Raw genomic sequence first — 72,089 nt, 5'->3', positions numbered from 1 at the left:
TGTGAAAAAGGAGGGTTCAAAAGCTGACAACTCCCCACGTACCCTACTTCCTGCACTCAGTATATATCCACCGTATTGGTGCGGTATAAATACCCAAATACACTAGTTGTACAGTATGTGACCATATGGCATCAATCACAGTTAGCAACTGCTCCCATCACTGTGGAAGGACAGATGCTACTTTAGTACTGTAGCATCTGTCTTTTTTGTGATTGATTGATGCCATATGGTCACCTACAACTAGTGTATTTTGGGTGGATATATACTGAGTGCAGGAAGTAGGGTACTTGGGGAGTTGTCAGCTTTTGACCCCTCCTTTTTCACATACATGTTTAGGGATATAATGTCAAGAAACGTACCCTGTCAACGGATTTAAGGGAAATATATTTAACATTTTTACACAGGGACTTAATTTCCCCAATGTTTACAGTAAGCGACATCTAAATTAAAAATTAGAGTAGCAACTGCCAAAACTGCAAACAATCAAGGGCCCATTTCCTACATTGTGTTTGGCATTGCAGGATAATAAGAACTTTCTGGGGCAAGCTAATATGATACATAAATAGGGTGAGTCACTTTCTTGCCGCTATGCATCAATCCTATTTGGAGACACATCCATATGGCCAATTATTTCGCGATCTACGAACAACTTCTTAGACTTGATGCTCCTGATGGCAAAAAAAACATTGCTGACCAGTTGGCAAAGTGTTAAAGTCTGCAAATTTGAAAATCTCCTATTTGGAGTTTTGTCCACTGAAAGGACAGACGTCTCTTTGGACAAAGACATCAGGAGTAGCAAATGTTTCTAGAAATAGAAACCATTAATTCTGAAATCAAAGTTTACATTCTCAAACCACTCGAATATACAAAAGAATTCATAGAGGCTAGAAAAAAACACAAATGGTAGAGTCTAAACCATACCCCACCTCATCCCATTTTATGTCATCACATCATATTCCATTTTTAATTCATTTACAGGTTGTTATGTAGTTTAAACCTTACTTCTCCCTCCTGCTCCTCCTTGGGGTCTTTACGTGTGTCAAGTCATTTCAATATAATAAATGTGTGATTGTTAGTTAGATTTGCTGTTAGATTATTTAGATTTTGTTAGAACTTTTTAGGTTAGGAATAAAAACTTAGAAAATGTGTACATACTGCAGCAAACTTCATACTAAACTTATAAAGATAGGATATTTGGTTGCATCAAACTGCAGTTAAAGGTACTACAAGGTTAAATTCCCCTAAAATCCACACAATGCACCTTGAGAATTGCATTGTGATTGTTGTAAGCTGATGTTATATCTGTCTGTATTGTAACCTTACTGTTTTCCTCTGGCTGGACCAAATAAAGGAACTTTACAAGAACAACAATAACAAAAAGAGTAGAAAAGAAAATATAGGACCCTTTCAGTCTGAGAAAGGGGGTGGCAAATTAGTGGAGATAAGGAAAAAGCAGAGGTATTAAAGAAAATGTCTTTGCCTCTGTATTTACCAGGGAGGATCAGTTGCAAAAAATAGTGCTACAGGAGGAAACCACAACCTCTATATTAACTAATAATTAGTTAACCGATGAAGCAATGCTTCGGTGGCTTGATAAAATGAAAGCAAATAAGGCACCTAGCCCCGATGACATACACCTGAGTATTTCGTAAGGAGCTAAGTTCAGTAATAGCTACAGTAAACCATTACATTTAATATTGAAATACTCAATTTCAACAAGCTCACTATCACAAGATTGATGTAAAGCAGGTTTGGTGCCTATATTTAAAAAGGGAGCTACAGTAGATCACTACAGAGGATTTATAGACTTGTAAGCCTGACATCAATAGTGTGCAAGCTACTTGAAGGTTTAGTACAGGATAATATTTAGGCATACCTAATGAAGAACAACATTCTTAGTAATAGTCAGCATGGATTTATGAAGGATAGATTATGCCAAACTAACCTAACTAGTTTATTTGAGGAGGTAAGTAGGAATTCAGATCAGGGTAATGCAGTTGACTCTGTTATAGATTTTGACTTCAATGCACTTTTCTCCATCAGTAACGAATGTATGAAAACTACTTACACATTGTTAATGTTTGCTTTAATGTCTGTAAAAATGGTCTGCATACAGTAGATTATTTCCTTCCCATGAGTGCATGAAAATTTGTATACTTCCAACATTCTGGAGTGTGTTCTTTTCAAAGCACTATTCTGTGTAATGATTCTATCTGTCACTTAATTAGATACTTCAGTTTTCCAGACGTAATAAGACTTCTAAATTGTCATGTCAGAAAAATGCAAAACAATAATTACAATATATTCTTGGGATTTGATTGGTAGCAGAAAAAGTAATTACCTAGTAAAATTGTACTCGTGGCTGCTGGATGACTAAGGTGCCTATACCTTTGTGGGTTATGGAATGCAAAATGTCGTGAATAATTTCAAAGAATCAATAATACGTTGGCATAAATGTATCAACTCTCACCATGGCAAAGAATGTATTGAAAATACTTAGGGCATGATTCAAACTGACTTCTTTATCTGTGCACCAGATGGTGAGGTGAATATTTTTCTCCACAACCGTGTTTCCTGTACAACTTCAAAGTTCCAATACACTTGATGCTTATATCTGGACTCTTTCCAACATTTCAAAATCCTTTGCTCATTGGCTTTGATGGAGTTCTTGATCTCTATGCTGCTTATCTCCTCTCATTTCAGAGTTTCTCGCCTTGTCCCTCACTCTAGAACGCCTTTCTCCAGCACATTGTTCTTTTACGTAATCTGTACAAGTGTTGTTGGAAAGTAGAAAGTAGAAAGTTTGATTTTACACTCAGTGCTGAATTTACACTGTAAATGTACCTCAAAATGATTACAAATGCTTTTTGAAGAAGTTGCTTTCATGAAATAACGTTTGTAAGATCTCTTTTCTATTTTTTAGTAAAACTGTCTGCTCTTCTGTTTAGATATGTTATATACAGTAGGTTGAGGTTCTGCAGCCTACTAAAAGTAAAAATATAATTTTCGGGAAAATTAAAGAGTTTAAAAAATAGTGGGATTGTCTAATTTTACATCTTGATTATTATGAATCCATACTTCAAGAACAAATATGGCTTTAAGAACTTAGACATGCATCTTGTTTAAAATAATTCCTTAATCTAACAATGTTTTTTTGGTTAGAATGCTGTCCTCTGCTGTTATTTATTTGTAATATACTTTGCAGAAGACTTAATTTACAACCTTATTACTGTTAATAATGTACACAGCCATACAGTAAGTATGTCTTTCAAGGACTACTATAGAAACATTGTTTATAATTAAATAAATGTTCTGTTAATAGTTACTGCAGAAGCTGATCTTTCATGTCTGTATGGCAGCTGAAGCAAATGTTGTTTAACATAAAGCATACAAGTACAATATCAAGAAATAAAAATATAATGGCCACGCAGAAATCCATAAAAAGATTTAGGAGAATAGATGTAGAAGAAGGCACAGAGGTGATTTCTTGTCTAATAGTGTCCACCTAGTCTTTGAAGTAGTCAGCATAAGGCTGCGCTTATAGTGCCGGTGACAGCGACACGACGGTGATGTCACACTGCGGTCGCTGGAAAAATCAAATTGACTTGACTTCCAGCGATCACAACCTAGCCATCGCTCCGTTACGCCGGTGCGTCTACTATGAGCGCATGCGACAGCGGCAATAGATTTGTTTTGCTGCGACGTCACGTCGCCGGCACTATAAGCGCAGCCTTAGTTGGAGAAGAAATGGAGGGTTAGACACAGTTAGTAGAAGTTTTGAGCAGGAACACCCACATTAAAAAAAAGGCATCCTCAGTTAGAAATACAAAAAAGGGGGGGTAAGTGCGCAACTAAAACAGGATCCCACGTGAAAATGTGCTCAAAAGAGCCCCACAGTATGGGGCAAGGTGACCTTAAGAGGATGAATCACTTGAGTGCGTCTGCAGCCGTCGTGGAGGGTGGCTCAACACCCCTGCAGCTAGAAAAGTGAAACAAAAACAAGGCGCACAGCGCACATAGTGAAGTATGGAAAGCAATATTAATCTAATTAAAAGGTAAAGATCTGCGTAATTCAAAGTGAGCAATACAGGCAATAAGTCAGTGGGGTTACCACACGCTGAGCCTACAGGATCATGGCACCGCTCTTCAGTAGAGGCAGCAGAAGCACATCAGCAACCACAACCATCCACTGTTGTACCATCCGTGAAGCTCTGTGTAGCCCTCCGCACGTCAGGTAGCAGCATGGGAGGGGTCCGGTGTAAGGTCCCGTAGTGGAGTAAGAGAGTCTCAAAGATAGCCCCTTATTTCCAGGCAGCCTTCCAGGCAGGAAGCAGCAGACGTCTCTGAGCCTTTTAATTAGATTAATATATCTTTTCATACTTCACTATGTGTGTTGTGCGCCTTGTTTTTGTTTCAATCCTCAATTAAAACTGTGAGTGTTGGTAAGTGTATAGAAATAACTTTGTTTGACTAGAAATAGTGCTAAGTTGTAACAGGACAGGAGAAACATGTAGTGGAGGAAATAAAAGTATGAGACATCCTCTATGAAGAAGCGAGTGCAGAGGCATAGAATGCATGTTTACATTTTGAGCCTGGGTTGAAGGTTAAAGTGGAAAGAGTGCCATAGAAGAAGGGGAGATCCTGGTCTGGGCACTTGGAAAGGATAGAGTTGTAGATGGTGACAAGATTGTCAAGGTCAGAGGAGGATGGAAAAGAGAGTATAGAGCTAATGGAGTATTCCAGAGCCAGATGGTCCATGGAACCGTTTCTGGAATTGTGAAGGGAGACAGGAAGCTTAGAGGAAGATAATTCAGAGATAGCAAAGGTGATTAGGAGATGGTCCGATATTGGGAAAGGGAAGATAGATCTTGTCTTCATGAAAAACTTTTTTTATGACTTCTCTAATTAGTGGACCTCATTATGGTTGCTGGAATTTTGAAATTAGAGCTAAGGAACTTAAAGACCGCTTTCTTAGAAGAAGCTATACAGTAGTAAGTCTAATGTGGGAAAAGGCTATCATAATAGCCTGAGTTCCAATCGGGTTCCAAAAAAATTCGGTTCATCAGTACTTTCAACTCTCAGTGGGCCGACCTGAGGGGCATTTTGCAAAAACATTAGAACATCTTGATGACTGATAAAGATTTTAAAAACTCACTGGGAGACCATGTGAGTCTTACCAGCCACAGGTCACCAAGCCTACGTGATAAACTGGAGCACAGTCATTATGTCCCTCAGGTCGGCGCTACTTTTGTGTCTCAATTTATAGTACAAAGACAAGCTTTTTCAAATGTGGCAGCTGCTCAGCCTGTAGATACATGCATCAAACTTCTGTTTTCTTTAATTCAACCATGTCAAAAACGTACAAAGTTCTGGCATTTTTGAATTGCAAGAGCAAGGGAGTTGTTTACCAGCTTTCCTATCCTTGTGGTCTTATCTATGTTGGTAAGACAACAAGGGAGGTACGCTTTAGAGTGTTAGAACATACACGTAATATTAAAAATGCAAAACGAGACCTTGACTCTTTTGACATAAACATGGGTCCGACTGCTCTGTCCTCACCACATTCGCTTTCGATCGGGTCTCTCTGGGCATCCAGGGTGGTCACCTTGAGAGTGCCCTTTTGAGACGTGAGTGTAGGTGGATCATGCAGTTGGGTACAATGATTCCTCAAGGTCTCAATGACTACCTTGGTTTTGCTATGTTCCTTTAAAATTGTAGTACTGAATTATTTTTCTTTGTTTATTTTGCTTTTTGTATTTTAATATATGGTTCACCAACCCCTCTTTCTCTTCTTTGTTTTCGTTTATTTATATTTTTAATAGAACATATCATCTGAATCATCATACTCTAGCCCTGTGAGACTGCAGTTTGATGTTATTATGAAGCAGTTTTATCAAGAAAACCGTCATCAGCACCATCTATCAGCAGTACTGAAGATCAGTGACAATCCCAAGATAATCCCTCTAAAGATGATGCCATTATGTCAAAATTTATGAATGAACATTTCTTCCCTTTTGGGTAACCTTGAATAGTCAACAATAAGGAAATTAATGTTCTAATTCTTTATGATATTCAATTACAATCATGTGTTGTACTTATTGTACCTTATAAATATATGCTGGTGTGGTAATGGAGCAGTGTCAATGTAGAATGAGAACTCTGCACTTAATGGATCCCTTTATTAGCCTCGCGATTACTAGGACAGCGCAACGTCATGACGCACATGATGTGGTGACGTCAGCGGCAACTCTTCAAATCAGCCGGGAACACAATCAATAATCAGCTGAGACGCGGTATAATTTACAATGTGATGATGTCATCAGCACTCCGACGGCATTAGTCACGGGACTCACTGACTACAATCAGCTATACCTCACTGTTTTTTGGCGCGAACTTCGGACCTCAGCTACCTCTATATATAGTAAGCTCACTTCTTTGCAATTCCATTCCCAGAAGAAGATCGTTTGTCGAAACGCGTTGGAGTGGGAGTGTTTGGCGGGGGACCCCTCTCTTCTCACCCCTAAGGGATTTTGCACTGTGCTTCTATTGATGAGTATTCTGGTGATGTATTATGGACTTTGTTTTATCACAATTTATGCTCACTATCTGGACTGATCTCCATTGTGATTTATACTTCAAGCCAGCCACAGTAATTCATGGATGTCCTAGTCAGACTTTTCATGTTTTTAGTCTTGAATGCTAGTTCACAGTATCTGCAGTACTGCTCTAGTGTCTTTACTGTGTGCCTGTAGCTATATGTTAACTTGGAATTGCATTGTGTCATCTGTATTTGCTTTGAGCATGGCTTTCACTTTTTTACCAAAATGTAGTTATTTCACATTTCCTCATTGTTACATTACTGGCTACTTATTTGTGCTTTATTACGTCATATTACTGACCTGTTATAACCAGTCCTCACCTTACCGTCTCCCTGGTGATTAGAGGAGTCTGTTTTGGAGTACCCTCTCCGTTTTAACATTTCTCCCCCTTTTTATATGGTACATTAATAAATTGTTTATACTTCTTTGGTACACCTGTGGCCTCACGTTTGGATACTTTTGTGTGGTTTTCATATTAACAATTATCCTTAGAGCACCGCTGTCTACTGATATAACAACAGCTATCTGGCAGCTTTTGGTAGCCTTCTATAAAAGGCGTGCATGCGGTATTCTCTGTGTCTGTGATATATATACATACACACACACTGCTAAACACTGGCTCACTCTTCTCCTGTGCTATGCGCTAGTTTTTATTGTAAGCAGAAGGAACATATTCACAGAGCGCTGGCATCATACACACACATATGACGTGTGTGTGTGCGCGTGTGTGTGTGCGTGTGCGTATAATTGAATTAGTGCTGGTCTCAAATGAACTGTTTGGTGACACTTACCTTAATATAAAAAGTGTCATGATAAAATATCTAATGGTGAATGTAAAACAAACAAATATTACGATATATAGGGCAAATTGTGCAAATAATGTTATTAAAGAACAGTGTATAATTAGTGATGAAAAATAGTGTCCAATTAATCAATAACATCAACTTTTGGGAATAACAAAAATGGAGACTGAGCAGCTTCAGTTGGAAAAAACCTTTCCAAGGTGATTAGAATATCGAAAATGGAAGAAGCGCATGCTCCAAGGTACTGAAGAATTTAATTATTATACTGTAGGTATTGTATTGTATTGTATGTCTTTATTTGTATAGCGCCATTAATGTACATAGCACTTCACAGTAGTAATACACGTAGTAATCATATAAATAATAAATAGATATAAATAATAGGTCATGAGAATAAGTGCATCAGACAAACGTAACATTTCGGAAGAGGAGTCCCTGCTCCGAGGAGGTTACACTCTAATTGGTATGTAGGAGGAACGTACAGGAACAGTAGGAGGGCATTTTGGTAAGTGCTTCTGCAGGGGGCCAAGCTTTTGTATCGTGTCTAGTAATATCTACGGTGCAACTCATATGCTTCTTTAAGCAAGTGTGTCTTAAGGTGGGTCTTAAAGGTCGATAGAGAGGGTGCTAGTTGGATATCAAGGGGAAGGGCATTCCAGAGGTGTGGGGCAGTCAGTGAGCAATGTTTAAGGTGGGAGAGGACTTTAGATACAAAGGGGGTAGAGAGAAGACATCCTTGAGCAGAACGCAAGAATCGGTATGCTGCATAGCGAGAAATTAGGGATGAGATGTAAGTAGAGGCAGAAGAGTGTAAAGCTTTAAAAGTGAGGAGGAGAATTGCATGTGTGATACAGGATTTGATAGGAAGCCAGGAGAGCGATTTGAGCAGGGGAGACGCTGAGACAGATTTAGGAAAGAGTAGAGTGATTCTGTAGGTGATTAAGAAGTCAGAATCATGATAAAACATTCATATATCAAGTGCTTATTAAAAAGTCATGAAGGTCATACTGTTACCCACTCGGGATCCAGCTGAACAGTGGGGTAATTAAATTAAATGGATGAACACTCAGTGACTCTTGGTGAATTTGAAAATATTGTAGAGATGTGCCAGATTTGTGAAGATAAAAAACACTGAAAGTATGAGTGTATCACTCCGTGAGGAAGTCTCAGATGAAGGGAGTATCCCCGAACAGTGATCAGTTGTAATTGGGGAAATCCAGCATATGCAGGTCTCCAAAGCTGTAATAGCCTCTCTTCTCCACGCTGACAATGGGCATGCACACCACAAGCAGCTATGACTGGAGGTATACACTGTATACATTGTTCTTTAACAGTGATTATTTGCACTATATATGGTAACATTTGTTTGTTTTACATTTCCCATTAGATAGTTTATGACACTTTTTATTTAAATTAAGGTCAGTGACAACTAACAGTTAATTTTAGTCCAGCACTAATTCAATTCAACACACATACACACTACCTCTCTTGCTGCTGGCTCCTCCCTTCCCCTCCCACTCACCTCACTCCCTCCCCCTCACCTCACTTCCCCCCCTCACTTCACTTCTCCCTCTCCCTCCCCACCCCCCACCCCCCGCCCCCCCACACACACACACACTACCTCTCGTGCTGCTGCTGTTACTGCTGCTGGCGCCACACACACCTCTGTCGTAAGACAAATAACTGCTTTGAACTTGTATTAGAGAATGCATTCAAGTTGTGATCTTCTAGGACAACAAGTTTTGATGGCTATCATAGCAGAAATAACTCCTGACCAAGAATCATGTAAAACTAATTTAAACAATGTTAGTATACCACCCAACTCTAATGCTTTTACATAATCTGAACGAGTGCAGAAGGGAGTTGGAAACACTGCCCACTATCCGTCAGTGAATGAATACAACTAGGAAAATGTAATTGTATTGACTGCAAACTGTAAGGAATACGTTCCTGGGTTTGGCTGGAGCTCACTCCTGCAGAGTTGGTGAGCTCTCAGACAAACCTTCCCTTGAATCTGCAAGCACTTTCACCTGTGCTTGCAATCACTGCAGCTCGGTCATTGCAGGAATTCCCACACACCCCTGTCTTGGGACTGGCTATCTGCCCTTGTTATACTGGGCTCTCCCTTTCCCTCATTGCTGAGCATAAACCAAGATTCACTTGAATGTAACTGTATTTGCCACAACCACTCCTGCCTTAGTCTTGCCTTGTTCCTGAGACCTGCTGCATTCACCCCAGGCAGAGGTCTGCTTCCTGGTTCCTGTACTGAAGCACTGGATCCCCAGTGCTAGTCTTGCCTTGTTCCTGAGACCTGCTGCATTCACCCCAGGCAGAGGTCTGCTTCCTGGTTCCTGTACTGAAGCGCTGGATCCCCAGTGCTAGTCTTGTCTTGTTCCTGAGACCTGCTGCATTTACCCCAGGCAGAGAGAGGTCTGCTTCTTGGTTCCTGTACTGAAGCCCTGGATCCCCAGTGATAGTCTTGCCTTGTTCCTGAGACCTGCTGCATTCACCCCTTGCAGAGACCTTAATCATGGGCTGCTCCCGCTCCTCACGCAGAGGCCATTCCCAAGCTTCAGCTGCTACGCTGAAGTGCTTCGCACCAGCCTACCAGTTGCCGAACCCCAGCCTGGATATTGACTACTCTGACGTCTCCAACTCTGACCCCGGCTTGTCCATGGATTACCCTGCCTTCTCCAAGCCTGAACCGGCTATGATTGACTATGAACTGCGCAATCCAGAACTGGCTTCATGGTCTTCACATCCCCACCTCAGCCCCGCGTTCCGGTCCCGGTTTGTGGCGAGCACATCCGTTACTCAAACATACTCCAGACTTATGTGATCCAACACTTTTAATTTCTTTTTTTTAATTCCACACAGCAATGTTTTGAAAAAATGTGGCTTATAAAAAGGGAAGAAGTATCTAGCGGTCTTTGAAGTTGCTGCTGATCTAGCGTTGAGCAGATCTATTCAACCTCAGCTAACATCAGACAAATTATTAGTGTATCAGAGAAAGCCAAAAACGCAAGGATTTCATCAATATTTCACAACAGCCTCAGGGAAACTGTAGACTACAATGCAGTTGGGCAGCTAATGGAATTACTCACTAGGGTTTTGTACATTTAAAATAAGCAGCTACTGAGAAATAAATTACCCTTCAGTTTGATAGAAAAATCGCATAAAACTGTAGATGGGAAACAATTAAATACCTACAGCATTTATCAGCGTCAGCCTGATGGGTCATTTAATAACAGGTAATACCTTTTCTTTTTTTCCCTCTTGCTGCTGTTGGCAACACACACACACATATACAGTACACACACAAAGACACACTTTCTCTCTCTAAAGCGACAGCTCTCGCGCTGCCGGAAGCTGACTCTGAAGCAGGGAGAGCTGACAGCTGCTGCAGATGCCAGGTAAAGTCCTAGTTGGGTGTGCCGCCGTGACGCCGGGTTCAGGGACAGCTGGGAGTGTTATCCCAGATCTCCCCCTCTGGTGGACGCGGAACCACTGATTGCGGTGGCCATTTTTTTTCCGCGATCCCGGTTATAAGGCTGTCTCATTATGTGCACCCCGAGCACCACGTTATAATGGGGTTCAGCTGTACTTCCAACAGTAATGTGGAAGGAGGTAGTAGGACCAGGTTTGGGAGGAAGTATGAGGAGCTCTGTTTTTTCCATGTTAAGTTTAAGTCGGCGGAGGGCCATCCAGGATGATATAGACATTCAGAAACTTTAGTCCGTACAGCAGGTGTAAAGTCAGGAGTAGAAAAGTAAATTTGTGTGTCATCAGCATAGAGGTGATATTTGAACCCAAGAGATGTGATTAGATCACCTAGAAAGAGTGTGTAAAGAGAAAAGAAAAGGGGTCCCAGGACAGATCCCTGGGTACTCCCACCAAGAGATCTATAGAGAAGGAGGTGTTAGCAAAAGAGACACAACTTACGATGTGAGAGGTAAGAGGAGATCCAGGATAGAGCTTTGTTATGAATACCAAGAGTATGGAGAATGTGAAGGAGAAGATGGTGGTCCACAGTAATCAAATGCTGCAGAGAGGTCAAGTAATATGAGCAGAATGTAATGACCTTTTTCTTTGGTAGCATAGAAACCATTAGTTATTTTAGTGAGAGCTGTTTCAGTGGAGTGAGCAGTGCAGAAGCCAGATTGTAGAGGGTCTAGCAGAGTTTAGAGGCAAAAGGCAGGAAGGAGACAAGACGATAGTTAGAAATACAGGTGTGAAGTATTTCTCAGTAGAATCGCTTCCCAGAATCAGACTACAAAGTGGATAAGGGGCACATTATGAATCCTGTAAGGCTGATTTGTAGGCCTATTAAGCATTTATTTTGAATCTGAAGTATGAATTATATATTAAAAACTTTACTTATAGAGTAAGATATATTTGCAACTGTACTATAAGATTGCTGTATATAGTTATTGTATCGAGGGAATGGAGTGACCCTTCATCCATAGTAAAACCAAGTCTGAGAACGCTAGGGGTGACAGAGGAACAGGGAGGAAGATTGATGGGTCATTCATGGCAGGCAGTAGTATAACTTAAGGGTTAAACAAATGCAAAGTCCAGAGCAAGCTTAGGTCATATACAGCTAAGGGAATATAGTTTGAGGGGTCAGGCAAAAGCAAAGACCAGTACAAGCTGAGGAAATACACAGAGAAGGTAATATACTTAGCTGGGCAGGAGACACGAAACAGGGATGTACACAAGCCAGGAGCAGAGTTGCAACACAAGGAACTGAGAAACGTTTGGGTCTTTAAATAGGGCTCAACAAGGAAGTTGATAAGTCTTATGTCGCAATGCCTCTGGGAGTTGCAGTTTTACACCTGTGTCTCAAGCCTGGTGTACACTTGCTTGAGATATCACACACAGAATAATCTCCCATGAGGGCAAGATTTCTTAATGCTGCATATCCTGGCTAATCAACGACGAACTGGACTGACACCAAGAACCACAACACCTGTTAATTTACCTGCAATTATGCATTTGATTCCTTTACGGGTTAATAATATAGGTCATATGAAATGCAGTATCAATGATAGTTGTGTCATTCTGGATAATTGGTTTATACGTAGTGTGGCAAACTGCTCCCTTAATGTAGTGCTGCCGCCTGCCCAGGCTCTTCCTGACACAGTCTTCTAGGGTTTGTTTTTGTAAAAAGGGGGACAAACACATGTATACACACAAGGGGCACTCAGTCCTCAACCTTCAGCGGTTTATTTCTCCATTAGTGACACTACACATTTTTAAACACCGTCACTTTAAGTCAAAACAAACTCATAAAAATAACATCTACTCCTGTCAGGACTCTATCTCACATGCATATCCCTATCTTCAATATTTGCTGGCTAACCCAGTTACCAACTTAAAAAATAACACACAGATTGAATAACATTGAGTCCTTAACAGTGAGATGGGGACAGCGTCCCATTAGATCCTCAGATGCTGCAATATGTGAAGGGGGCGTCCTCCCCGAACTGGATGCAGGGGAGCTGCGTTACCCCAGCCTCCAGGTGAGAGATTGAAAAAGCAACCCTCTCTGCTCTAAATACATGTTCTAGTAATTAGGAGAGCAGGTGAGAGAAAAACCAGAACTACTAATCTCTGGCCTGGAGTTTCTATCCCACAGTCTCAGCAACTGTGAAACTGTACAATGGATCACTTCCATACTAAGTTTGCACTTTCTTCTATAAATTAGACAGATAGCTGCCCATTATCTTGCAACTATGTCACAGTAGTAAACCCAGCAGTTGCACTGTTCTTCTGTTTATATACTCTGGGATTGCAAGTGGTTACACGAGTAGCTCAAGGAAAAGTCACAACCTACATGAGACCAGTGTTGTGTATTATGTAAATGTATTTCTAGAGCCATGCATTACAAGAGTTAGAGATATTTCCCAAAGGAACGGAATCAGAACTTTTGACAGCTTAAAGGAGAAATTTCAAATCCCCAATTCCAAGTAGTTCAGGTAAATCCAAATTAGACACTTTGTAATATCAGAACTCAACTTTACATCAGACTCTCCTAGCATTCCTTTTGAATATAATTGTAGAACATTCCATAGAATAAGATGGATTAACACCCAATGTTAAAGCGTGCAAGCAGATCTGGGGGTGTGAGTGCTTGATCCTCAGGATTGGAAATCCATATGGGAAGCCACTATTAAAGTCTCTACACAGTAATCAAAGAACATAGCTATAAAATACTATTTCATTGGTATTTAACACCAGAGAATCTTCATAGAATCAGTAGACAAAATTCACCACAGCGTGTCAGAGGATGTGGAGAGGTTTGGTCCTTCCTCCACATATGGTGGACCTTTCCCCGTGCCTGTTCCTCTCCGGAAACAGGTTTTTGCTCTGATTAGAGCTCTTAGAACTAATTTTGCAATGGGAAGACATGTTGAATCGACTAATTGGAGAGATCACAGTAGGAGGGAAAAAAACTTGAGGAACATATTTTTTTAGCTACAAAGTGCTACTGGAGATAACCGACCCCTTCCCTATGAGTAATCAATGAGTAATGAGTATGAGTAATCAAGAATAAAATCTGGCAGATCTTGCAAGATGAAAAATGTACCACTGTCCTTAATGCTTCTAATAGACTTTTCATTAAAGTCTGGGAACCATGGATACAAAGAGAGGGTAGTCAATGTTTTAACAAGGAAATCATAACATTATTAGCATCAATCTATCCTCATCTAAGTCACATACAGCACTTAAATGAATTGAGCTGTTCTAACTTTGCAGCCACCAAACCAACAAGGTTACAGTGTTCCTATGGACAAAAAAATACCCCACCCCCTTTTAATAACCTCTTTTTCTTTCTCGCTCCTCTCTTTTGGTATACTTGTTTTACACTTTTACATTTGTAATGTATTTCCTCTCAACCCAATTGTGCTCCCATATTCCTTTCTGTACCCTTCCCCCTCAGCCATTGTAAAACTATTGAATAAAATGAAATGTAAAAAAAAAAGTAATGCATTGTCCATTCAAATGAATGAGCTGTCATGTACTGTACCTTATGGCTTAGAAAATATAGGTTTTAGGTGCCAGAAATGCATCCTAAAATTCTTCAAAGTTGGGAGACGATATGGACATCGATTTATATGAACATGCTGTTGCAAACCACATATTTGTTCTCTATCCTACTTATTACTTTTCTGGCTCCAACATCTTTCTACTCCACCTCTGTCCTGTGCTTTCTCTCTATAACTACCCATGTTTCCTCTATTTTTGTCCCTCAATCAGGCTGGCTATGCAGTTACTTACTTACACATACACACATACATATATGAGAAGGCTAATTTGGAAAGTTAATTAATAAAGGAACATGCATGATCTCAATGCATATCACAAGCCTATGGAGAAGACAGCTGCACTCCTTTGAACTCTTAATTCAATGGTTCAGTTAAAAAATTATGTGAAATTATTTATTTTTTACTCTTTAGTAAAATCTTACTCCTTAGTAAAATCCTTAGTTTAAAAAAATCATGTTTTTTGTTAAAGCAGCAATCACCCAAGAATATTAAGTACTTTCTTGAAGAGGGTTTCACTTAAGGAAGACGGCAGTAGACCTACTAGGAGACCCCCCCTCCCAGTTCAGCCAATATACTGTTCCGTTTCTCTAAGCAACAAAAAAGAAATCGGTGCTGAGATAATAAAAAACATATTATAAACGTCCACTTAAATTTTAATCTATTTCATATATATTTGCAGTGAAGATGAAAGAACATGCCAAGCATACCAACATATCCACACTTTTAAAATCTTAGCAGAGTTTTGGCACTCCAGTGAGCAGAAGTAATTTATAACAGTCCCTTGTACACATTCCTTAGATATACACCTCTGTTACCTTCATATAAGTGTTTCTTAAAGGCCTCTGAGTAGCAATAAATTAGAGCAATATGTAAAAAATATGCCCTGGATATTTTTATTGCCATTGATTTTATACTTCAACAGTTTTGCCAAAATAAGGATGCTTGGAGAAAAATCTGAACATTTCAGTTCAGTTATTCTAAATTTATACATCATACATCATTTATACTAAGTTTTATATCTCCAATTGTATCCTCTTTCATCCATCTTTTTATTGTTTAATACTCTCCCCTCTACACTTTCAAATTATTTTAATCTACTTTTTTTTTTTACCAAGAGAGGTACATGTTAAAGAATGTATTTCTTGCTATTAACTGATGGAGAAGGCTCACTGGTTAGACTGTTGTTCTTGAATGGACAATCCACTTACACAATGTGGTGCTACACATTAAATTGTGATAATGACAATTGAGGCCCGATCGCATGGAAAGTCCCAATGACTTTTCAGAGGACATACTTGACACATATATTTCTCAAAGTCTCTTTTCAAATAGAAAAATATGTTTTTGTAAAAAAATTATCTTTTCACTTCCAGTAGACTGAATGTGTTTAGAAACCCAAAGTTTGAAGTGGCAACGAGGAACAAGCTAAGGAGTTAGTAAGAATGTTTGCCCATATGAACCTTCTTCCTACTCATAGTTAGCAGAGATTAGTAGTATAGCTTATGAAAATTGCAGGTCCTTTGGGTGACTTTTTACAGAACTCCCACCATTCACCAGCAGGAAGAATGCTTCCTGCCTTAATAGCTAACCCCATTTGATGTTTGTACTGACTTTTCTGGGGATCATTAATGAGGTGTCCAATAGATTGAATCTCATGAATCATGGTTAACTGTGGCAGGCACATATTATTAAGTAAAGAGAGTAAAAACAGAATATCATAAGGAAAAAAAGTCAATATTTTTCTAATTCAAAAGAAAAAATAAATATCATCGGTTACTTACAGTATGGTATGCATGATAATATCTGATCCTTGCCAAATTAAATTTTTGCAAAGAAGGCCTTTTTGTCTGCAGTTAGAGAGGAGTCTCTTACTCATCATTAAAAATAAAATATAAACTTTATTGCACATCTTTAAAATTTGTCAAATGTACAATATCTCGTATGATAAATGACTCATCATGATAAATATGTCATTAATGTATCAGTAGATTTCAGGTAGTTCTCCTCTAGGCTGACCATATAGAGGTTGTATTTTGTGGTGCCATGTCTGTGCCCATGGCAGTGGCCATTAGTTACAGAAGGTGTCTGTCACAAAAGAGAAGTTGTGTGTGAGAATAAATTTTATGAGTTTGGTGACTATGTTATCATGGATGTCCTGTGTGTCCGCTTTGTTGTACACATAGGAAACTCTGGTTGGCCGAAATCTTTGTAAGGGGTATAATTATACAGTTATTACACATATGTTTTTAAGCCATATTAGCCGAACTCCATAGATGTCAACATGGCTGAGGAGGCTTCTGCCTCTGCTGCTGCTGACCTTGCTACTGGAAGAATCAGGAGCATCACATTTACTGGGGAGGAAAAAGAGACCCTCATTAATGGGGTGGTGGATAAGTTATTAGAGGCACTGTGCTCCAAAATGACCGCAGATGGAAAAAACTGAGTCTGTAAGAAGATTGTGACCTGAATGACAGCCATGGGCAATACTGTTCAAATGGTGGACATACTTAAAAAAGGAGGGCAGATAGAAAACGGAAGATCAAAAAACAATGTATGTATATCTTTATTTATATTGTGCCCACAGCTGTACTTAGCACTTTACAAGAGAGACAGTAAAGCGAATTACAGTACAATAACTGTAACAAATAATATCAGACAATAGGAAAGAAAAACCCTACCCAGAGAGCTTAGAATCTAAGTGGCATGATGGGAAACTTACAGAGACAGCAGGTGAGGAAATGTGTGCTGGAGATGGCAGTAATTGGTAGGAATGACTGTGGGTTTTGGATAGTAGCCATAAGTATAGGCTATTAGAGCCTTAATTTAAGAGGTGAGTTTTAAGGTAGTCTCAAAGGTGGGGAGGGATGGTGCTAGGCGTATACTAAGTGTGAGAGAGTTCCACAGGGAAGAAGCAGTGAGGGAAAAAGATTTAAGGCGAGAGAGCAGTTGAAGTGAAAGAGGTGGACAGGAGACAGTTGTGGGTAGAACGCAAGAGACAATCAGGGGCATAGCGAGAGATCAAATCTGAAATGTAGGGTGGAGCAGATGAGTGGAAGGCCTTGAAGGTAAGGAGGAGAATTTTGTGAGTGATCTGAAACTTGATGGGAAGCCAGGAGAGGGATTTAAGGAGGAGATGAACAGAGACTTTTTGGGGAAAAAGTGAAATTATTCATGCAGAGGAATTTTGGGTAGATTACAAAGGAGAAAATTGTGAAGCGGGAAGGCCTTTTAGCAGCATATTGAAATAATCCAGACCGGAAAGGATAAGGGTATGCATTAGAGTTTTAATAGTAACGTTTCAAAGGAAAGAGCGGATAGCAATAGGAAGAAGCAACAAATTTTAACCATGCCTTGAATGTGAACGGAGAAGGAAAGGGAGGAGTCAAATGTCACTCCTAGGCAAGGTACTTTGGCAACAGGATAGATGGTAGCACTTTTTAGGGTGATGGAAAAAGGTGGTCCAGTTTTGTGGGACATATGAGGAGCTCGGGTTTAGCCATATTAAGTTTAAAGCGGTGGTGTGTCAGGATATAGACAGGAGCCAATCAGAGACTTGGGGCTGGATTGCAGGTGTGAGACTATGGGGGGATAGATATATCTGTGTATCATCTGCATAGAGATGATATATAAGGCCAAAGAGTTGATGAAGTCACTGTAAGAGACGAGTGCAGAAGTATGACTAGGAGACATATATTGGGGAAAATAAACCTTGGCTTTTATTTAGCCCAAACAATACAGCAATAAGGCAGCATACAAATAAACAAATAACCTCCCCCTGTAGGGGCTTACTCACTCTCGCCGGACGACTCTTCACTCAAGCTCCACTTTCCATTTTAACAAGTCTTTTTTCAACCACTTGATGTGAGGATTTAGGAATCGCACCGCCTACGGCACGCTCCCGCCATACATCCATTCACGCCCGGGACTACCTCCAGGGAAACATCCGCAGGCCGCACAGCACAGACGCGCGCACAGGTGATGTCACCAGGTACTGCGGGGGTAGGTCGCGCCTCCGGATTGCACCACGTTTAGACAGCGCACAGCACGCACACGTGACATGTGTGCAGCGTGCCCAAGTTCCGTGGCAACACTGATCACATTACACACTCCCACCTGTCTCCTGCACCGCTCTAACTAATCATGGCTTCTGCTGAGGCTGCGCCTCCGCTCTGCCCCCTATATCATTGGCTACTCAGGCCTACTGTATATATGCTCAACAGTGCACATTTATATGGCCATTTCCTTCACTAGCTGCATGCTCTTTACATGGAGAAGCGCAGTGATTATATATTTGTTTTACATTATATGCTCAACAGTGCCACTGGCACTTTGACTGAGCATAGATCCATGTACTGTATCGTTGTGTTTCACCTCTTCTTTGCCTTCGCAGTCTCATCTTGCCTTGTCTTGCTGTATCTTGCTTCATGTACCGACCAGGCTTTACCCTTGGACTCCGCACCTTTGGCTTACTGACCCCAGCTTACCTCTGACCCTCCATATCTCTCCAACCCTGACTTCGGCACTCGGACAATAACTATTCTACTATCTCCAATTCCGACATTGGCTAATAGTACCTTCTACAATCCGGACCTCTCCTACTCTGACCTCGGCAAGTATTACGACAACTCTGACCTCTCCAAACCCGACCCGGCTACATTGACAAACCCACTCTCCAGATGTGCCCCTGTGGCTGTGGGTGGCTATACTACCAATTCCCACCTCAGTCCCGGGGTCCCGCCTTGTTTGTGGTGAGCACAGCGTTACACTTGTCCTCTGGTTTTTGTATGCGTCAGGCCATCATTTGTTCCCTGAGAATATGGTGTGAAAAGCGTGAATAAATAAGAGTCATCTGAGGATTATTTTGCAGAATAACAAATAAGTTTATTGCAGTGTAAGCATACGTAAGCATATAAGATAAACAAAATATGAACATGAACACATTGAGTTAAAAGCATTACGATGAGATTCATATTAGAAATGAAATGACTCAGCTAATATTCCTTATAAAAGCTGGTGACTTTTCCTCTACATACGGGACTTCATGGGTACCTCCCTTGGAATGCGAGACGTTCTGGTTATCTATATTTTATTTTCATAACATTCGCGCTTTTCTCCCTCTTCAAGGTCTTGTGGCTTAGCTGAACAGCTTAATATCAAAAACTTCAGGAGCAGAAAAGAAAAAGATGTCTTTAAACTAACTTCCATACCAACACTCATATAGACAATAGACAATATCAGGCACCTAAGATGGATGCTGACTTAAAATGGCTGCTTAGATCCCAGTGATGTTATGTCAGACCTCCCCCCCCCCTCCTTGCATCATATTCTCACTTTGTCAGTTCCCTCCTTTTTTATTCTTAAAAAATGCTTTTGAGAATTAAGTTTATGATGATAGTCCACGGACACATAGACAGACTCGTATTGTATACTGGGGTGCTCCATCATCTGATACTGCTCATTGGTATAACTCGGAGGACAAGGGTGCGTGCCCTTCACTGTCATAGTCTCATAAGGCGCTGTGGCCCCAACATGTCTTTTGGAGTTGAATAACTGTGATCAGCATCTTCTTTCTTCAAGGGACTACTGTTTCTGGCATCTGCAAAGAGTGGCATCAGATTGGAGGAGGGGTGGCACATGTGTGGATCATACCTCTGCAACACGTGACACACACATATATGACAACAAGTAACACCCCCAGACACACCAAAGCATTCATAAGTTTTTGCTCCAAGTGATTTAAGCCATTCACCTAACCCCAAGGGGTGATATTCTGTCACTTCCCTTTGTAAGACTATTTTTTTTAATCTCTTGTATTTCATCTAGTTCATGCTATACATTGCTACACTGATCTTGAATGAAAACACAACATTGTTCCTTAATTAGGACACATACCCCTCCTTTTGAAGCTAAAACATAGTCTAAAGCCATTCTGTTTTGTAAGGCCATAAGACTAATCCGAACCTGTTCTTGGTTTAATGATGAAATTAAAAACTGCAAAATTAAGGCCACATCCTTACTGTAAATTGTTATCTGACTGAACATACATTTTTACACAAGTTTCACTGGTTGGGGGAAACAATTGACCCATAAATTGATTCTTGTTCCTAGTGTGTGATACACCCTTTAAAGAGGCTGGCTTAAAAAAATGGGAAAATACAGAAATTATACACATAATACTAAAAACCTTATTTTATGCAAGCAACCTTTCTTTCGGTATGCAGTTACTAGATAAAAGAAAATAAAATATATTCTATCATCATATATTTTCAGAATCATCACAACATTCTATTACTGAGAATTGAAGGGGGTTGATATTTGTGGAAGCGAAGGCATGATCATCACCCCTGCACGCATTGCATACATCATTCGCTCAGAATATCAGAACAGACGATGTCTGCGATGGTCAAAATAGCTGACTTATGATCCTTTCCTTGTGGCTGACACACGCCCCTCGGTGACCCCCTCCTTTCGGTGGAGGTGCAACACACTTCTGGATCAAAGTTTTGCTGCACATTACACATACATAGAGAGTGATGAGTACTGCCAAAATACATACAAGAGCTTTCACAAGCCACGCTTCCAGGAAACCAATCCTCCCATCAAGGCTCAATTGTACATACATCTTAAATTTCTAACTTACACACTCAAAAAATAAAAATATTGAGTCTTTGAACAAATGAAATGTTCTGATAAAACCGGGCCCTAGCCTGGTGTCTTATTTTCCTCGTTGGTTAATGGTTAGAGTTTTGACTCGGCAAGACGTTAACTTGATGCGGCTGTGCTTTAGGTGACTTTGGTCTTTGGTGGAGCTGGAACGTTTGTTGGAGTGGAACGTTTGGTGGAGCTGGAACGAGCTTTACGTGCTTTGGGTCCAGGAAAATAACTCTGCCACTTTAATTGCTGTATTGGTGGTTAGTTTAGGCCTTTTCATCTGGGATGAAGAGCATGCTTGCGTAGGAAATATGTGACTATTAACCCCGTCTCGAGTAGGTGCACTTTCAACTTTGCCTAGAGAGACTCAAAAAATGTATTAGTTGCATACAAGACTTATTGTTTTATTACCACTAACATGGTCCTTAATTCGTTCCTTTGGACTGCTGATAGTCATAAGTCATCCCATACGTGTCTCAAAGGGAGATCATTTATACCTAGGAATAAATTCTTGTAACAATGTGTTTACTCCTGTTTTATCATCTGCATATAGACAGAGGTATTCCCTATTAATGTTCCTCAAATTAAAACTAAGTAGCCAATGTGAACCTGGCTTTGATACAATCTAAGTTCCTAAGACTCGATGCCCCATCTATTGCCCAACTAATTGCTTCCATAGTTAATTCTATCCTGTCTGCAGGCCATATCCCTAAGACCTGGAAAACTGCCAGAGTTTGTCCCAATCTCCAAAAGTGGGGACAAAAAACACTGTCTGAAACTACAGGCCAATCTCTCTTCTCCCAATACAATCCACAGTCATAGAAAAAATATTCACTCCCGATTAAGCAATTATTTTACCCATTCAAATTTCCCTAGCCAATCCCCATCTGGCTTTTACCCAAACAATCCACTGTAACTATTCTGCTAGAAATTTGAAATGCCTTGTATATAATGTATACCCTGTTCACTTATGTAACTGCTTTTGCAACTATGTATCCCCTGTATTTAACCTTATGCACAAGACACACCCACAAATGAGAGGTGACTCCCAATTCACCACTTCCTGGCAACCCCATTCTAGATTACACAGCAATTTTGACAATACTGCTTACGGACACCTTTGGAAAAAATAAATGGGTAAAAGTTATAACATACATCACATATTCAGTTATTAGACAAATGATTTTGTATAAGACTTCACACTAATGTCTTGCTTTATATAATCTCTTTGCACAGTGCTGAGCACATGGTCAGCTTTATATTTTTAAATACACTCTGCATTTGACTAAAGAAAAATTTTTTTTTATAAGACTTGTTCCCGGGCAAAAAGCCATCTTGTTTCTGGGCGTTTCGCCAATTGACCCTGAACAGATAAGATAACGGCACACCACTGCTTCTTCCTGAAAAATAATTATTATTGGATTGGAACTTTTGCTTAAAGTTTAAATACATGGAGCTTTATCCAGAGCCCTAAAAACTACATTTTTTATGGCCTCTCAAAAATTAAATAGCGGGCTTTTATATAGCTGAGGTTATATAACTTCTTAACACACAAATAGCTCCCACCCACTCATGCTATCCCCCTCCACTCAGTTCTTTTTGATGCCTTCTGTTTGAACACTCATACTTTCACAGACTTCCTTCACTACAAATTTATGCTATCCTGTTTCAATTCTGCCCTTTCTCACGCTAAACAAACCTACTTCTCTCCATTAATCAACACTCACAAGTCTAACCCCACACTAACTCTTCCTTCACCTCACCTCAGGACTTTGCTGCCTATTTTAAGGAAAAGGTTGAATCCATACATCAGAACATTCCCTCTGTTTCCTCCTATCCTACTTCACTTCCTGCTCTCTTCCTGCTTTCCTTGACTCTTTTTCCACTGTATCAGAAGAGAATGTCACCATCACTGTTGATCTCCTCTTCTCCCTCTAAACTGATACATTTCTATTCTCCTTCCAACATGCAACAGTTATACCACGAGTCAAAAATAGCAAGCTTGACCCTACCTGTCTTTCTACTGTAACTACTGAACTTGTCTTGTATTCTTTTGCTTGCTCCATTTTCTCAACACCCATTCTCTACTTAACCCTCTACAATCTGACTTCTTCACTGCTCCCTCCACGGAGACAATTCTCACTAAAATAACTGCTGACCTACTGTATATGTTGCCAAAGGCAGAGGTCATTACTCTCTGCTCATATTACTCCACCTCTCTGAAGCATTTGCCTATATGGACCACACTTCTCTCTTTTCTCTGTACATACTCTTTCTAGGTGACCTGATGACATCTCTTGGGTTTAAATATCACCTCTATGCTGACGACACCCACATTTACTTTTCAACCCCTGACCTTACACCTGCCATACAAACCTAAGTTTCTGAATGTCTTTCTGTTATCTCATCCTGGAAGGCCCTCCTTTGCCTTAAACTTAATATGGCAAAAAACAAAGTTCCTCATACTTCCTCCCAAACCTGACCCTATTATCTCCTTCCACATTACTCTTGAAGTATATTCTTTCATGCAGTAGCCCAAGCACACTGCTTAGGGGTCAGACTCTGCTCCTCTCTCATATTCTCCTCTCTCATTCAAAACATTTCTATAACCTGTCGCTGTTTTCCTCCACAATATCACAAAGATACACCTGCTCCTCTGTTGCTCAACTATTAAAACTCTGATTCAGGCCCTCATTCTTTCCTATCTTGATAACTGTAATCCCCTGCTATCCCGCCTTCCTGCCTTTCACCTGTGTTCCCTGCAATCTATCCTAAACGCTGCTGCCAGAATCACTCTACTCTTTAAACTCTGATTCTGCGTTTCCCCTCCTGAATTTCCTCTCCTGGCTTCTAATCAAATCCTACTGCTTCTGTACGCTCTTCCTACCTACCAATTAGATTGTAAGCTCCTCAGTGCAGGGACTTCTCTTCCTTAATGTTACTTTTATGTCTGGATCACTTATTCCATGACCTATTACCTTTACCACTTGCTACCTATATGATTACGATGTGCACCACTACTGTGAAGCGCTATGCATATTAATGGCGTTATATACATAAAAACATACAATACAATATATACTTCAAACAATGCTTGTGAGCTTTTACCCGCATATTTAAACACAAAATATTCCCAAACATATCCTAATTCTATAGAAATAAAATTGAAATGTGTTTTTACTGGTTACACACAATACAGAACACACAATACAAAAATTTCTCTCATTCACAGCCAAACATCACAAAAATAACGAACAAATAAAAGAAAATTTTTTTTCACCTATTCCCAAACAATTTCATCCTGCAACTAAATTAGTAAAAGCTCCCTTCTCTTTCTTTATTCTCACGAATAACCTGACTTTAAAACTACTGTCATGCTCTGGAGCTTTTGAGTTAACTTTCTTATCTTAGCACATTCTTCGAGCTGGAGAAAAAGGTGGGGGCACGATCTGTGCTGCTGCGATTCTGATTCTCTTTCTTGCAGACATTTGATTTCATTGTGAGTAAATAATGTTCATGTTTTTGTAAGTACTTGCAAGTTTTGGATGGTGATTTGTGTACACCTGATACTTAGCATGGTTTATCTTTCACACAGGTAATCATTCAGGAAAAATTCATTAGGGTATCAAATCCATCTAGCAACTCTCCATTAAGGGCAAAACAATTTTACTTGCCGGCACGAAACTTGAGTTTATATCAGGAAATGATTTATAACCACGTATTGCCTGTGGGGAAATGGAAGGAAAAGCGGATAAGTTCACACCTGATTTCTGCTGCGTCCGCCAGCCGGTCACGCCATGCTTGACTTTAGCCACAAAAACCTCATAAAATCCAAAGATTTATACTGCCACAGACACACAGGGATTACTGAAAGTTAGAAGGTTCCACTATGAGCCCTTGCATTCGCATTCTTACGATAAAGAAAACCGGTGTGGCTGCCCATAGGTTCACGCTTCCTTCCATAGTAATTTATTGCAAACAAACTTTTTTCATTGGGGTGGCGTGTTTTTTACTGGGACTTGCATGTGTTTTTCACTTGAACTTGCATGTGTTTTTTTCATTGGCCAACAAAACATATTTATATTGTCTCTTCTTGTTCTCTGTATCCATTCTTTATTATTTTTGTCTGCAGACACACAACCTCTAACGGCAAATTTTGAGAACTTTGGTTTCCCATTATTCTCCTGTTACAGTAATCACATTTAATTGACCTGTACAATACTCCTGATACAATAATCAGCGCAAGCTGATTGCGTACAACTCTTTTGGCATGTTATTGTTCTGAATAGTGTAAATAAGGACCTGTCACGAGACTGTTCCCCAATCATATTTTTTCACCATAACCATACCAAAGAAAACACTTGAATTACTTCAGCGGGTCCAACCCAGTCCTGATAAACCTTATACTTTTATAACATGTATACCGATAAGACCTTCTAAACAGATATCCATAAATAAACTCACTTGGTATGTTAATGACAAGACAGAGCAAATGTACAATCAGGGACCCTTCCTGCTCAGACAACAAAAAAATATTTATCACAACCCAGGACGGTCTGAACAATCCCTTAAGCATACAAACACTCACCTTCATCACCAAAACACCAAAACTTTTAACGGAACTCTCACCTTAGTCCCAATAAAACTTAAATAACTATAACACTTTAAAATGGATACAGGAACAGACAAATAAACTTATTTGAAACTGCGAGGTAACCCGTCAACCCAGATTGAGACACCCTCCAAAACAACTTTTTAAACTCAGGCTTTCCTCAAAAAGGTGCCTATTATTCTTATGAGCACTCAGATTTGAGTGACCGAGGAGTGTTTTTTTCAGGTGCTCAGCTTCCGGTATATTCGGGTTCCTATTCGGAGAGCCATCTGTGAAAAGCGTGAATAAATAAGAGTCATCTGAGGATTATTTTGCAGAATAACAAATAAGTTTATTGCAGTGTACGGTGCACACGCAGAAGGCAGTTTCAAAATAAAACTCCCCCAACGACATGGTGGCATACAGACCTTATTTATACACAAAATACTAAGCCCACGCCCCCTAAATGAGGTTGCTTGTGCGTCACTACATAAGCATATAAGATAAACAAAATATGAACATGAACACATTGAGTTAAAAGCATTACGATGAGATTCATATTAGAAATGAAATGACTCAGCTAATATTCCTTATAAAAGCCGGTGACTTTTCCTCTACATACGGGACTTCATGGGTACCTCCCTCGGAATGCGAGATGTTATGGTTATCTATATTTTATTTTCATAACATTCACGCTTTTCTCCCCTCTTCAAGGTCTTGTGGCTTAGCTGAACAGCTTAATATCAAAAACTTCAGGAGCAGAAAAGAAAAAGATGTCTTTAAACTGACTTCCATACCAACACTCATATAGACAATAGACAATATCAGGCACCTAAGATGGATGCTGACTTAAAATGGCTGCTTAGATCCCAGTGCTGTTATGTCAGACCTCCCCCCCCTCCTTGCATCATATTCTCACTTTGTCAATGGTGACCACCTGTATCGGGTTCAGTACCAATACTGTGGTGGTTAAACCTGGGAGGAGTTTTTATCCCCTCTGATTGAGCCCTGTGGCCTCTCTGTTCAGAAGTCATAGACATCACCTTTGGCCTCTCTTTCTTTACATATTCCTTTTTTTTAACTGACCGCTTCATCAATGTGTGGGGAAGTCCCAATTGATGTCTCGCAGGGTTTCTCTACTGCAGTAGCACCATCTGGGAGTGCCTACCGTACTAGGGGACCCCGGCCTACAGATTCCTTATTCATCGTGAGCTTATCAGGTAAATAAGTGGATGTTTATGTAAATAAACTCAAAACAAATGTGGTTATATGTACCCAATTACTGTACTGTATTTGATCATATTATGTACCTTTTCTGAAGGACCATCACACAAATGCCCGTCTGTACATATGGAGAGGTCCATGAAGCTCATCGGTGAGGATGCGCTTTCCATATTTGCTGTACCAGCACCCTCCCCTGGTGCTCCAACACTGAAACCTCCTAATCCAGCACTGAGACCTGCTCCTAATCCACCACCGATGACCTGCTCTATCGGCTGACCATTATAATAATGCCATTCTGGCAAATCAGCAGCTGCTTCTTAGGATGCATCTATCAGCCTATCACCAGATGAATCATCATTTGGTCACCGTATCCCACACCTCAAGCTGCTATTACCGAGTGGTAACCCACCTCCTGTGGCAACACAGCACCAATATCAGGAATAGTTTTGTCCCACTAACTGGTGCGGTTTATGACCTCACCTGGGCAGTGCAGCAAGCTACGGAGTGCTTGTGTGCGCCTTCAATTGTGACAATGCCAGCTGCATACAGCGAATAGCTGATGACAACAGAGGTTAAACTCTTGATGGTCACTTCACCTGTTCCTTCAGTTACTTCCCCTAGTCCACTACCTGGCCCAGTGGCCCCAGCTTCAGCTCCATTATGGCATGGAAGACCATTTTGAAGAGGTCAGTACTCAGCTACTTGGGTCTATTTCATTGTCTGCTGTTCTTAGCAGACAGCTGTGGTAACCTGTTCACATGTACTCCTATGGTATTTAAGAGGGCACCTCTTTCTTCACTCAGGGCTTCTCTTGCTGGCTGGACCCAGTCTGCAGCCCTGTTTGTACCTTTGTTAGTGGGACCCTGTTTCCAGCTCTGTTTCCAGCCCTGTTAGCTTGAGTGAGGCCCTGCTGTTTGTCCATGTCCTGTCTTCAGATTACCCCGCTGTTCCTGTCCGAACTTCGGATTCACGTATATTCTGCTGTCTGGCTAAAAGCATTGCTGTAAAAAACCTTCTGTAACTCGGGAACAGGGAGTCCCCAGACCTGAAATTAACGCGGTTCAGCATTAGACCCTATCTTCAATACTGTGTAATTAAAATACAATTTTTTTTAAAAAGTGCTAAATAGCCTGTAAGAGCTGTGCAGGGAGTTGCAACTCTCCCTGTGTAGCTCTCTCTGTGCAGCTCTCTGTGTGTAGTTCTTACAGACTGCAGGCAGATCGTATGGGCAGATCTTAGAAAAACACAGAGCTGAAGATACTGCTAAGTCGAGCTGTATGGCATTTTCCTACTGAAAAGTATCTGACTTGCAATATCTCTTTCTGAATACTATGATAACACAAATGAAAGACCCTTTGGTAGGAACATGCGAAGCCATTCAATATGGCAGTGATCTTATCGAAGCTACCTGAATAGGCCCCAAAGTTTTTGACTTTTTTATTTTCCATAATATATATCTTTGTATGAGACTTTTTCCAAGGAAAGGGTTATGTGCCACATTCAAACAAATAATGTGGGTACCACAATAAGCCTGCCTTTGTTATAGGCAATTACTAGAAATAACATAATGATAATCCTGGTCTGGCTGTGGATAACGGCTACTTTTGGTGTTACCTATTTATCGTTATGATATTTGCCTGTCCTAACATAAACATGTGATGTTAGGATAATGGCTCATCAGCATCCCATATGTGTATGGTGTGACGTCTCAGTCCCAGCGTCGGATCTTTTGTCCAGCTCAAAGGCAGGAAACACTGTACTTTCTAAGCAGGGGTTTATTTACAGGGTATAAGGCAGGTACAGGGTTAACTCATAACACAAAACAGAAACAAAAGACCTAACTCCTTCCAGGAGTACTGACTAATACTGCTTAGTACCTAACTAAATCGTGGGAGAACTAAACTCTTTTCCCCACTTTACCCAGTGTACCTGCAGCAGGTCTCCTTTCAGTCTTTCACAGGGCTGTTTGTGTGTGCCTTCCCAGATCAGTATATCAGCGTCTCTCACCCTCTCTGTATAACTCTCAACAGTGTGTGTCTGGCAGCATGGGGGGGGGGGGAAATCTCTGTATCACTTCCTGACTATACAGGCTAGGCTAATTAGCTCATTAACTCACAGCTGAACAGACCTGTCCAGAATGATTAACTCTATGAGAGCTGTAAAGTCCCAGAACTGCCCCATTCTAGCCCTTAGAGGGCAGTGACGGCATCACAATGGGTAAATCTAACATACATCAAAAGTTATCGATACGATATTTTAATGGTTAATTCAAGGTCATCTTAACACCAATCTCCTTAGTGGCTAGGCATTGAGTATTTTTACGCTAAATTCAATACTTGGTAATCACCTCTTTGCTGCTTCTACCCTTCTTTATCAGGATGAACTCAACGGGGCACATTCATCAAGCACCGACACGTGTTAACGCTAGATCGGGTGAGCTAACTCCCATTCAAGTCAATAGGAGTTAACACCAAATGCGCTAACCTATGACCTATGCCAAACTAGGGGTACTTTACAGGAACAAATCCTCCCTAAGTCTCCTGGTCAGAAAGCGTATCGCACAGCAGATGCTAATGCCAATTATTGACTATGGAGACATAGTATATGGCTCGGCACCTCAAACCCACCTTAGCAAACTTGACACCCTCTACAACTCAATTTGTTGTTTTGTTCTCCAATGCAACTACAACACACATCACTGTGAAATGCTCAAAGAACTAGATTGGTCATCACTCGAGTCTAGGCGCAAAGTTCACCTTTCCTGTCTTGCTTTTAAATTCTTCATGGGCAAGCTACCCAGCTATCTGAACAAGCTCCTCACCCCTACCACATGCAGCACTTATCATCTGAGATCGGACTCCAAAAGACTGTTCATGGTCCCAAGGCTCAACAAAGTATCCGGCCATTCCTCCTTCTCTTACTGTGCACCCCAAAACTGGAACAACCTACCGGAGACTCTCACACCCACCACCAGTTTAAGTTCTTTCAAATCTAAGGCTGTCTCATATTTTAATCTGGTTTGTAACTGTTTCATACGCCCATAATATATATTTTCTTTAACTGTGCATGCAATGTCTTGCATATAATGTATACCCTGTTCATTTATGTAACTGTATTTGTAACCATGTATTATTTGTCTTAACTCTGTGCCCATGACTTACTTGAAAACGAGAGGAAACTCTCAATGTATTACTTCCTGGTAAAATATTTTATAAATAAATAACCTGTACCGGCGCTCATTGAATCTGCCCCAATGTCTATTTACCTTGTTGAGTTCACCACAACTGGTCCACTATTCTTACCTGCAATATTAATTATCCAGGGTTCAAAGCAGGTTAATTCAAAGCAAATTATTCCCAAACATGAACAAGAGAATCACAGTGCTTTTAGGACAAAGAAAGAGCTAAAAAAGCAATTACCAGGGTCAATTCTGTAAGTGTCAAAGCATCCATTCGGGCTGTTTTCCTTACAGCCCGAACAGAAGCTTCAGCATATATAAAATGTACCACTTAAAAGCATTAATGTGTAGTGTGTTTACTGCCCCCGGGTGAAGATGGTTATTACTTTCCTATACCTTGCATGATTGAAATATACAAATGTCCCTGCCAGTCTATGTAAATTTACGACGAGACATCTATTTTATATTACAGGTATGTCTGTAAATTCCATTGTATTAAGTCCAATGCCTGTTTGTTGATTTTCTTTGGAAGGGAGATCAGTGCCTAAAGTGCAAAGAAAAATATGCCTCTCAATGTTAAAATATTCTTAATATGTTTTTTTTAAATAATCAATCCTAAAGATCCCAAATGAGACTTTCAGTGAATTGCTTTACATTGCAGTCCTGCTAGCAAGGAGTTAAAAAATTACTTCAAAGTACATGGTATTCATGTAAAAGAGTGTAAATATGGCATGAAGAACATGTGTATACATGAAAATGTGACATCAGTGTTAGGGTGGTTTGGAATGTAGCTAATGCTTTGTGTGTAACTATCTTCCGTCATTTCACTAGAAAATAAACCTACATTCTCTTATTCTAGGAAGGCCCAATGCAGTACTACATTATGTAGATAATAATTCTAAATAGAGATGCGTGTTTTGGTTTTGCCAAAACATGTCAAAATGTTTTGTATTGTATTATGAGAAAACAGTTTATTTGAGGGGGAAAATCATAACATAATGTAATATATGATGTATGTGTGATGCCCACACCACGTTGTAGTCTCTTTAAGTCCCAATTTAAGGCAGGAAACACTGTATTTCTTACATGGGGTTTATTTACAGGGATTAAATCACATGATAAAAGGCCCACTGTCCCTTTAAGTCAAACAAATCATAAAATAAAATACCTATTCCAGTTAGGGAAAATAACTCAACTTGGCTTCAGCCCTTTCTAACCACAGCTGGCTAACTATAATGGTTCCCATCTTAAAACATGCCCATGTATATGCAACCATGTATACAGTCTCTGCACACAATAATAAAGGGTTTTCCTTATCTGTTAGTTCATTGGAGCAGACGTCCCCGCTTCAGCACCGTCTCTCCTTTCCTTCCTTAGGGAACTCGGCCCCATGTGAGCTCAGAGAAACTCTCCTCTGTAGATCCACTGTCAAGGGCAGTGCCAGCCTTCCTTCTTTAGCTGTAGAGCACTTCTCTGTCCCCCTATCTGGGAAAGCACTCTGTATCGCTCAACATGTGTCTCTCACACATGGCAGCTCTCTGTAGTCACTTCCTGACTATTAAAAACTCTATGAGCAATCAGGGGTTCAGCCTTCTCAATTAGGCATCAGCTGAACTAGCTACTTCAAAGGAGGATTAACTCTCTGAGAGCTGAAAAGGTCCCTTACTGCACTGTTCCAGCACCTAGAGGACAGTGATGGAATCACATATCCCTCCCCCTAGCGAAACATTGTCCTGTGAGCGGCCAATTACCATTCCCGTGCACCAGCCTCTTTGTCATAGACATCTGACATCCATCTTTTTCCATCAAATGCCTTTTCCTGTAGTGGAGACACTTGTGCATTCCTGTTCCCGCAAAGCCTCACTCCATTTTAACTCTACCGTCCTCTTTTCCACTGACTCATTCTCAAGGGTCTTCTTCGTATTAGCAACCTTCTGCTGTGCAGCATTGGGGTCCAACGTAACGTCCCACTCAGTCTTCAGGGCCTCATGCTCCCATTGCAGCTTGGCCCTCTCATTGTCCGTGTGGTACAGGAACTTGCGTGCATCGGCCATCTCAGTCTCATAGTGCATTGTCAGGTCAACCACTTGACGGAAGAACATCACCTCGCTTTCTTCCTTTTTGGAGTGCTGTACCTGCAGCTCAGCAACCTACATCTCCAGCTCTGCAATTGGATCCCACAAGACTCCTCTCGGGGCTTTCATCTCTTCCCGGTGCTTGCCCTGGGTTTGCGTCAGCGCATCATTCAGATTTTGGACCTCTGCAGTTTTTTCCGCTAGGATCGCTGCTGATTCTGTTTTCCACGCCTCTTTCTTCTGGTTGTACTGACTTTTGGGGATGACGCAGCCTCTCTGCTTCTCCATCTCTTTCTCCAGCTTGAGTTTGTCCTCCTTCAGAGTTGTGAGTTGCTGGGATGTGTGTTCAGCTAACTGTTTAATCCGTTTTAGCTCTAGAACCCTTTTATCCAACTTCAACTTTTCAGACTCCAAGGTTTTGTTTTTTGTTTTGTTTTTTCGTATTCTGCTTCAAGTGATGCTCGGGTAAGGCTTAGGGTGACCTTCAGATCCTCATGCTGCTTGGTGGGGACCCACTGGTACTCAGTCGCTCCTGTAGTACTTGTTGTTTTACTTTACCCATCTCTGTTATGAATGTGCAAGTCTCTCGCTGAGAAACTTCTAGCTTGGTGATGAGGTGTTGAACATCTTGCTGGGACAACTCATTGAACCGTTTCCAGTCAACACTTTTTCTGTCTAACTCACTTGGCTTTCTGCTTATAGCAGTATCGGTTGCCTTTGTCATCCCAAGGCTAGTCGTGACTCCTATGATGATTGCGCCAAACGCGTTGTGCTGTAGTTCATCTCTGGTCTTTTCTGACCACACGGGGTAAACTTTTCTTGCAGCTTCTGTTGAACACGGAGGCTGTTCTTTACGCAGGGCCACATAGGATTTCTCCTCCTCCTCTTCTGAACTGCAAGGATTGTGTTTAACCATAGAAACCCAGCGCGAAAAAATCCCCACAGAAAGGTTAGATTCCATTTGGTCTGCGTTCCCAGGGCACACTGCGGCCACATATCCAAGTTCATGGCATTTGTAGCACTCTGTATACTTTCCAAAACTGGGTCGGGGTTTTATCTCTAGTCTACTGGGAATAATGGGACCAGAGTCCCTCTTAGGTGCTGTGGGACTTCCCACTCCTTTATGCATGTCTATGAGTCCTTGGGGGCTGTTATTCCGAAGAACAGTCTTACTGGACATCCTGACACGCAAGAAGCGAGAACCAGACATCTCCTCTGGACATGAACTCCTGGACATCTCCTCGGCAGTCAAGTGACGTTCAACTAAGGTGACCAACTGCTCAGCATCTTTGGGGTTACTTTGGCTCACCCACTTCTGAATGGTGGGGGGAAGACCCCTCAGGAATCGGTCTATGACGACTCTTTCGACAACTGCGGCGGTGGTACATACCCCAGGCTGCAGCCACTTCCTTAAAGTGTGTATAAGGCCATAGAGTTCAGAGCGGGGAGTTTTCTCTATATCATAACACCAGAAGTGGAACCGTTCAAAACGAGAGGTAACGCTCAATGTATTACTTCCTGGTAAAACATTTTATAAATAAATATCTTGTTACTGTAACCCTCCTTACCCGGCTCCAAAGGAGGTCACATCAGATTGACTATACACTGGCGACACACTTTATTCGAGCTTGGCTAGTCCCACGAATTCGGGTATACCCGGGTGTATTGAGGTTTGTGACTGTTTTCTGCCCGAGTACATTGAGTTATTTTCCAAGCAGGGATTGAAGCATTTTATTCCCGCTGGCTGCAATACTGCACAGTATATATATATAAACTGCTTTACAATTCATGAATTTATGCCATCTGGTAGACACGCGAAGCATTGCAGCCTATTAAATCCTAATCATTATCATTTAACAGATCAGCCGCCCATCAGCCAGGCATGAACCCAGGCTGGGAAGGCAAATGCAACGGGGCTTGTCAGAGGTTAGTAGTGGCTTATTCCAGGTATCTGCCAGGTACATACCGGGTATTTGTTCGAATAAAGTGTGTCGGTGCAGTATACAGTGGCACTGCTCAATCTCGTACCTGTTCAAGCTGCTGGGTAGGTGCAGGTTGGGTGTGAATAAGCAGATAGAAAAAGAACAGGCACCAGGAACTTTTGTAAAACATAAAAGGTGCCTTATTTGATATCCGTCTATAAGACCCCACAGATATTGACATGCGTCTTACTTGACAGAAAACTTGTGTCAAAACCTATTACTCTGGCATTCATCCCCCTGGTAGCTCTGACTCCTACACTAGAGAGGTACATATATTTGTTACCCGTAGTAACAGTCTCCTGCATAGAGTTAGGAATGCCCCATAATGAATGGGCCTTTCAGGAATACACATCAGACTTTGGGATTAGCAACCCGTGACTATGTACTGCATATATTCGTATTCTTCCATACCTATATGATCAGAATTGCACTAGGAACCTTCCAGTTGGGCCCGTCCAAATATACTCTGGAGTTACTATGCTGAGAACTCCTATCAAGAGCATGCTTCCTACTTTTCAATAGTGAGAACAATCTTAGACCATTACTACTGGCACTTACTTAATGAGCAAGTTCCTAACTGAAAACAACAAACGGTGACAGAACACTTCTTAATACACTTAGCTATACACACAAACCTATTTACAAGACTCACATTGAGGACCCCAGTCACAACTTTGAAGAACCTGTTTCTAGAACATCGGGTGGAGCTATATATACCCTCTATACTCCCTATAGTGACATCACGGGTCAGAAGACATACAAGGGAGTGGCATCCCTTCTGCATAGTCATCCTACATCACATGATGGGGAAGGGAGTAACCTGAGTGAGCCAACACAGTTAACTCATTAAGGCTGTTAACCCCTTTTCTGAAATAGTAGTCCCCAAAGTAGGGCCTACATTTCGAAAACGGCAATACCCAACTATGTGCCCCCCTATATGCATCTAGTGAAGGCTATTTTTTTTTGGTACAGTACCAGTGAGTAACAAACTATTCAGTATATATGTAAACTATACATTTATTTATATATGTTACATAGTGTATACTGATTTACCCAACAGTTGTGCGCTATGATGTGTGTTTGTTTTTTCTGTTTTCGTTTCATGGCCTGTCAAGCATTTATGCAGATTCTTTGAAGATCACAGGACTTTCCATATGAACATTTGGCGCCAGGTTTTCTTTATTTCTTATGTGGTTTCTGTTTATACTAGACAGTAGGTACTAGGCAGCCTACCTTTATTTAAAGGATATTGTTTATTATTTGTTTTTTTACACTTTAGCGCTATAGTCACATTTTCTTTAGTTTAAACTATACAGCAGATTATTTGCAGGTTTGGCCGGTCTCTGTTGAAGATCAGGGGCAATCTTGACTGTGGTCTCCATGAAAACTGCCAGGTGTACTGTTCTGAATTGCTGAGTGATTTAGGTCATACACCAATCAGTTACGCAGTGCATTATGTAGGCCCTCCTTAAACTCATTATTCTTTCACAAACTCATTTAATCTATCCCTTTATTTTTGCTCCTGCTTGTGGAATCTAAAATGTTCTGCAATGCAGATTGGCTTTGGAAAAATGTGTTTCTACCATTTGTATCAGTTTATGAAAGCTTTTAGTAAATGGTTTTACAGGTGCTAGACAGTCCGTAAGTAAGCCATATGTTTTACTACTGATCAGGCTAGGAAATGTAGGAAGTTGTTTTTCCTCTGCTATATCATTTACAGCAAACAAAATATAAATGTGCACATACGACAACCATGATTCCTAGCCTTCATCATAGGGGCAAAGGGGTCCAATGAACGCCAAAGCGAGTTCAGATACTAACTAACGAACAGATACTAACTTTACAATAAAACAGTGGACCAAACACACATGAATTGTTTACCACATGCAACTCTCTGCTATCCAGGCTCACATTCATAGCGTGGTTGCTGTGTTCTTTCTTTTGTAATACTGTACAGTCAGTCCTCGGTTATCAAACGGAATACGTTCTGGAAGTAGCGTTGGATAGTGAAACCATTGTAAAGTGAGTCCCATGTTAATCAGTGGCGGTGATCGTTGGATAACGCATTCCGGCGTCGAAAAATGGCCCTCAGGGTTGCATTGTAAAGCATTGGATATGCCATTCGTTGTAAAGTGAAACGTTGGATAGCGAGGACCACCTGTATATAAACAGGAAGTTCTTAATTCTTCTTCCCTATATTTTTCTTACGGATAAATTTCTTCTATAAACTGCTTGCATGCACTACTTAACATACTGTACTGTAACATAAAACAAAATGAAGACTCATATTTTATTTCCTATGTTCTCCTCCGTCATATATGACCCACCAAAGATAAAGCATAGAATGGAACTACGTCTGTAAATGAACCGATACATGTACGATCAAGTGACATAGCATTGTGATTGCACATTTTATTGTCTCTGGTTTCTCTTTTCCTCATGCAGATGTATTTCTATCAGTGAGCCCATCAACAAAAAGCTACTTATTGAAACCTCCCTCTGCTTTTAATCCCTTAGTGGCATTACCGCTATTCTTCATGCGATTCCTGTCAGTTTTATTACCTATTTGTTTTGATTTACTTTACCCTGCACACATTTTGGGACCATTTATACGTTGGCAGTTAGTAGCTTAACATTTCTGTTCAAGCAATCAAAACAGTAGACTATTATTGCCTTTGGACCCAATGCTGCTTTTTCAGGAGTTAAAGTTAATTCTCTCTCTGTTATTTAATATATCATCCTGCTCTAATGCTGTTACACATGCCAGCCAACAGTGCTGCATAGAAATTCCAGGAACCCACAGCTCAGAGAGTTATTGCCACTATAATATACGCAACATATTTAGTGATTCCTGTCAAATATTTTGTGTATTTAAGTTCTTTACGCTAATCCATAGTGTACTGACGACTTCTGATTAGCCATTTTAATTCACATCCTTTTGGCAAAGAGTAGAATGTGTACGTTAACCCAAGGTGTCTGCCAAGAGAATGACAGGAAACTATCAATTTTTCGTCTTTTCTTTTTTTTTTAATTAGACGTTTCACAAAACCTATAGACATTTTAAACAGAAAAAACTAGGACAATCTGAACAATTTCATTGAGATTTAATATTAAACCACATGTACCTTCAGCAGAATCATGTTTTTTTTATTTACTTCTTAATATAAAGCAAAGCTGCTAACCAGTGCTTTTCACTGCTAAGGACACGGTAATCTTCAATGCTGGGTTTTAGACACGGGGGCATCAATCTTTAAAATGTCAAATCACACGAGTTTGTTATTATATTAATGCCAAAGATGTGAAAACAAACAAAGACACTCGGGTTTTGGAAATGAGAGAAACACATGTTATTTTGTGGTAAATTCTTATCTTTAACTAAATCTGTTGATGTTTCAAGGTAGAGCCCCAGCTCGTCATGCTCAGTATTTCTATACAAATTGTCTTTTCCCCTTTAACTAACACCACTTCATTGCAAAATGATCTAGCATTTGTATTTTGTGTGTGAATATAATGTGAAAAAGTTTTTTTTTTTTTAAAGGACACTATTGTAATTTTATAAAAAAATAAATAAAAAATGTTGTGGAGTGCATCCCTGATCTGGACATTGCAATGCTGTAAATTCCGCTATATCCGTCCCTCAGTTAGCTACAGTATGATCCCATGAAAGCCTTTACTAAAAGAAATATGTATTCCATGGTACATGTTACTGTCATTTTTTCAGGTGTAACCCCTCTTTATTTCCCTAGATATTGTATATTTGTATGTAGATACTGGTGCAGGGCCTGAGCCCATCGCCCATGTATGAAAGAGAATAATCAGCCAGAAAGAAACCAGGCTGGTGTCAGACAACACAGAGTGACATGCATCTTTTGAATAACAGTACATTATATAAACAAAACAAAATAACCAAATTCAGATGCCCCCAGAATCGGAGGAGCCTGGACAGCACTTATTACAACTTATAGTGAGAGAATCATGAGGTTCACCGCTGTGCAATTGTCTCACATTGTCTCTTACTCAGTCCCGGTGGCCCACTAATGGCACACTGTTGGTGTCGGCACAGCGTTGGAGTTTGTGTGGAATATATTTGTGTTTATCGTGCAGTCCTGCTACTTCGCAAAGAGTGGTGTTAGCTGTGTATGCTGAGAAAGATACTGCATGGAAGTAGGGGTTGATACCCTGGATGTTGTTCCACGGGTCCCCTTTACAAAGACGATGTACTCTCTCTGGGATCATTCCAGCTACCTCCGGTACATGCTGCTCTATCAGGCTGGAAAGGCTCTGCTACTGCGCTATATTTCTCACCAGGCTGATCAGGACAGGTCCTCCTTCTCTCTTGCTCTCTGCAGGTCTCTCCCTGGATCATGTGCTCCTCTCAGCCTATACAGTATCTCTTGCCACTTCTCTCTCATGAAGTCATGCTCCTAATGTCCTATGATCTCAGTCCTTTACATGCCTCACCGCCAGTAGTACAACCAGGGGAGGTGAAAGGGTGCATTTGCACCCCCCAATAATTTCATATATATATATTTTTCTTTTATGTGTCTTTTCCAATACAAAAACTTGTGATCAAACTTACCAGAGTGCTGTCTCCTGATCTCGTGCTTCAAACGGTATCGTATGGTTTATTATTGCTTTATGGGACAAGCACCCAATTTTTTCTACTTGCAAATGGAGTGCCGGCTGCTTCTGTGGATATTATTTTTTACCCACCATAACCTTAATAAGTGGTGAATACCTACTCTTAGTCTCAAACCAGCATAGCCAGCACAACCAACCTCACACTGATGATACCCATCAAGGTTGAAACATGTCTGTGAGTGGGTTTACTGGCTTTGCATCTCACCCCAGCCTATGCTTAAAAGCTGTGTATAAAGCAGCATGCATTGGCTTAAGGGTTGCTCGTGTAAAATGAGCTTGAGACAAAAGGTGGCACTGTGTGCTCATTTGCATGTCATTTCCCAGAATCCCTTGCTGCAGTAGAAGTGCTGTGTGGTGGGTGATAATGGTGAAAGGCAGGGTTGCAGACCTGTCTAAGACATGCAAATGAACATCCAGTAATATTTCCATTTGCTATATGCTTTACTGTGGAGGGTTTTTGTCACTTTTTTTTACCCACTATAACCTTAATAAGTGTACTATATATCTATATATCTATATATCTTAAGGTTCAATAGGAGTAAGGCAACAATCTCAGCCTGTGGTGTACAGATGTTAATAAGACAAAGAACAAAGTGAAAAAGAAAATTACGATAAGGTTATAAGTAGACTATATAAAAGGACAATTGTAGCTCACTACCTCAATGTCTTGTGTGGCGCATACACAGAGTGAACCCTGCTCCTATGTGCTCTTTAAAAACTCCAAAGGTGAAGCAAAGAATCAATCGGGGTTCAGAAATGCAATTTCAAAAAGCTATGTCATCTCAGAGTCATTTTCTGAATGTGGGAAGGTCTTTGATGTTTCTGAATGATAAGAGAGGGCATGCCATTGCCTGTCTCCCTGTACCAAAGGGGCACGACCAGCTCATTTAGTGCATTTGAATCCATGGGCATTTACAAATGGAAGGTTTTGGGATCGTAGATTCAAGGTGGTTCTGTGGAATTTAAATTTTATTTGACATTAGAGGGGTCCCGCGTAATGGAGCACCCAGTGTACCATAGTGTGGAGTTTAAATTTGCTCTTTGCTTAGTGGGTAACCAGTGAAATTTTCTTAATTGAGCGGTGATCCTTTCTTGGATGTCATTAAGCAAATCAGCTTGTTCCTTATGATTATTGGATGCTCCAATGCATCGGCATAAAGAGGGAATCTATGTCTTCTTATTCTAATGAGGTTTGTCAAAGGTTTAATGCAGATGTTGAACAGGAGGGGGAAAGCGATAAGCCTTGTGGTACTCCACATGTAATCGTGGGATATGGTGCCATATGTTGTCCCATATGGGTGGATTGAATGCCGTCTTTCAAGAATTGGATGATTCAGTCAGGAACAGTGTCTCTGAGGTCAGGCACTTCCTCCATTTTAGTGGCAATCATATTATGACTAAGAGTGTCTAACGCAGCCGACAGATTGAGAAGTATGAAGGTCACATCATGTCCTTTATCGAGAAGGTGTTTTATATCGTCCCATATAGTGACAATGGCCAATCTAGTGCAATGTTGGGGTCAGAATCCTGTCTGGTTAGCGTCCAGTATATTATGAGTTTCAAGGTGGCATTGAAGCTGGTAAGTAACGTTTTTGTCGATTATTTTCACAAGGAATGGAATACTTGATATGGGTCGATAGTTGGCAGGACCTATGGCAACTATGGTAAAATGGGGAACCCCAAAACCGCCCACCTGGGCAATTTATATTACATTTAGGATCAATATGATTTTAATTTTACTTCAACATTATTGTTAACACTTAGTCACATATCTTTAAGATCATGCATCTTCTTTAGCTCTGCTCTGGACTTCTTTCTTCTTTTTCAGAAGACATTTATCCTTGCTGTGCTTTTTCTTTTTTTAGCTGTCCTTTACCTGTTACTTAAATATTCTTATATTTTTAAATACAACAATTTCAATATATTCCTTTTATATTTACGTCTTGTCTTTGTTTTTTTCCTTCTCTAATTCTGTCCTTTAAGCCATCTTCTTCTAGTCTGCATTGCTGTCTTTAATCTTTGTTGTGATCCTTTTCTTCTTCGAGTTCTGTGTGGATATATTGGAAGTACCTCCGCACCTATAATGATCATTTAATAAGAATAGTTTTTCAATCCCCTTTTGGCATACTCCTGGCCTTGATTTTGAAATTGTACAACCTGTACATTATATATCTAAAGATAATGTAACCATGGAAGAAAGGACAGGGCAGCACTGTTTGAAATACAACAAATGTATCATATGATTATAAAACTGTTTAACAAAAGAGGAAATATACACTGTAGAGAACTCATCTGTTGGAAGGGATATTCTTTACAGGAAACCCTCTGGGTTTGCTCTTCCCCTTGTAATATTCACATAATAAGATCCCCTGGAGATGTAAATTCATCTCTTTCTTTTTTAATTTAAGTAGCTCAATGTAGATTTTGTAAGGTTGTGATAGCTCAAAAGTTATATCAACTGTGTCTCTAAATAGAATCTTGCTGTAAAACACACAATCTCAGCAAGCTCTAACACCAACACCAACCACACCATGTTATATATTATTGTCAAAAGCAGTGCTATTGGGTGTGACCTAATGTATACAACAAAAGACAACATTTCCCAATACTACATCCAATATGACAAAAAATATATAGTTAAATACTTAACTTTTGTCTTCTCATAAGTTATGGTCATTTAGTTAAACTCTTTGGCCAAAGCATTATAAAGCCTGCAGACCCTCCAAAGCATGGCTCCCGAACACTGCAGTATCTGTGAAATTAATCTTGTCTGTATCCAGATCACAGCAGGACAGAATTTTGCCTTGTTCAATATTACAGCCAGCTTTTTCAGAAAAAGATTCCGCAGGGACATTCCCAAAAATGGATACTCGGTCAAGATTTGGCAAATACTGGGTGCTCGTTATTATCCAAGGATTCCAAAAGAGGAAATATGCACTGTAGAGAATGAGCACTTACACACTAATCAGTGACAGCCCATAAGACTTTTCATGCCATGAATTTTCAGAGATAAATAGCATACTGTATGTGAGTTAGGGAAAACAACCTCATAATATAAAGATACCCCAGTAAAAGTGTATATTTTTTTGAAAAGCACACTCCTCAAAGAATTCATCCATGTTAACTTGGCTTTCTCTACAATATTTTCAGGCCAGAAATATCTGTTAAATGTAGTAAGTTTTATATTTTTCTCAAAAACGTTACATCACAATTGCTCACATAAAGTCAGTGTATTGGTCACGAAAAGCCATGCAAGAGTTAAAGAATCAGAGCGGTCCAGCAACCAAGGGGTTAACTTTCTTTTTAAAATAACAATTTTTCTATTCCTGGTGTGTTTAAGAATGAATGTCATGGGCCCCTGATTGGCGTGGCAATAAAACCATTATGGAAAGCCATGCTTACTTTAAACTGACACGGAACAGTTTGCAGATATATTCTATCTGCCAGGGAAATTTCACAGGGCAATGTCAATTCCTGAAACCTTCCCTGACCAGCAGATCTAGGGGTGACAGAAGGGACACTATTACTTGACATTACAGATTCACATTATATAAGATAATTCATATATGATATAACCCATTATAATATCAAGTATATATCTGAAAAGGGCCAAAGTGCACAATGATAATGATATAAAGGGTGAGAAGATATCTGTATTGCAAATATCAGATAATTCGTTTCCTTCTCAGGATTAAAAGTGGGACTGTCCCCAGTGATGTATATTTATCTGTCAGACTTCTTTTTAGATTAAATTGTAATTAAACAAACTCCTTGTACCAGAGAAACAAGGCTTAAAAGTGTCAGTGATAAATCTGAGATAAGACACACCAACAAATATGGGTGTAAGACAACTGGTCTTGGTCTAGGACGTTTGGCCGCAACCAAAATGTCACCGGCGCTCTGCCAGCACACATGTGGCTGACGGGACAAGTCAATGGCGGGAAACCTGGCCACAGGGCAGCTAGCCGTTTGACATTTCACAGTGAAAAATGTCTGCCGCACCCCTGACTGCTCTATACGACAGTAAAATTCCCCACGACCGACCCACATGCTCTCGCGCCCGGTCTGACAACAACCCAGCTCCAATAAGCACATCTTTAAATGTGTGGCACAGGAGATGTAAAGATGGCGCGTCTGAACAAGTGGTCTGTGCAGAGTAGCGGTCCAACATGGGACATTTAAACATACGCTTATCAGCTTGTTTGGCTTGTTGTCGGAGCAAGTAATCGGGTGCCTGAGCGTGAGCAGCTGGTCTTTTTCGTGTCGGAGGGGGAATTTTTTTGTGACAAAATGACAAGCTGCGAGGTGCCCTGCGGCCATGTGTCCCACTGGTGACTTGTCCCGGTGACAACATGCTTGGCGGCTTGGTTGAATGGACAAAAGTCCCATTCCTTGTTGTCGTCGTCACAAATGGAAGGCTTAAAAATTGAGATTTGAGAACTCATAGTCAGAATTCATCCAGAGGTGTGTTACACTGTACCAAATAAATAAATAAATATCACCATCATTAAATGTGTATCATATGTCATAATTCTAATGCTGGAATCTAACATTAGTTATAAATTTAAAGTCAAATATACTTGCATACAACTACAGTAAAAGTACAAACACCTGATAATGTTGTAAAGTCATAATGAATCGTAATTAGATAATACACAGGCTTGTGATTCAAAAGAAGAATAACCAGAATATGGTGTTAAAAGGTTGAGACACCATGCATAAAAAATGCATAGGTGAACTGTAGGGAAAACGGAATCTCAAAGAGAGATTCAAAGCTAGAGGCTATAGCAACAGGTGTATTGACCGTGGCTTTATGAGAAGCAAATCTAGAAATGGGATTCTCTGTTGATTCCCAAGAAAAATCTAAACAAACTAAGGATGTCATTAGATTCATTGGGACTTTTATGATCAATGGTCTAATCTGAGACAAATTCTGCAGAAACATAGGCATGTCTTACTTACTGATATCGATCTTAAATCAGTACTTGGCAAAAAAAAGTCAGTATCACTAGCATACGAGCACCAAATTTGAATGACAAATTAGTTCATAAGCATTATACACCAGGCATTGCTTCAACATTTCTGTTGGCAAGGGTTGAGGATTGTACAAATGTATCAATTACTCGGCTTGCCTTTACTGTATATGAGAACAACCAATTAATTTGTAGATATCGTAGGGACAAAACATTTCCATATAAAACGCTTCACCTGTAAATCTAACAGTGTGATTTACCCCTTATCTTGTCCATGCAATCAAATCTACATAGGCATGACTTCCCGTAAGCTGCGCTTTAGCATACAGGAACATGTACGTAATATTAAAAATGCAGAAAAAGATCTTAGCGAGTGCAAGAAAATTAATTCTGTGGATAGACACTTTTTGAAATGTCATTGCTCTGACGTTATTGCTAACAGCATTTGCCATAGACAGGGTCTCTCTTGGCATCAGGGGATATGATTTGTAAAAAATCAAAACCTCCTACAGAGAGAGTGCCAGTGGATAGTGAAGATCGGCTCTTACATGTCAGCTGGTCTGAATGAATCCCTAGGATTCTCTATATTTCTCTGAATTGGATGAAATTGTGGTTCTGATATTCTTTACAGTAATTGTTTAATGCAATGTAGCTTTATATATACAATATTAAGGAGCTGCATGTTTTTCAACTCCCAAGGTTATTCGAGACTCCACTGGCTACATTCCCATTATAAAATGTATTTATCTTATTAATGTACATGTTTTTACCAGAAACAGTACATTACTGTACATGTTTTTACTAGAAACAGTACATTTATATGCTCCCCCTGTGTTACATATAACAAATACAAAAAACAGAATCCTACTCACAACAGGTTACAGCTTATCGTGAGAGATGCACACGCAGCCTTTTAGGCACCATGAAAACAGCCTAACAGCTCTAAGTGGATCTCTCCCCCAATGTTTGCTCCCGCACTTAAGCTCGGTACACGGGGCACACAGATGGCATCAGATCGCCTACACAGACGTTCCCCTGCAACGGAGGTGCCACTAGCAGTCAGCTGCCACTGTTTGGATTAGCCTTCTTAACTCCTATCTTGTTGTGAGTAGGATTCTGGTTTTTGTAAACCGGACCAACAGCGCAACGCAACTCATGTATTTTTAGACAGACATTGTCTTTTTTATATTTTAATAAATTAGCTTAACTGATTATTTCAGCAGTTTTGATTGTTCATTGTTTGTTATTGTGTTAGTCTTGTCCCGTCTTAGTTGTTTGTTGTTATGTTGTTTATGCAGAAGTACACACTATGATTGTCCCATGAGTTTAATTCCCCATGTGCTGAGGAAGCTTCTTCGTGGATTATTCATGTGGATCCGGATGTTCGAGATTGGACTTCTGTAATAAGGTTTTCATATTACCTTACATTTGCATTTATTGGACTTTTTTGTTATATGTATGTTTCCCTGATCTTGTTCGGTGAGTGTTGTATCAGGCAGCCTTGCTTATATGTATAAGTACTCTGTACACTCTTTGATTATATTTAGTCACTAGTGGTCGCCAGACATATTGTTTGTAAGCAGTAGCGCTTTCAGCACTTTCCTTTTTGTTGTACATCCTGTGTTACAGTAGTGTCACGCTTGTGCTCGCCACAAACCTGGGTCGGACCGCGGGGCTGAGGTGGGGTTGTAAAAGCACCGACCTTAGACCGCGCAGGCTGATCCGGATTGCGCAGTTCATAGTCGTACGTAGCAGGATCAGGATAGGAGAAGACAGCATCGTCGCTGGACAAGCCAGGGTCAGGACAGGAGACATCAGGGTAAACGTTGTTCAAGCAGGAGTTCGGCAACAGGTAGTCAGGAGAGCCCCGCTTCAGCTTAGGAGCACGGGAGTGGCCTCTGCGCGTGCGGGGACCATGGCCCATGGTACTGGTCTCAGGAGGTGGTAGGCAGACCAGAGTAGCACACCGCCTAGCTGCACTGTGAAACCATTGCTTCAGCGCAAGAGTCCTGAGCGGGCTGGGGAATCCTCCGTTTCAGCGCAGGAACCAAGACACGGCCTCTGCAATAGGGAAAGAGCAGCAGGCCCCAGGAACCAGGAAGCTGAAGAAACACAGGGGAAACCTCCGCTTCAGCACAGGCGACAGGAACAGACCGCTGCGTGAATATAGCAGCCGGTCACAGGAAACAAGGAGCTGAAGTCAACAAGGAGAGTACTCAGCTACAGCACAGGAGACTGGAGCAGACCGCTGCATGACAATAGCAGCCGGCCTTAGGAAACCTGGAGCTGCAGACAACAAGGAGAGTACTCAGCTTCAGCACAGGAGACAGGAACAGACCGCTGCAGGACAATAGCAGCCGGTCTCAGGAAACCAGGAGAACAAGCCAGGGGCTTGTGGCAGAACAGTTAGTGACATCCAGAAAGGACTATGGTCGGCAGGGAGCATTGTGGGAAAGCAGTACTTAAAGGTCAGTGAACCAATGGCAGATGGGGCGTGTGACAGTATTGCTTTGGTGAGTGAATCCAGGCTGCAGTAAATATCAGGGGAAGTGTTCCAGGACTGCACAAGACTGCAAGGTAAGGCAAACAGTAAACCGAGGAGCGGATTCCTTACAGTACCCCCCCCCCCCCTTCACGCGAGACCTCAAGGCGAACAAGACAACTCATAGAGTTGGGGGACCAGGAATTGTTCCTGAACCGTCTAGGATTGGGTGTAAAGTCGTGGTCCAGAGACTCGTGGTCACTCCTTTGTGTACCCCCACCCCCGGTGAGAACTGCAGCCAGACAGGCCCATCCATGTGTCTCGGGGACACTGAGTTGTTCCTAAAGTTTTTTAGGCGGAAAGGGGATCCGTAAACGAGCAGTTCCTTGGTGAGTACTGTTCTAGGATATGAGAGTGGTGGTAGAGACATCATTGGTACATGGCTCGCCCCGCGAAAAGGCTTGGGAATCCAGGGCTGTGAAGAACCAGAGGGTTCCGGAGCAGAAACGGCAGAAGAATCCCCACTGGAAGCCCAGTCTTTAGTAAAGGGACCAGAATTTAGGATAAGCGGCCTTGATAGTTGAACGAATATACCAGGGCGACCTTCGGGACAGACAAAGTCTTGGCTGGCCTCTGCATGTAGGAATTTGAGAGGGAGTTCTCCTCCAGAGGTCTCCCAAGTAGTGGTCAGCGAGGGTATAGGGTGGAAGGGAGCATTTCCCGGTATTGGTATGGAAGGTGACAAGGCAAGCAGTAAACCAGGCATAGAGACCGAAAACTTGGGATACGTGCAGAGTATTTCCAACCGAGAGGAATTAACAGGGGCAACAGAAGGTTCCGAGGGAGAAAAACATGGTTTAGCAGGGGCAGAGAAGCAATCATCAGTGGAGCTCTCAAATACTAGGAAATCCTCGGTGGGAGATAGTACTGTCTGGGAATCAGGAATAGGCTTTGGGATTTTCATATCAGGAGCTTGAGAAAAGGGCAGAGCCAGGGTAGTGGCAGGAGGGAAGCTAACATCAGAAGCTGAAGTCTGTACTTCAGTGACAGGGACCTGGGGGACAACAAGCAGCAAATAGGAACTATGAAAACTCTTAATGACAGACACCTTAGGAGCATAAGGAGTCTTATCCGAAACTGCAAGGACCCTAACAACAGGGGTACTTAACCTGACAAAAACATGAATAGGCGTGTTTTCTAGTGCAAACATTCTGGTAACAGGACTGACTCCTAGCCAGTGGTGAGGGTGTCTGGGTTTGACCAGTGAAAAAATCAGATGTATTGGTAAGTAACTTAGAATCAATTACTGAGGTTCTAGATTTGCTGGACATGTGTGAAAAAATACCCTTAAAGACAGGAGCTTTAATTTCTTCCCCGAGTAACCCAACGGTTGCTGGGGAATATTTAGACGCAGTGCTGAGGGACTGAGTTTTAGCAAGGGCAGGAAAACTAAATAGCTCAGATTTAAACTTTGATTTAAACAATGCTAGTAATATAGCAGGGTGGTCTCAGACTGTACTAAGGGAGTAACCACAGATATGCTGATCCCTGGAGGATTGGCATGGGCAGAGAAATCAGGGGAACCAACAGCCAGGATGACCATTGTAGGAAGAGATTCTGAATTTGAAGGGGGGTTTTTACCTCTCAGAGTTTCAGGACCGGTAAGGCATAATTCAGCGAAAGGGAAAACTGTGTGCGGGCTTCTAACTAGCATATATGAAAAAGCGTCACTTTTGAGAGAAAGCAGTGTGTCAGCAAACATTCCTTGGAAAACAACATGAACCCCAGGAGGGGCATAATAACCACTGTATGCTTTTAACCCTAAGCTTAGAGAAAAGGAGAACACAGACAGTACACGGGGGGTAATAATAAGTGTACTGGTCTCTGAAGTGGGTATTTGGTAAGGAGTGTCTGGGAAACCAGAAATGACTGCAGACTCCACAACGTAGGGACTATGCACTGAAGCAGGGATCACCGCTCTCTGGGTGACAGGCTGGTTCAGTGAAATACCCGGGAGGAGGAACTCTGCGACCAAGCTTAGGGAAAAACCTGATTCCTGAATACATTTAACAGGAACCAGAACTTTAGCTGAAGTCTCCGGAGGTAAGACTGCGGAAACTTGAGCTGAAGCAGGGGATTTATAGCAAAGAATTTCTAAGGACTCCGTAAGGTTAGGGGAATCCTTCAATGCAACCTCTGCTGTCTGACTTGGGGACTCATTCTCTGAGGCTAAAACGAAGGCATTAACTTGGAGGCAGCAAGAATTTACAGGGGTTAATGCAGACAGTACCTGAGAGTAGAAAATAGGGAGTCTTCTCTCTATATTAGGGGAGACAAGGGATCTCTCCTCTGGAGCTAGGGACGTGACCATGGCTGACAGAGAACAGGGAATTACCAAAGGAGACACAGAGAGCTGCCCCACAGGGGTTAATACAGAAATGACCCTGTGAACAGAACTTAGGGATTCAAGCTTAAAATGTGGAAGAAGAAGGGATACTTTCTCTGATGGGGAAAGCACACAGGACTGCCTAGCAGGGGTTAAAGCTGGAAAACCCTCAAGGGCTGGAGTGAGGGATCCAGAGTTAGAAATAGAGGGAAAAAGGGACTTGTTCTCTGACACTTGAACCTTAGTGTTGGCTAGAGAAACATACGTATACTCCAGAGGAGCCACACAGGACTGATCGGCAGGGGTTAACGTAGACATATCATTGGTGTCAGAGTACCCGGGCATACAATCAGGGCTAGGGACCATGGCAGCTTCTGCATTAGGGGGCAGTGATAGTGGGACAGTTTGGACATTCCCTGGAGAGAGGGATACGTCCCCAGGTTTAGCGACAGGACTGGCAGCAGAGGGGGACTGCCAAGTGGCAGCGTAGGTGGCCAGGAGGGGATCCTGTTTTATCATACACATGTCCAATGTCAGGGAAAGTACAAGCAGCATTTCCTGAGCGTGAGCCAACATGAAGAAAGGGTCCGGTTGTACTATGTGAATGTCCAATGATAAGGACAGGGCATTGACTGTAATACGGGCATTGGTCAGTTCCACAGGATTCATCTTATCCCAGGTTAAAGGGGAATCAGGAGAGAGAACACAAGTGGCCAGATACTGTTTTAAGTCCTTGAGGCAGTAAGCCTTACTAAAGAGATCATTACGGCATTTCTTTTGCAAAGGGGTTAAACCTTCAAACATAAACGGATCTTCCATCAGGGGTAGTATATCGCACAGATATTCGTTTTCAAACTGGGACTGGTCTACAGACCGGGACAGGTTTTTAGGAAAAAACTTACCAACCCTCACCACAGGGCGGTCCGAGTTTGTGGGGCCGAGCATACTGTCACGCTTGTGCTCGCCACAAACCTGGGTCGGACCGCGGGGCTGAGGTGGGGTTGTAAAAGCACCGACCTTAGACCGCGCAGGCTGATCCGGATTGCGCAGTTCATAGTCGTACGTAGCAGGATCAGGATAGGAGAAGACAGCATCGTCGCTGGACAAGCCAGGGTCAGGACAGGAGACATCAGGGTAAACGTTGTTCAAGCAGGAGTTCGGCAACAGGTAGTCAGGAGAGCCCCGCTTCAGCTTAGGAGCGCGGGAGTGGCCTCTGCGCGTGCAGTGACCATGGCCCATGGTACTGGTCTCAGGAGGTGGTAGGCAGACCAGAGTAGCACACCGCCTAGCTGCACTGCGAAACCAGTGCTTCAGCGCAAGAGTCCTGAGCGGGCTGGGGAATCCTCCATTTCAGTGCAGGAACCAAGACACGGCCTCTGCAATAGGGAAAGAGCAGCAGGCCCCAGGAACCAGGAAGCTGAAGAAACACAGGGGAAACCTCCACTTCAGCACAGGCGACAGGAACAGACCGCTGCGTGAATATAGCAGCCGGTCACAGGAAACAAGGAGCTGAAGTCAACAAGGAGAGTACTCAGCTACAGCACAGGAGACTGGAGCAGACCGCTGCATGACAATAGCAGCCGGCCTTAGGAAACCTGGAGCTGCAGACAACAAGGAGAGTACTCAGCTTCAGCACAGGAGACAGGAACAGACCGCTGCAGGACAATAGCAGCCGGTCTCAGGAAACCAGGAGAACAAGCCAGGGGCTTGTGGCAGAACAGTTAGTGACATCCAGAAAGGACTATGCTCGGCAGGGAGCATTGTGGGAAAGCAGTACTTAAAGGTCAGTGAACAAATGGCAGAAGGGGCGTGTGACAGTATTGCTTTGGTGAGTGAATCCAGGCTGCAGTAAATATCAGGGGAAGTGTTCCAGGACTGCACAAGACTGCAAGGTAAGGCAAACAGTAAACCGAGGAGCGGATTCCTTACAAGTAGATACACAGGGTAGGTATTTGCAGATTTTATGTTATGTAAAGGAGTGGATGTTTTTCTACTGTATTTGGGATTCTCTATCCCTTTCTGTTTACATCTATTTATTATTTATGGGGATTTCTGTTTGGATAACTTTCTGAGAATTCATTCCATGCAATTACCTACTTAGAAATCCTTAGCTGGCAAAACATACATGACATCTGCAAGCTCATATTGAACCCCCAAAATAACCAAAACATATATACACTGGCGACACACTTTATTCGAGCTCGGCTAGTCCCACGAATTCGGGTATACCTGTGTGTATTGAGGTTTGTGACTGTTTTCTGCCCGAGTACATTGAGGTATTTTCCAGGCAGGGATTGAAGCATTTTATTCCCGCTGGCTGCAATACTGCACAGTATATATATATACTGCATTACAATTCATGAATTTATGCCATATGGTAGACACGCGAAGCATTGCAGCCTATTAAATCCTAATCATTATCATTTAACAGATCAGCCGCCCATCAGCCAGGCATGAACCCAGGCTGGGAAGGCAAACGCAACGGGGCTTGTCAGAGGTGAGGAGCGGCGCATTCCAGGTATCTGCCAGGTACATACTGGGTATTTGCTCGAATAAAGTGTGTCGGTGCAGTATAAGCATATAGGTGTCACAGAGGAGTGCTACTGAGCATGGCAATATATATATGTAAAACCAGAGACAGAACATGAAACACAGACAGAGCTCAGTGCACATCCAGTGAAACCTATACACGGTACAGTGCCTAAATATATATGTATAGCTATCTATTAAATAACATGGGGCCTCATGCAGTAAGCGACGATTATGTGAAATCGGCAAGCTTATCGATTAGTCATGTTATTGGCGTTTTTCCCTCTCCGTATGCAGTAAGTGCCGAATACATTCAAAATCAACCAGAAAACAAATCCGCCCACTCTCACGATGATGAGCCGATCACACACAGGTGTATCGGCGTGCGTGGCGGGGTGCTGTTAGGTTGCACAATCACAAATCTTGCTGAATCAGGCGAAACAAGCATGTTTTTGATTGCGCGCCATATTTAAAGGCAACGTGTACTGCTAATCATTCTCTGTGTTGTTGGGAGTGAGAGAGAGAGAGAGACGCACAGAGCTGGACGATTGAAGATTTGCATATTGACTGAGAGACTTGTTGTGTATTGGGTGAGCTTTGTCCTTTGTTGTTTTGTTTACATCTTTGTCTTGTTTTATATGTGGAAGTGGGTCGTGTGATTGCCTGTACATTTCTTGTCTGTTTTTTGTGAGTGCTGGAAGTATGCCCGCAAAGCGTGGGAAGAGTGATGCTGGTGGGAGTGGGAGTGCTACTCGTGGGAGTACGCGTCGGAGTGAACGTTCTGTTCAGGGGAGTGATGTTGCTGGTGCACCGAGTGGTGTTGCTGGGAGTGGGAGTGCTGGTGCTGCGAGTGGTGTTGCTGGGAGTGGGAGTGCTGTTGTTGGGAGTGGGAGTGCTGTTGTTGGGAGTGGGAGTGCTGTTGCTGTGAGTGGGAGTGCTGGTGCTGGGAGTGGGAGTGCTGTTGCTGTGAGTGGGAGTGCTGGTGCTGGGAGTGCTGGTGCTAGGAGTGTGAGTGCTGGTGCTAGGAGTGTGAGTGCTGGTGCTAGGAGTGTGAGTGCTGGTGCTAGGAGTGGGAGTGCTGGTGCTGGGAGTGCTGCTGGTGGCGCAGTTGCTGATGGGGTGTCTGGTGGTGGCGTGCTTGCTGGTGGCCAGCTTTTGGAGGCTCTTCCATTGGAAGAAGGAGAGTCCAGTCAGCACCAGCCAAGCTCTGACCCTAAACCTGCTCGGAAAAAACGTGTGGAGAAGCCACGTAATCCTCGCTTCAATGACCAGGAAAATAGGGCTCTTGTCACTGGCATTCTGGAGCACTATGACAGTCTCTATGGACATTTAGTAGGTAAGTGTAACTTTACATTTATTATTCAAATACATGTGATCCTAGGTCATCTGAGTTTTGTTCATATGCAAATATGGGTACACAATATCTTTCTATGTTCATTAGTGTGGAAACACAGCTTTTTATCATGCCTTACAAGGACAAATAAACACAGGCGGTCAATTTGCCAGAACTGCATACAATATGAATGCAACCTTGCTTACATGTATAGGTTTAGTAGTGAATGCTCATGTGCTGCACATATTACACATAAAACAGCATGTTTGATATCTCTTGGAACAGCTAGCAGTGTAGGAAACTGGTGCTTATATTATTATTAATTTACCTCATATCTTTTATATGTTTTTCAAGGGCGGACAAGTGCAGCAAGCAAAAAAGAAATGTGGGACACAATAGTCATTGGTGTCAATGCCTGTGGGAATAGTGTCAGGGACAAGTATCATTGTCGGAAAAGATTTGATGATATTAGGTCCAAATTGAAAAAGAAAATACAAGACCAACGCGTGCATGCTACTGGCACTGGAGGTGGGCCCACACCACAACGTCTCATATTGACTCCATTGGAGGAGCTGCTTCGGCCAAAATTACTTACCGTCGTCGTGGAAGGCTTGGCTGGTGACCGTGACATTGGAATTTATCCGTCACAATTTCCAGCAGGTGATAAATATTACTGTACTAGGCGTGTCGTTGCTTACAGTTATTTTGCATAGTTACACTGCTTTTTATACTGTCTTCACAATATAAGCATACCTGCATCTATATATGTATATGTCTGATTCTGTATATATATATCTCAAAATAGACATATATGTAGTAGTCCTACTAAAAGCAGTAACTAATATAGCACGTGCCATTGCGTGCTCATTTACATGTGAATTCCCAAAATGCATAGCTGCAGTGGAAGCAATTGATGGTGGGCGAAGATGGGGAACAACAGGGTAGTACACATGTGTAACACATGTTCATGAGAAATTATTAGTAGCTACAGGTACAGAACAGAAATATGTATCATATTATTGTGTATTTTATTGATTTTACTCCGACAAACATGACATTACTGCCTATTTTAAGCATGCATCAAAGAAATTGCATGTAACGGCCTACAAACATCACTGGCACTAACACATCTATAGTTGCTTATGAAAAGGTCCATTTTTGCTTTATGTCATATACAGACAGCATAATGAGGCACACGTATCATATGTTATGTCATTGTTTTCATAACTTAAACACTGCAGATGACTACTTAGCTCATCTACCATTGTGTTAAAGCAGCTGCAATTAATATCTCATCACAGCATACACTTCAACAGAGGGGGTGGGGTTCAGCACACACACTAATTACAGCCTCATTTCACGGTCAACTTAGTTCACACCATTTGCACCTGTTTCAAGTCATTGAAAGGTGTGGCTGATTAGGCTTTTTGGGGAAGGGAATACCTTTCTTACAACCTGAATAGCACAACTGAAGTTAATCACACTCATTTGAAAGCTTAACTCTAGCTACTAAATGCCCCAACAACTCATTACTTATCAAAGCGTACGTCACACATTAGTTCACTCATATCTATAGTTGAACTACTATGAAAGACACATTATCACACACTGCATGTGTTGTCTTGTTGAGTCACAGCCACATTCAGGTGTGCCACATCTTCGATTAATGTACCACACATATCCTCTACCAAAAACAACACTTTTTGCAATATGACCACCTTCATGATAACCATTGTGAATGGTCATCTCATGATAGTTATGTACATTATGATACTGATATCACTACACAACATATGATTTTTATGTACTCATTTAATCTATTTATCCTCACGCATTACTGCAGAAACATAGTATGTTGTATGTTAGGGAACTCAAAAATTCTAAGTACACAGGCATGTACAGTGTTATTACAACTATTTATGTTCACTTTCACACACATTTTCGGTTAAGGAACTGATGTTGTTAGTTAATCATAAATACAGAACATACAATAAGTGTTTGTTCAATATTTACACATGTAAATGTAAAACTTATGTTATTGTTATATATAGTTGCCCCTGGAGGACATGTGTCACCTGAGATGGAACAAGTGTCTTCACCTGGGTCAGCCAGCTCAACACTACTAGAAGGTGAGTGTATCATTTGCTGCCCATATAATATGTGCTCTTCTATATGTTATGTTGTCATGTGCATTATTTGTTTTGCACATCTTCTTTAAATAGGATTACTTAGTGTCAGTGAAAATTAAGTGTAAGGCAACATGTATTGTGTTAGTGATGTTAATTATCATGTAGGACTTCTGAGTTTAGAGCAACTTTTCATTCATTCATATTTCATACTGAGTCCAAACATTATTCGTAAGTCAAGGTAGTTTTTAATGAGGTTATAAAACGTATGCTAACATGTTAGGTGTTACTTAGGACACAGTACAATTACATAGTAACACAGCATACATTAACATGCCATTTAATAATGTGTACATTTCTTTTTAGAACATCATGGTGATGAGGATGATGAGTATGATGAGGATGACGCCACAGAAGAGACTGAAATACAATCATGTGACCATGAAGAGGTGCCAATAGAAACTGTTGTACCGCCAAATCGTCCATCAACTTCCACATACGATGCAATTGTAGCTTCAGAGGGAAAAATAGTGGACGCAGAAAATCGTCGCCATTCAGACATGATGACAGTGCTGGAAAGGATGATTGGACTGCAGGAAGAAACAGTATCACAATTGGCACATCTCCACAGAGTCTTCATTGAAGTGCCTAAACAGTTGCAAAAAATCAACACCTCATTCGAAGCATTAGTTGTTCAGCAAACACAAGCTAATTACTGGAGAATGACTAATGTACCACAATTCAACACCTCCCAGCCAGGATCTGTTCATGCAGGTCAGTTTTCACCACATTCATCTGATATTCATTCACCAGGCCCAAATGTTACCGGTCAAGTAGCAGACATTGCTGTGCAGGTTCCTGATGACATCCTACCGCTGCCATCTGTACAAATTCAGCAGCAGACACCTACAAAGGAGGCGACAAAAACAAAACAAGACACACATGAAACAGACCAACCATCACTTGTGCAGTGTCTACCAACTTGCTCACATGTGTCACTGGGCACAAGCCCTGTCCGTGAACAGTCACTACCCAAAAGCCCTGTAGGTGAGTCGCTGCCCAAAAGCCCTGTAGGTGAATCGCTGCCCAAAAGCCCTGTAGGTGAATCGCTGCCCAAAAGCCCTGTAGGTGAATCACTGCCCAAAAGCCCTGTAGGTGAATCACTGCCCAAAAGCCCTGTAGGTGAGTCACTGGCCACAAGCCCTGTAGGTGAGTCACTGGCCACAAGCCCCGTAGGTGAACAGTCACTGGCCACAAGCCCTGCCCGTGAAGTGCCAGAGGCCACTCAAAGTGGCTCTGTTGTGCCTAAAGTTGGTGGCAAAAGAAAAAGGAAAATTCAAGAGACAACAAGCAGGCCTGTTACTCGCTCGCAAAAGGAACAAAAAAAATAAATGTTATAATTCAGAAAATATGTCTTTGGCCTTGTTTTGTTGACTTCAGATTATCTAATTACTATTGTATGTATGCTGAAGACTGTGTTGTTTCCAAACTTTCAACTATGTTCTTGTACACGTGAAGTTTTGGAAATGTTAACACTCATAATTAATTGTGTTATAAATATTTATGTTGTAATCGTCTGTTCAGTAATGGTCCACCAGGAGCCAGTTGCTAAGTTTAGAGAAGCTGCCATTGACTTTGCAGCAAAACATTGCATTTGGGTGTGTTAATTGATGTAAGAATTGCATATGCATATTAGTCACATGCAATTATTAAAACACCTAAGTGCAAACATCTTTCTTGTACGTGTACAGCAGGATTATGTGTAAATTATTACTTGCCTTGCTTGGCCATTGTAATTTTGTCCTTTAATCAGTTGTGTGTTCGTTTCTATAACATCTCAGAATGTATAATAATATATATACACACACACACACACACACACACTGAGTGAGTGTGAGTGTGTGAGTGTATATATATATATATATATATATATATATATATATATATATATATATATATATATATATATATATATATAGTACTATATAAACTGGTATACACAAACTAATACACTTCATGCTTCCTTGTGAAAACACTATTTTAATAATACAGGCCTAATGTTTGAGAAATATCCTAAGTATGAGACTCTAACAGTATTGTGCTTAAACAAATGTTTATTACTTAATTCAATCATGTTTCTCACCATTTAAATAGGTTTCATACAAGGTATACTTAATGCCATCAATGTTGTGTGTACTCCTGCAATATAAAAAAAAATAAAATATTATATATAAATATATATATATTTTTATAAGAGATATATTTATATATATATATATATATATATATATATATATATATATATATATATATATACACACACGTATTTAAACTCATGCAGACAGGGAGTTAACCAGACTTTCACATACACACAGAAATGTAAGCGGGGAAAAAACATTTCTTTTTGCAGGTGTGTTTTTACTGATATGCCTGGCTAAGAAATATTTTCACACACTGGTCTTTGTTAGTTTTCAAAAAAACACTATGTGAACGCATTCACAGTCTAGGGATGTTTTTCACAAACGAGATAAAAGAAGGAGAAATGTTTCTCCCACAGTCCCATATCACGAACCACAACTGTTAACCCAATTAGACAAACAAATCCAATTGGCGTTTGAAATAAGGAGTCAAAGTAGTTAGTTTTGTTGACCTTGACAAGGAAAAACAGGAGTTTGTTAGCCATTCAGCACATTCATTTTGATGAGCAAATAACACAGACCTGCACACAGCTTTTGTGCTACTCAGACATGGCTGATGAATTCGTTAACAATATTAATCCCCTTTTAGGGTATAAGTACATGATCTGTGAAGCCATCTTGAACAGTCGCGGACAGAAAGCAAGCACACGCCAAATCGATGATTTCATTCGAGCAAAATATCCTTATTACCAAGACCGTAAGCATGCACGGAATTTTAATTCCTCAATAAGATTCACTTTATCAAGTAATGACTTTTTTGAACGTGACCAGGATAAGCTACAACACACCTATGGTTTCTGGAAGATTGCCCCGGAAAAACAATTTCTCCTGAAAGACGGCACTTATATTGTCGTGAAAGGCATATTTATTCCTAATGGCAATAGCAATGTATCCGCTACTACTGATCCGTTTGAATCGATACGTGCTGCAATATCTGCAGCCTCCATTCCTGAAACCCACATTGTACAAGAACAAAAGTACTATGATTATGTACCAAGCCTTTCAGCTGAAATTGCATTGGAATGGGAACCGGAAGAAATGAACCTACCTCCCGACCAATTATTTGAAGAAAGCAGTGGCGATTCCTATGAGCGCATCCTGGAGGAGATATGTGCCATACTGGATTCAGCGGTTGGGTTAAGCGTGGATGAAAATGGCTTGCATTTCTGGAGCGACCAGTTGCAGCCAGGCGAAGAGTTAATTCTAGAAGAATGGTAAATATAACAATCGTTATGCGTTGACTCTGCGTTTAAATTTTTTTTTTTTTTGTAACCACCATTTTCACTTTCAATGCGTGGATACAGCGTAACATTGCAGACTGCATAACATGTAGCTATCACAAACAAATTGTTTCCTAATACAATATAGTAGGACCTGAAAGAGTAGTACACATTGCTGACGGAATAAATATACGTACTTTCCTATCCCTTTAAACATATTAGCAACATTTTACCATTACTCTAACACATACCTGTTTTGTTATCATGCAACATCTACAACATTGAAAACCGGGTCCACCACGTATGACGTGGGACCCTTGTCATGGGCCAAGGCGTCCTTAAAAAGGATTAGTGATGTAAGTCCCGCCCCCAAGCGACGTGCGCGCCTCAAAGCCTATTGGCTGTCATGTTTTGTTATAGTAACGGTAACTGCAGTGTGTGATGCGTGCGGCTCAGTGTTTGTAGGCGTACCCTGGGCGTTAGCCGAATGTTAATTGAGTGGGAGGAGTGTTAGCGTGCGTTTCACGCTGGCTTAACATGACGTCACACGTATTGCATTTGCGCATTGTGTTATCGGCCGTGCTTTCTGTTCAAACACGTCTGTTTAAAAAGAATACAGATGTACTCGTTTAGAACGAATGTAGTTTCGTCTTCATTGTATTTGAAATAAAGATGTTATGTTTACTGGTATTTTCAACATGTATTGAACGCACAACGTACGCTTTGTTTTGCGCATGCGCTAACAGTTAGTGGAGCCAAGCGTGAAGTGCGTGCGCACACAAAGATGTGCGCGCACATCTTTCAGTATACAGGCAACGTTCACTTCTTATACATAGTTATGCCTGCTACAAATTTAAAGAAACATTACATACTGATGAACAGTTTTACTTCTAACATATAAGTGACTGACGTGTGTATCTACACAATCATATAGAGCTGCGTAACGCGTTGTCACGGATGCATATCTAGTAAGGTGCCATCTTTGACCATCATGTGTTTGCTGTATTTCAGAGATGTCGGGGAAGATACAATCGGATCAATGTATGATTTCAGAAGAGTCTACCTTTATATGAGATGATTGTGAGGAGGAGCCACCGACTACTATACTACATATGGAACTAATTTTATATTGCTTGCAGCGCTTATTAACAAACAATTAAAAATGTGATACCCTTATGCCTATATTGCATAAGCACTTAATTAACATAATGATGTTGCAAAAGAGTGCCTCATGAATTTTTATTGAGTGTTCTTTAATGACTACTAACATTTTATGACATGGTGTGTTTTATATATAACAACCATTCCCACTCTGCTAACACATTTGTGTATTATAATATGTAATGGAACGTATGACTGTCGAAACTATGTAACAATAATAATAATAATATGAGCATGTTCATGTATAGGGCTGCTAGTTGTATGCAGCGATTTACAGACACATGTTTCAGCCTGAGGTCCCTGGCCCGTGGAACGTACAAATGTTTTTTTGCCGCATGAGGCACAGGGAGATAAAGTGACTTGGCCAAGGTCACAAGGAGCCCACACCGGGAATTGAACCAGACTCCCCTGCTTCAAACTATCAGTGCCAGTGTGTGTCTTTACTCACTGAGCCACTCCTTCTCCCAATGTAAAGGACACTTACAACCAAGTAGCCATTTATTTTTAAAATCTCTTGTTACATGGGTATGTAGATAAAATGGTTTGGGACTGTAGCAAATAATGTTACTGCCCAGATGTTATGGTCCCCTCCAATGCATGATGTTCTGAATATGACATCACCATCATGTTATGAAGTACGTTTCTGTGTATATTTCATTAACCTAACTAACTATAGTTTACTGTGTTTATTAATCGTTTAGAAATACATAGTATAGTCAATATGATGATATAAGCTACCATAATAAAGCTGGTGTTATCATTTGTCGGTGTTATACATGGATCCTACACCAATTGATAGAGACACAAACAGTTGTCTTAAAAAGTGTGTCTATGCTAGTGATGAATGTGCTCCCGTAAGTAAACAAATAAGTACAGTTATCCCCTTTTCTCCAACCACCTCTATATTACATTAATGGAAATTATAAGGAAACATACATAAAATGTGATGAAATGTGAGTAATCATTTTGTAATACAATGCACATGAAAGCTCAAGAGTAGCTAAATGCATATACATGATACAGAAAGTACATATATGTAACATTTGTGTTTAAACCAATATGTTGGGTTTTTAGTTCCAATAATTATAGGAAGATTGAGGTAGCCACATCTTATGAGAGATGTCAGCAAATATACATACCATGATCAGTCATACTGGAGATATACCTATAATGCAAAGGAACAATATATAAATTGCAAACATTGACATGCCATCTTCAGTACCGTAAACAACACAGCAAAGTGTGTATTTGGTGTTAAATGTACAACACCATGTATATTTCATGACATTCAAAATGTAAATCTGCCTGGTGTACACATCATATGGATGTACATGTTACACTGCACCAATAACATTGTATGTAAGCATACTAGAAGCATGAATGATTATGGGCATAATATGTGTTTTGTCTTAGCATAAGGAATAACACAATGCTAAAATATTATTGCTTTGTTACCCAAGTTGTATTCACATACACACAACTAAAGTACAATTGAAGAGGGATTATATAACCTGTGCAACAATAACATACCGGTGCCACATCCCTTTGTGCACACAGCAGAGAAAAGAAAGGTGTGCAACCCATATTCATCTGTGTCCTAACAGAAGGTTATATAAAGAAACATTATTGTTAATATAACATAATTAAACTATAAAAGTAGTACTAGGAACATATGAGTTTGTACTTACAAGAAAAAAATGAATTGATGAGATTCTGTCGTGTCTGGCCACCACTGGCTGTTTGTTCATTTTCAGCAGCTACATGGGTGGGATGCTCGTCTACCAAAGCCTCAGCTAGGTCTGACTGTACATTGTGCCTGAGTGCAACATTGTGCAAAATGCAACAGGCAAGGATAATATCAGACACTTTATGAGGCTTGTATAGAAGAGCCCCACCAGTTCTGTCCAGACACCTAAACCTGGTCTTGAGTAGGCCAAATGTCCTCTCTATAACAGATCTTGTAGATATATGGGCTGCATTGTACCTGTCCTCTGCTTCAGTTTGAGGGTTTAGCACCGGAGTCAAGAGCCACGGCCTAATTCCGTATCCTGAGTCACCTATAATGAATGGAGCACACATAAGCTGACATTAGTGATCAAATTGTACAATGCCAACATTCCTAAATCAACATGTGTTTTGTGTTAGAACATGTAAATATGTACTCACCCAGCAGCCAACCAGGTTCAAAATGTCCCTCTTCGAACGCATGGAAGACTGAAGAGTTCCTCAGGATAGAGGAATCGTGACTGGAACCAGGGAACTTGGGTACCACATGCATTATCCTCATCGTGGCATCACATACCACCTGTACATTGAGTGAATGGTAGTGCTTCCGATTGCGGTACACATGCTCACTCTGACTAGGTGCAATCAAAGCAACATGTGTGCAATCGATTGCACCCAGCACAGATGGTATCCCTGCTATATTATAAAAGCCAGTCCTGACTTCCAGCCACTCTGTTGCCTCTGTAGGAAAATGAATATAATTCCTAGCGCGTCTATTGAGTGCATAGAGAAACTGGGTCAAGGCCCGCGAGAATGTAGATTGCGAGACCCCGCCCACTATGCCCACAGTTGTCTGGTATGACGCGGAAGCAAGATAATGTAATGAGCACAGCATTTTAACAAGCCCAGGGACTGCACGACCTCTGGCTGTGAAAAAATCTAAATCCCCCCTTATCTCCTCATAAAGAGCTAAGATTGCTGCTGAACTCAAACGATAGCGACTTACAATCTCCTCCTCACTCATCCCATCTAACAGGGTTCTCTCCCTGTACAGACGCGGACGAGGCACAAGTTGTCTCCTCTGTCTTCTCCTCTGATCTCCTGTCCCTCTACCTGTCCCTCGGCCTGTCCCTCTCCCTGTCCCTGTCGTATCCGCGTCACTGTCACTGTCCCTCGGTGTGTCCCTACCTTGCCCTATATCATTCTCTTGATCATCAAGCATGTCATAGAAAAGAATGTTCCTGCGTCTCCTAAACATTCGCAACATTTTGAAATGAGTAGCTGTGAATGAGCAGGTAATGTGCGTCCTTTAAATAGGTATGTGATGATGTCAGGTGACATAGTAAAATGCAAGGTGTTACATTAACATAATAAAGTACTTCTGTGGCAAGCTGTGTGCACTTGTTGTTCTAAGTATTTGTTGTGTGTATTCTGCAGGGAATGATGATATTTGGCAATGATGTGACGTGAAGCTTTGTACAAAGATTGCTTGCAAATAAATAGTTGCATGTGCAATGCATGTAACACTTGTGAACGCAAGAGTCAGTCATGTAATGAGACAAAAAGGCTGAGATTGACGTGGGAAAAGTTTTGTGTAACATGTGTAATTATCCATGTTATTGTGACATGTTGGCAACAATGAATAGTCGTGTGCATATGCATGCATTTGTGTAAGGAGGATAGTTGGTATAGAATGAGTTTACAAGGTGTCCCAATGCTGAATTACTGTACATGTGTGTATAAGTTAGGTTGAAGTGCTTGTAATGCTACGGTTACAATGTAAACATGCAATGTGATTGAGCGTCCAATAAGTGACGTCATGAAAATAGGGTGGACCCAAAAGTATATGTAAACATGAGAAGACAGATGTACATGAACGTTTAAAGATGCGTGTCACATTACAAGCATTGTGTAATGTAAAGGAAGATGAATATACTGTGTATGTGTGACATGTGTGACATGTGTGACATCATGTAAATAATTGTCGCTGAGTTGAGTAAAATGTGTGATATGATGTGAGGTTCTCCTTTAAGAGTGTAGTATAGTATTTTCCCTTGCCACATCATCACATGATGAGTAATGTGACCCGCAAATGCTGAAAACATGTAAAAGTCGAATGTTATGCAAATAAGACACATCAGCTGTGACACAATGCAGGGAATGCCCCCACACTGTCATGCAAATCCCCCTTGTATTGTGAGCAATGAAACATAAACAGTACTATACTGTTATACGTCCCCGCTCCATTGACTTCCATTGATGTACAGAAGATGTTTTTTTTCTAAGTGCCGTTCCGGCAGCCTTAGCGATCGTTCTCCCGTCCAAACTGCCAACTTTAGTTGGCGGGAGAAATCGGCCATAACATCTCAATTTCGTAGTGCCGATCAGCCCCGATAAGCTGTTTTTTTTTGTTGAATCCAGCCGATTTAAAAAAGTGGCGATCAGTGTCGAAAACAGGCTTATCGGCAGGCGACTGGCCATAACCAAATTATCGGCTCCGAAACCTGGCGATATGAAGCACTTATCGGCGCTTACTGAATCTCAAACCCAATTTTGGCTATAACATGGCCATATTTCCCTTATCAACGCTTACTGCATGAGGCCCATGGTCTTTTAGTTTAACATTTTGGCCAAAGTGTTGTAGGCACCTGAGCCACTACACGGCAGACCACATCTCAAGGGTCCCTAACACTAATATAAATTCTTAATAACCTGTGCGTTACCAGGAAGAATGATTTATAATAAAGCTGTCAAAATTAGTTGCATAGTTCTAAGTCTGATTGAAGCTTTTATTAACCTGTACATTACCAGGAAAAGCACTCTGTGTTAGTTTTGTCACAATCATACTGCAAGAAAGCAAGTTCCCCTGAGAGTGGGAGATGCTATGGAGTGAGCTTTAACCATTTAAATGTGGGAGGGGGTGAGCTTCAACAAGATAGGAAGAGCCACATTCCAATCAGCTAAGACCAGCTGAACAAGATGTTTAAAACATACAGGACACCTGCAAGCTCATATTGAACCCCCAAAATAACCACAACATATATACACTGGCGACACACTTTATTCGAGCTCGGCTAGTCCCACGAATTCGGGTATACCCGGGTGTATTGAGGTTTGTGACTGTTTCCTGCCCGAGTATATCGGGTTATTTTCCAGGCAGGGATTGGAGCATTTTATTCCCGCTGGCTGCAATACTGCACAGTATATATATATATACTGCATTACAATTCATGAATTTATGCCATCTGGTAGACACGCGAAGCATTGCAGCCTATTAAATCCTAATCATTATCATTTAACAGATCAGCCGCCCGTCAGCCAGGCATGAACCCAGGCTGGGAAGGCAAACGCAACGGGGCTTGTCAGAGGTGAGGAGCGGCGCATTCCAGGTATCTGCCAGGTACATACTGGGTATTTGCTCGAATAAAGTGTGTCGGTGCAGTATAAGCATATAGGTGTCACAGAGGAATGCTACTGAGCATGGCGATATATATATATATTTAAAACCAGAGACAGAACATGAAACACAGACAGAGCTCAGTGCACATCCAGTGAAACCTATACACGGTACAGTGCCTAAATATATATGTATAGATATCTATTAAATAAAATGGTCTTTTAGTTTAACATTTTGGCCAAAGTGTTTTAAGCCCCTGAGCCACTACATGGCAGACCACATCTCAAGGGTCCCTAACACTAATATAAATTCTTAATAACCTGTGCATTACCAGGAAGAATGATTTATAATAAATCTGTCAAAATTAGTTGCATAGTTCTAAGTCTGATTGAAGCTTTTATTAACCTGTATATTACCAGGAAAAGCACTCTTTATTAGATTTGTCATAATCAAACTGCAAGCAGGCAAGTTCCCCTGAGCGTGGGAGATGCTATGGAGTGAGCTTTTAACCATTTAAATGTGGGAGGGGGTGAGCTTCAACAAGCTCTGTCTGTGTTTCATGTTCTGTCTATATCCAGATCTGTCTATATATAGTCATAGAAGGTATCTACAGTATTTTGCGTTATTTGGAATTCTATGTCCTTTGTGACATCTAAACTGTATGTCTATATTGGTTCCCCTTACTTTTTTTACAGTTACTTTTATCTTTGAGGTTTTTAATTGTTTCTATATTGTAACCAACATTCCATCAAGTGGCCTGTGAACAGGTTAGTGGAAAGCACAGATCCATTGGAAAGAATGGGGTCCCACAGGTTTACTTGCTGGCAAAAACTGGCTTTATTAAGAAGCCAGTAATAACATAACAGCCAAACGAAGGAGTTGCACTAACCCGTTTCACACACAGGGCACTTTGTGGTTGCTACCGCTATGGGACTGAAGGGGTTAACTCCTCCCGCAACCTTCCCGGTAGGCCTAACCACCCACCCTGGGGTAACTACCCCTTCACTGACCATCTCTACCCACAATAAACCAGGTGCTCTGGCTTAATCCCTTTATTGCTTTAGTGGTTAGTCGCTAAGGTAACAAAGCTGCTTTTATTTTAATAATACAGTATTGTAGCTTGGGATCTCTGGAGTTGAATCACATTAATTTCAGGTCTGGGTATGCCCTGATTCCCAGGTTACAGGCCCCGAAGGGGATGCCGGTACCCACCTGCTTTGTTTTAAATCTCCCGATCACATAGGCCGTGACCCGAGAAATTTTAAACATGGCTGTGATGCCGGCACGCCATAACGGGGCCTGTAACTCAGGAAGCAGGAGGTCCCCGGACCTGAAATTAATGAAATTCAGCTCCAGAGACCCCCTTCTACAATACTGTATTATTAAAATAAAATAAAAGCCACAAGATCGACTGTTGGAGGCATGCAGGGAGAGTGACTGATTCACTCTATTTCTTAGTGTGCATCTCTTAGGCTACGGCCCTGCTGCATGCGCCTGCGTACCCGCCTTGCATCCTGGTGGTGCCTTATGGACTAGCTGTGGCCCCAAATGTACGATTAACCACTTAAGTGGTATCCCACTCTACCTCTCCCCCGTGCCACTTTGCTTTCCCCCCCACCATTCCTCCCCCCATGTCACTCTCCCTCCTGTCAGTCATTCTCTCTCTACTCCTTGTGCTGCTCTCCCACCCTAGTGTCAGACTTTCTGATTGGCTCCCTTGCGCACCATGTGACGCGTCGCCGCACGGAACACAATCCTTTTGTAACCCCTGCTGACTGTGCCGTGTCTCAGTATGCAGTGAGCCAGGAATCGAGGGGCACTTAGGAACTGATAGGGAGGAGGTAAGGGGCTGGTGAGAGGCGCGCAGGTGGCCGCACGCGCTGCCGGCTGTAGCGGGGTCCTAGCCTTACAGACAGGTGGAAACCGGTAGGAATCACACAGCACAAGTCCTATTCAAACACTGGGACCCCCGCAGTGTTAATCCTAGCGGAGTGTCTGCGAGATGCTCATGGATTTTCCTCAGACATTGGGCCAGAACTGGCAGTTTCATCTGTAATCCTTTGGCTCTCAGTATCAACTCTAGGCTGAGTACACCCAAATCTACCTCTCCTGATCTCTCCCTCTCTTTTGTCCCGTGTCACTAACTGTCTATTTGCAAACTCCTCCTGGATGTCCCACCATTATCTGAATCTTTCCCCCTTCCACTGCCACCCTTCCACTCAAACTCTCCCTCACTGTCAATAATGTCCCAATCTCATCAACACACCAAACCCACTGCCCAGGGGCCATTCTCAACTCTGTCATCTTCATCACTCCTCACATTTAGGCCCTCACTAAGTCCTGCCATCTTCACCTCTGAAAGATTGCTAGGATACGTCCTAGTCTCACTCATGACAGCTAAAATCCTAATTCACTAATTTATCCTGTCCCGCTATGATTACTGCAACCATCTCCTTGTTTGCATTAACGTTGTCAACCTGTCCCAAAATCAATCCATCCAAAATGCAACTGCCAGACTCATCTACCTCACTCACCTCTCCACCTCTGCTGCTCCAATATGCAAATCCCTACATTGTCTTCCCATATCCTCTAGAAATAAAATGTAAATCCCTAAATGCCCCCTCCGTTTAGCCCATGACATTCACCTTTCCTCCTGCCTTATCACCAACCACACACCAGAAGACTCTCCTGTAGCATTCAGACATTCGAAAACTCTCTAAAAACTAATTTTTTCAGGAAGCCTATGCAACATACTCCTAACATCCACCCACCAACCCTATTGGTACCATCTGTGCGGTTGGGTCAAACACCACTCTATCTAACACCCCCTAACATCCACACCCTCAAACCTTAATGGGATCAGCTATGTGGCTGCACCATACTCCATCCCACAATCAGCAGTCACTTTACCTTTTCTTTAAATATTGCCCTTTATTCCCTCTAGATTGTAAACTCTCAGGAGCTGGCCCTCATTACCTTCTGTATCTGTTTTGGCTTTTCTGTCCTTACTTGTATGTCATTCAGTTTATGTCATTGATGTCTCTCTGTACCCCCCACTGTTCCACGCTGTCGAATAGATTGACGCTTTACAAATAAAGGATAATAATGATTGCTTCTAATCCGTGAGCGTCAGGATGACATATGACATCGGAATTGTATTCAACTTGAATTGGGATGGATTATATTTTATAGCCCATGATCATCTGTATTTGTTTTCGGATGCTATATATGGTTTGTATGATGTAAACTTCTTGTATTTGTGATTATTAGATAGAGGATGATATTTCCCATGATAATGCTTGAAGTGAAATGAGCCAGAGTGTCTCAATTCTTCAGGATCATATAGGGACACATTATCTCTAACCAATATTGATCGCTATTATTTATGGTATTTAATACGTCCCATCTATCAATGGTTTTGTTCCTTATGAATCCTCAATTATGGTCTCCTTTCCTTCTAGTTGATCTATAATTTATGTGATATATTTTGTTCCCACATTTTGCACTTAGTATTGACTATATATGTTATGCCCCTTAATGGCAATCATAGATTTCTTTGATACCTTTTTTATGGATAGCTGTGTCCGTGTACAGTATATATGCTACATTATTATTATTTGTTACTATTTGCATTATACTTGTACATTAGATACACAGTTGTTCATTTTCTGGCTGACAGTGTTTCCATCTAGTTTGCTTTTCTACAGTATGCATTCAATGCAATTAATCACATCACTATTTTAATTGTCACCACATCCAACGCGTTTCGTCACTGCAGTGACTTTCTCAAGTGAAGAAAGTCACTGTGGTGACGAAACGCGTTAGACGTCATGATGCACTGACGTCGTGATGCACTGTTTGGAGACGGAAACTAAGGGGTTCATGCAGTAAACAGCGGAAAGGCAATTCTCGCCAGTTTCCCGCCAAAAATGCCTACCCCTATTCAGTAAGGGGCGAGAAAGTGGCAAGAATAAAAAAAAACGCCAGTTTTGTTGGCGTTTTTTTTTTTTTCGCCGGTGGCGAGGCTAGAAGGCACTTTCCGCCTAAAATAGACACATTTTCTGCCACGCTGTATTCTAGTAGTGGTGAGTAGCTTAATGGCGTTTTTATGGCGAATCAGCCACGCAAGAAAAAGTTGTCAAGTTGATGGTTAGAGGCTGCTGAGGAGCGACGGATCGACACTTAGAAAAAAAATGCTTCTTGAAATATATATTGTTAGCATGCTGTCAATGGGGCTAACACATATTAGTTTGTATTATTGATTCTGTGGTCTTTGAAATACATGATTTGTTACATTAACTAGTTCATGTTATTGACATAATAGTTTAACCTTTTACGTGTATGATGTTTTAAATATATCAGTTTTTAGTGCTATGATTAGTTACAGAATAAAACAATGTATTATTAATGGTAAGTCTTTGGCTAGTCTCTTAAAGGAACACTTCATATAAGATGAATCATGTTTGTCAACATAACAAATTATATACTTCATTAACATGAAATACCTTATAATAATAACAAGGCTCGTGTTGAAAATGTTGACATTTATTTCATAATGTTTATAATGTTAAAAGCATGTTGCAAGTCACACATTATGCATATTGCTAATATTTACATGTTTTGTAGTCACAGCCTCTCTGTAGTACAGAAACAATACTGTTACCAATTGTGTACACATATTAACATTCCATGAATACATTGGACACAATGCACTGCAACACTTGCATGTTACTACTGTTCTTCAGACAACAATGACATCACAAATGAGATATGGATATAGTAAATAATGAATTCACATTATACTTAATTTTATTATTGATGGATATTATTTGAAGCACAAACAAGTGTGTGAAATGACACAAATATTCTTAATAAACACCTTCATCCGGCAATGTGCTTTTATATATTTCTCTACATTCATGTAAAGAAATGTTATTGCACACACTTGTGTACATACAAATTGAAAGCATTTTGAATGTGTTGTTACCTTGTTGTAACTAATATTGTATAGTCATTTACAAACATTTTTCATTATAACCTCACAATGTTTTTATGTGCAAATTAACAGTTAATCATTGTTCGTCAACAGTAATATGGCTTAAAAATGCTAATATATTTAGACAACAGGTTAATTTAATTCAGTCACGTGACCTAATCACATATGTATTTAAAGGAGGAACAATCAACCCTCCTTGTGACGTCGACATGGATATGCAAACCAGACGTTTGCTGATGAGAAGGCGGAGGCTTGTTTTGCAGGAGGGACAAAATAGACAGGATGGGAGAGGGAGAGGAACAGGAGAGGGATAGGAGGAGAAGACAGAGGAGAGACGTGTTGGTAGCCCGTCCACATGTGTACCGTGAAAGAACACTTTTAGATGGGCTGAGTGAGGAGGAGATTATAAATCGTTATAGATTGAGTTCAACAGCAATCTTAGGTCTTTACAAAGAACTAAGAGCAGATTTGGATAGTGTAACAAGCAGAGGTCGTGCAGTCCCTGGTTTTGTTAAAATGCTGTGCTCATTACATTTTTTGGCTTTTGCGTCTTTTCAAACAACTGTGGGCATTATTGGCGGGGTCTCGCAGTCATCATTCTCGCGGGCCTTTAGCCAGTTTCTATGTGCACTGACTAGACGCGCTAGGAATTATATTAATTTTCCTAGAGACCAGACAGAGTGGCTGGAAGTCAGAAATGGCTTTTATAACATAGCCGGGATGCCATGTGTGATAGGTGCCATCGATTGCACCCATGTTGCCTTGATCCTGCCCAGTCAGAGTGAGCATGCATACCGTGATAGGAAACACTACCATTCCCTGAATGTGCAGGTGGTATGCGATGCCACGATGAAGATAATGAATGTGGTAGCCAGATTCTGTGGTTCCAGCCATGATTCATCTATCCTTAGAAACTCATCAGTTTTCCATGCCTTTGAAAATGGGAATTTTGGGCATGGTTGGCTGGTGGGTGAGTACATATTCCGAAGTGTTAACATACATATGTCATCATGTCTAATTTGTTCACTTATAAAATTGTTTTTTTGAAATAAGCTTTTTCTCATAATGGCAAATAATATTTAACATAATGATTGTGCTCTTTTCATATTCTATTTAGCATAATAATGCATTGGATAGATATTTACTAATATGTCCACCTACACCCACACACATAATAACACTACAACACAAGTGCCCAACAATCCATGTGTTACTTGAGATATATGATTTCACATATTGTAATACAACATCAATATCGTCACCTAATGCAAATTTGCCATATACTACATATGATTGTGTAAGTGATCATTATTGAAATATGTTTTTATTGTGTTAACATGATATATGTGCATGTTTAGATATCATCTCAGACATGGGACATGAAATATAAATTCAGAAATATTTTGGCTTCAACAATAATCTAAATTGACAATGAAACATATGTGACAACATTAATACAATGTTTCATCTGTACATTAATTTTCACGCTCTATTATAGGTGACTCAGGTTACGGGATCCGACCGTGGCTTTTGACACAATTGGCTAATCCGCAATCACCTGCAGAGGACCGATATAATGTTGCACACATATCCACTCGGTCAGTTATCGAGCGTACATTTGGACTGTTGAAAGTCTGTTCAGGTGTTTAGATAAAACTGGCGGTGCATTAAAGTATAAGCCTGAGAAGGTTTCTGACAGTCATTTGTTGTTGCATTCTGCACAATATTGCAATGCGTCATAACCTTGAAGGCGACATAGGGGAGGGACTTAAGGAAGAGCATCCCGTATATGCTGCAGGTGACAATGAGCAGACAGCCAGTGGTGTCGAGACACGTCAGAATGTGATCGATACCTATTTTTCAGGTAACCAACAAGGTAGATATGAATATTATGAAATACTGTCATGAAAGTGTGGTTGAATGACACGTGTCACCTTCTTATGATCATAGGATAGTGTTTGTTCTCCTCCTCCTCACATTTAACAGCTGTGTTCTTTGGGCAAGCACATCTTGATATGGTATGTATATTTTTAATATGTAATATTTAACTAATATAACAGTTTGGGCTTATATCATGTATGCATGAATGATCAATGTTGTCCAAATACAAATTATATTTAATGCTTGCTGTCCTATATGCTTGTTATCAATATTTCATAGTGTAGATGTCAAAATTCCTGCACATTATTGCTAACAAATGCTACAACTGATTATTGTAACAACTGATGCTACATGACTACTTTGATTTAGCACAAGTCAACATGATTGAAGCTCCATTTGTGTATGTTTTTGGAAAGCTTTCAATACAAATCTGTGTAGCCTTTGTTAATCTCTGTTGCTGGTGTATGTGAGTGAAAGAACATGAAAATGTTATCAACCTTCACTAGTGTTCTAACTAAATATGTGATGTCATCACACTCATTGTCCTAACTTGAACTAAAATAATTTTAGTGCTGATTCTTAGTTGTCAACAACAGTGTAACTAATTGTAATGTTCATCAAAATCCAATGCTAGGATTGCATTTGTATCTTATTTTGATATATCTGTTGATGAATTACATATTATGAACGTGTATGTTAACAACCATGAAAATGTGTAGCTACTACAGTATATGGATTGTTTAAAAAAGTATACATAATGTGTGATCTGTAAGCTCAGCTGGCAAATGTTACATGTTGTAATTTATAATGTTCGAAGCTTGGAAATTTTTGCTAATACTTATATGAACTTTATTGTAAAAAAATATATACATGTTCAAAGTTTCATTTG

The 72,089-nt window shown here is 41.0% G+C and overlaps 1 protein-coding gene across 1 annotated transcript; it reads left to right on the top strand.

The window, feature by feature from the left end:
• Positions 1 to 51,379: 51,379 nt before the first annotated feature.
• Positions 51,380 to 56,057, top strand: LOC142490701 (uncharacterized). Its single transcript, XM_075593119.1, has 5 exons — positions 51,380 to 51,384; positions 52,168 to 52,499; positions 52,851 to 53,156; positions 54,548 to 54,625; positions 54,989 to 56,057. Exons 1-5 carry the CDS (start codon positions 51,380 to 51,382, stop codon positions 56,011 to 56,013), a joined length of 1,746 nt encoding a protein of 581 aa, XP_075449234.1. The 3' UTR covers positions 56,014 to 56,057.
• Positions 56,058 to 72,089: the final 16,032 nt, after the last annotated feature.

This window comes from Ascaphus truei, chromosome 3, assembly GCF_040206685.1.
Source record: "Ascaphus truei isolate aAscTru1 chromosome 3, aAscTru1.hap1, whole genome shotgun sequence".
NCBI lineage: Eukaryota > Metazoa > Chordata > Amphibia > Anura > Ascaphidae > Ascaphus > Ascaphus truei.
Note: the sequence above shows the minus strand (reverse complement) of the source record. Positions and strands in the feature narration are given on the sequence as shown.

Coding starts and splice junctions, on each gene's coding strand:
- LOC142490701 (XM_075593119.1), top strand. Junction 52,500..52,850: donor TCTCTATGGACATTTAGTAG/GTAAGTGTAACT, acceptor ATGTTTTTCAAG/GGCGGACAAGTGCAGCAAGC. Junction 54,626..54,988: donor CAGCTCAACACTACTAGAAG/GTGAGTGTATCA, acceptor ATTTCTTTTTAG/AACATCATGGTGATGAGGAT.